Here is a 60948-nt window from a genome sequence, read left to right as displayed (position 1 = left end):
TGAAACCCTGTCCCTACTAAAAATACAAAACTTAGCCGGGCATGGTGGCGGGCACCTATAATCCCAGCTACTCCGGAGGCTGAGGCAGGAGAATTGCTTGAACGCAGGAGGCGGAGGTTGCAGTGAGCCGAGATTGTGCCACTGCATTCCAGCCTGGGCGACAGAGCAAGACTCCGTCTCAAAAAAAAAAAAAAAGCTGCATTTGGGAGGCCGAGGAGGGCGGATCACCTGAGGTCCGGAGTTTGAGACCAGCCTGGCCAACATGGGGAAACCCCATCTCTACTAAAAATACAAAAATTAGTCAGGTGTGGTGGCAGGCACCTATAATCCCAGCTAATTGGGAAGCTGAGGCAGGAGAATCACTTGAACCGGGGAGGTGGAGGTTGCAGTGAGCTGAGATCATGCCACTGCACTCCAGCCTGGGCGACAGGGTGAGATTCTGTCTCAAACAAACAAACAAATTTAAAAGCTCCGAATCCTCCAAAAATACCAAGATTTTCCTGTCGGTAACTAGAGATGAGTACTGATGATTATTTTTAATAGGTGATTTTCAAAGGTGTGAACGTTATCCATGGAGATTTAAGTCTCCAAAAGGAAATAAAAATGCATACCTTTATACTAAAACTTCATCACCAGTCAAATTTGGATCATCACTAAATTGGCTTCTACACCTCTCTCCTAATATAAGGTACTTGTATAAGTTTGCAGTTGTGAGACACTTATTTCCTCATTTTTAATGTCTTCTCAGTAGGGCCACTGATATGGTCACTATTTGACTGACCAGAATGGTTGGCACTGGTGATTGGCTCATAAAGTGCCCTCGATTTAGGGGGCTCAATTATCAAAGGTTTAAATCCTAGCCCAAACCATTGCTGTGATGGGGGTTAATCAATGAACCACTCAGCTTCACTTGCAAAAGCGGGATCACAATAGCCGCTTTTGTCATGACCCAGCCTAGGTGAGATTTAGTACTTAAGTACATTGCCAGGCACACAAGATTAATTTAACAATTTAACACATTTGTTTCCTCATCCATTTCTCCAAACCTTCCAAGTAATCCTAACGTTCGTTCGGCCAAATGGGCCAGGAATTCACTTAAACAAAAACAAAAAACAAAACAAACAAAAAAACACTCCTGGGGCTTGGGGAAGGAGGCACCGCTGCCCCATGTCGCAGTCTGGGGGTGGTTCAGTCCTCAGCACCCAGATCTACGGCCATAATGCTCCTCGAGGCCAAGGAGCCCGGATGCGGAGCGTTGCCGAGGGCGTCTTGCCCAGGCTGCGGGAAAGGAGAGGGGCGGGAGCGGGGTAGGGGCATCGCGACCCAGGCCACGGCGGCGAGTCGCCGTCTTCGAGTCCCACCTGTCCCAAGCGGGGTGAGAAAAGGCACAACATGGCAAAGCCATGCACCTCCCAGGGTGGGCAACTCACGGCCGGTAAACGCCCGACCCTTGGCAGTTTCCAGACCTTTGGAACCGGAAGCGGAGCGTGGGAGCGCGCCCGAGAGGGCGTGAACGGGAGCGCTTTCCCGGAAGTGCTTGCGGCCTCGGCCCAGCGAGCTGCCCCGGGGTTTCTCCAGTTTCCTAATCAGGGCAGCGCCGCGGGAGAGAACTTTTACCTTGGCTGCACTAAGTTTTCAGTTCCACTCCCTGGCAGGGCGGGACCTTGTTTAGGCCCTGTGATCCCGCGGTTCGTAGTAGCGCGAGGCGCAGAGTGGACCTTGACCCGCCTAGGGCGGGAAGAGTTTGGCCCGCCGGGTCCCAAAGGGCAGAATGGACGGGCTCCTAAATCCCAGGGAATCCTCTAAATTCATTGCAGAAAACAGTCGGGATGTGTTTATTGACAGCGGAGGCGTACGGAGGGTGGCAGAGCTGCTGCTGGCTAAGGCGGCGGGGCCAGAGCTGCGCGTGGAGGGGTGGAAAGCTCTTCATGAGCTGAACCCCAGGGCGGCCGACGAGGCCGCAGTCAACTGGGTGTTCGTGACAGACACGCTCAACTTCTCCTTTTGGTCGGAGCAGGACGAGCACAAGTGTGTGGTGAGGTACAGAGGGAGAACATACAGTGGGTACTGGTCCCTGTGCGCCGCCGTCAACAGAGCCCTCGACGAAGGTTGGTGCCATACTCGCCGTCGGACCTAACAGCCTTTGAGGTTTCCATTTACTTAGGGTGTGTGTAGGGGAGTTCCAAGGAGCGGGTTGGGAGATGGAATAATGAAAAGCGAACCTGAAGTTCGTTGCAAGTCCTTATGCTTAAAATGGAAGTATGAAAAGGGGCATATTTTAGTGGGAAATGATGTTAATATTTATCATTGCAGCATAAAAGTTACAGTAGCATAAAAGTCAGTTTTATAAAGAATGCCATTTGAATGACACCTGAAGAACAAAAGGGCCGATGTTATAAAGCAATTTACTCAAAATACATCTGATGTAATACTGCAGTAGTTAGACATGGATGAATAACTACAGATGAACAAGTAGAAAATGAGAGTTTTGCTTTAGATTTTTTAGTTTTCCACTTTTGGTGCATTCCTATAGCATTCATTTGGTTTCATATTAATTCCATGATGTAAAAGCAAGGGTTTAATGCATATGGAAGTATGACATTGGTCCTCTGAATTTTATTTTTTCACTAAAGGGATACCAGTAACTAGTGCCTCGTACTACGCGACAGTGACCCTGGATCAGGTTCGGAATATACTTCGTTCTGACACAGACGTTTCCATGCCTTTAGTAGAAGAGAGGCATCGGATTCTCAATGAAACCGGGAAAATTCTGCTGGAGAAGTTTGGAGGCTCTTTTCTCAACTGCGTCCGAGAAAGTGAGAATAGTGCGCAGAAGTTAATGCACCTGGTGGTTGAAAGTTTTCCTTCTTACAGAGATGTGACTCTGTTTGAGGTGAGTTGCTTCTGTTGGGGATTTTAGAAGTCTTAATCATCTCAGAGTTAACTCTTTTACTTCCAGAACTCATTTTAAGAATAAAAACTTAAATTTTTAAGTGTATTCCTTATGGAAGAAACTAACAAAATCAAGTAGTGTTTCAAAGTCATTTCTTATGTTTTCTTTTTGCTTGTTTGTTTGAGACAGAGTTTTGCTCTTGTTGCGCAGGCTGGAGTGCAATGGCGTGATCTTGGCTCACCGCAACCTCTACCTCCCGGGTTCAAGCGATTCTCCTGCCTCAGCCTCCCGAGTAGCTGGGATTACAGGGATGCGCCACCACGCCCGGCTAATTTTATGTATTTTTAGTAGAGACGGGGTTTCACTATGTTGGCCAGGCTGGTCTCAAACTCCCAACCTCAGGTGATCCGCTCGCCTCAGCCTCCCAAAGTGTTGTGATTACAGGCGTGAACCACCATGCCTGGCGTCATTTCTTTCTTTCTTTTTTCTTTTTTTTTTTTTTTTAGATGGAGTCTCTCTCTGTCACCCAGGCTAGAGTGCAGTGGTGCGATCTTGGCTCACTGCAAACTCCGCCTCCCGGGTTCAGGTGATTCATCTGCTTTAGTCTCCCGACTAGCTGGGATTACAGGCACCCGCCACCGCGCTAGGCTAATTTTTGTATTTTTAGTAGCAACGGGGTTTCACCATGTTGGCCAGGCTGGTCTTGAATTCCTGACCTCTGATCCACCCACCTTGGCCTCCCAAAGTGCTGGGGTTACAGGTGTGAGCCACTGTGCCCGGCCTTTTTTTTTTCTTTCCCTGAGACGGAGTGTTGCTCTGACTCCCAGGCTGGAGTGCAGTGGCACGATCTCAGCTCACTGCAACCTCCACCTCCCGGGTTCAAACGATTCTCCTGCCTCTGCTTCCTGAGTAGCTGGGACTGCAGGCGCATGCTACCACACCCGGCTAATTTTTTTTGTATTTTTAGTAGAGATGGGGTTTCATCTCATTTCTTATGTTTTCTAATCAGTATTTCATTCTTTGCTTCCTTTTCTTTTTTCCTTTTAAAATGTTTCAAACCTAAAAAACATGGAACCCTCCGTGTAATGTTCTCCTTATGGAAAATTAAGTATTTTTAGTACTTCAAGAAGGTTACTTTATTGAATGAAGATCAGAATGTGTACTAACCTCTCCCTAATAAAAAGTATTTCTGGCTGGACTCGGTGGCTCACGCCTGTAATCCCAACACTTTGGGAGGCCTAGGTGGGTGAATCACCTGAGGTCAGGAGCTCAAGACCAGCCTAGCAACATGGTGAAACCCCATCTCTACTAAAAATACAAAAATTAGCTGGGTATGGTTGCACGCACCTGTAGTCCCAGCTACTTAGGAGGCTGAGGCAGGAGAATCACTTGAACCCGAGAGGTGGAGGCTGCAGTGAGCCGAGATTGCACCACTGCACTCCAGCCTAGGCGAGACAGAATTAGACTGTATCTCAAAAAAGTATTTCTTGAAAAGTTCAGTGTACTGTATATATATTTTGTGTTTTCTTTTTCCTACACAGTGTACTTGAACAAATGATCATTTTGTTGGACCCTCACAGGCTGCACCTGGATTTTGTTTTTGTAAAATTCTTTTGGAATCTTTTGAACCTGGGAGGTGGAGGTTGCAGTGAGCCTAGATTACGCCACCGCACTCCAGCCTGGGCGACAGAGCTGGACTCCATCTCAAAAAAATAAAAGAAAAAATAAAAGAAATTGGCTGGGTGTGGTGGCTCACGCCTGTAATCCCAGCACTTTGGGGGGCCAAGGCGGGTAGATCGCAAGGTCAGGAGTTCAAGACCAGCCTGGCCAACGTGGTGAAACCCCGTCTCTACTAAAAATATAAAAATTAGCCGGGTGTAGTGGTGGGTGCCTGTAATCCCAGCTACTCAGGCTGAGGCAGGAGAATCACTTGAACCCAGGAGCTGGAGGTTGCGGTGAGCTGAGATCATGCCACTGCATTCCAGCCTGGATGACAAGAGCAAGACTCTATCTCAAGAAAAAAAAAAAAGAATTCAATTGTATTAGTCTGTTCTCACACTGCTATAAAGAACTGCATTTCATTTATAGCACAGTGCTTTGGTTTTGCTTTGCTGAAAAGTTCAATTTTTTAAAAATGTACTAGAAAGTGGCAGTATCTTGGCTCGCTACAACCTCCACCTCCTGGGTTCAAATGATTCTCCTGCCTCAGTCTCCCAAGTAGCTGGGATTACAGGCATCTGCCACCATGCCCAGCTAATTTTGTATTTTTAGTAGAAACAGGGTTTCACCATGTTGGCCAGGCTGGTCTTGAACTCCTGACCTCAAGTGATCTGCCTGCCTCAGCTTCCCAAAGTGCTGGGATTGCAGGCTTGAGCCACCATGCCCAGCCAATCTGATACTTTCTTTTTTTTTTTTTTTTTTTTTTTTTTTGAGACAGATTCTCTGTCACCCAGGCTGGAGTGCAGTAACACCGTCTCTGCTCACTGCAACCTCTGCCTCCTGGGTTCAAGCAGTTCTCTGCCTCCGAGTAGCTGGGATTACAGGCACCCACTACCACGCACAGCTAATTTTTGTATTTTTTTTTTTTTTTTGAGACGGAGTCTTGCTCTGTCACCCAGGCTGGAGTGCAGTGGCGCCATCTCAGCTCACTGCAAGCTCCACCTCCTGGGTTGATGCCATTCTCCTGCCTCAGCCTCCCTAGTAGCTGGGACTACAGGCGCCCGCCACCACGCCCGGCTAATTTTTTTGTATTTTTAGTAGAGACGGTGTTTCACCGTGTTAGCCAGGATGGTCTTGATCTCCTGACCTGGTGATCCGCCCGCCTCGGCCTCAAAAGTGCTGGGATTACAGGCGTGAGCCACTGCACCCGGCCTAATTTTTGTATTTTTAGTAGAGACAGGGTTTCACCATATTGGCCAGGCTGATCTTGAACTCCTAACCCTGTGATCCACCCACCTTGGCCTCCTAAGGTTCTGGGATTACAGGTGTGAGCCACAGCGCCCGACCTAATCTGTTACATTTTTAAATGAAAATTGATACAGAAACCATTTCTCATGAGTACTTGTTTCTAAAATACAGTTTTACAGAAAAATCCCCAAAATGGGCTAGGCATGGTGGCTCAAGCCCATAATCCCAACACATTGGGTGGCTGAGGTAAGAGGATTGCTTGAGCCCAGGAGTTCGAGACCAGCCTGGACAACACGTGAGACTCCATTTCTACAAAAAATTTAAAAACTAGCCAGGTATGGTGGCGTGCCTGTGGTTCTAGCTACTCAGGAGGCTGAGGCAGGAGGATCGCTTGAGCCCAGGAGGTGGAGGCTGCAGTGAGCTATGATAGTTCCACTTTACTCCAGCCTGGAAGAGCAAGACCTTGTCCTAGAAAAATAAATAAATAAAAATAAACAATTTGCACAAACTAGTTATGTGTTTTTAATGTATACCTATTTACTGAGATTATCATTCATTTTTAGACATGAACAGATTAATAAAGTTAACAATTTTTAATTTAGATAGATTTAGATCAGTGATTTCCCAACCTGGCTGTGCCCCAGAATCACTTAGGAGGCTTAAAATTCGGATATATTTCCAAAACACCACCCTCAAAGAGCCTGATGAATAGGTGAAAGAAGAGCTATTTTTTAAGCTCTTCAAGTTACTCTGATATAGAGTAATGCAGTAACTTTGTAAAAGTTCTAATTAACAAATTGGCTTTCTTATGACTATTACTGTTACTGTGACATACTGATAAATATAAAAAACATAAGCTTTTTGATATTTCAATAGATAACATTTTATTTTTTATTTTTAGTTTTGTTGTTGTTGTTGTTTTTTGAGACAGAGTCTCGCTCTGTCGCCCAGGCTGGAGTGCAATGGCGTGATCTCGGCTCACTGCAACCTCCACCTCCCGAGTTCTAGCGATTCTCCTGCCTCAGCCTCCTGAGTTAGCTGGGATCAGAGGTGCGCACCACCACGCCAGGCTAATTTTTGTATATTAGTAGAGATGGGGTTTTACCATGTTGGCCAGGCTGGTCTCGAACTCCTGACCTCAGGTGATCCACCCACCTTGGCCTCCCAAGGTGTTGGGATTACAGGCATGAGCCACCGTGCCAGCCTTTGTTTTTTTGTTGTTGTTGTTTTTTGTTTTTTTGAGATGGAGTCTTGCTGGGGTGCAATAACACAATCTCGGTTCACTGCAACCTCCGCCTCCCAAGTTGAAGCGATTCTCCCACCTCAGCTCCTGAGTAGCTGGGATTACAGGCACCCGCCATCATGCCTGGTCAATTTTTATATTTTTGTAGAGGCAGGGTTTCACCATGTTGGCCAGGCTGGTCTTGAACTCCTGACTTCAGGTGATCTGCCCACCTCGGCCTCCCAAAGTGCTGGGATTACAGGCGTGAGCCACCGCACTTGGCCTATGTTGTTCTTAACTTTTGTAATCCTTGAACTTTCTATTTATTCATGATAAAATTATGGAATAATTTTTTCAAAAAACTTAACTGTCCAGGTGCGATGGCTCTTGCCTGTAATCCTAGAACCTTGGGAGGCCAAGGTGGGTGGATCACTTGAGCCCAGGAGTTCAAGACCAGCCTGGGCAACATGGGGAAACCTCATCTCTGCAAAATAACAAGAAAACTAACTGGCCTTGGTGGTGAACACCTATAGTCCCAGCTATTCAGGAGGCTGAGATGGGAGGATTGCTTGAGCCCAAGGAAGTCAAGGCAGCAGTGAGCTGTGATTGAGCCACTGAATTGAGCCACAGCCTGGGCAGTAGTGAGGCCTTGTCTAAAGAAAAAAAAAAAAAAAAGAAAAAGAAAAGAAAAGAAAAAAATTAACTCATGGTCATAGAGCTTTTTATTGACAATTATTTTATAAAGGTATGATTTAGAAAATATTTAAATCACAAAACAATATCATGAAACATGTAAGCAATTGTTATTTGGAGATTTACCAGTAGTTTTAGTGATACCAGTTAATATTTTAGAGATCCAGAATTTGATTACGAAAATCATTTGATTTCTAAAACCATAATGAGCTTACCAAGAAAATGTTTCATAGATGGCCGGGTGTGGTGGCTCATACCTGTAATCCTTGCACTTTGGGAGGCTGAGGCAGGTGGATCACAAGGTCAGGAGTTTGAGACCAGCCTGGCACACGTGGTGAAACCCCGTCTCTACTAAAAATACAAAAATTAGCTGGGCGTGGTGGCGCCCGCCTGTAATCCCAGCTACTCGGGAGGCTAAGGCAGGAGAATGGCCTGAACCCAGGAGGCAGAGGTTGCAGTGAGCCAAGATTGCACCATTGTACTCCAGCCTGGGCAACAGAGCAAGACTCCATCTCCAAAAAAAAAATAGGAAAATGTATTACAGATTACTTGAATTTATTTTTGATTCCTCCCTGAAATCTTTTTGTCCTTTTTTATTTTAATATATTATTATATCTATTATAATCTATTCTTTATATATACTAGTCTGCTACCATGGAAACAGCAGTGACATGATAATTTACGTGTTTTCTTAGATGCTAGCACTGATTTTGTTATTTTTATTTTTTGTTTTTTTCCATGTGGGTTGTTAACGTAAGTTTGATTCCTAGTTTTTTCCATTTTGCTCTATGAATCTTGTTAAAAATAGCAGATAATGGCTTCTATCTATTATAATAAACTTGATAGTGTAGTAATTGTGTTTAATAGACATTTTTATAAGTTAAGTCTTATGTCTTGCTGGTTGGTTTTTTTTTTTTTCCCCCTTGAGACAGAGTTTCACTCTCGTTGCTGAGGCTGGAGTGCAATGGTGTGATCTCGGCTCATCACAACTTCCACCTCCCGGGTTCAAGTGATTCTCCTGCCTCAGCCTCCCGAGTAGCTGGGATTACAGGCATGTGCCACCATGCCCGGCTAATTTTGTATTTTTTTTAGTAGAGACGGCGTTTCTCCATGTTGGTCAGGCTGGTTTCAAACTCCCAACCTCAGGTGATCCGCCCGCCTTGGCCTCCCAAAGTGCTGGGATTGCAGGCATGAGCCACTGCACCCAGCCATGTCTTGTGTTGTTTTATAAACTAGACTTGAACTAGAAACCTGGTTGCCATATATAAATCCAGTTTATGTAGAGGAACAATTGCCAAGTTGTCATATTTAGATAGCTTTAGGAATATAGGGTGATAGCATAATGTAGGAATGTTTTAAATTGTGATTTGTTCCTTCAGCCCCTTAATTTAATTTAGAGACATTACACCATGTCAGACAATGAGAATGTATATTTGCTCTGGAAAACAAATTCTGACTTTCTTAAATGTAGCTTTAGAAGTTTTAATTTACTTAGTATAATAAAAATAGGTCTGGATCTGTTATAATAGGCATATCTTAAGGTTAAGCAATATTAGGTTATTTCTTGTTATGACAGTATCATTGGTGTTTTCTTAGTAAATAAAAGAATCTGTAGTGTCATCTTAAGGAATTTTTGTATAGAGCCTTTCCTTAAACTTTTAATCACGTATTTATTTGTTTATGTCATTTACAAGTTAAAATATTCTCCTCCAAGGTGGTCAGCATATATTTTGGGAGCTAGTAATATTGATAAACAAACATTTATAAAACATTATTTAAGGTTATTACTGTTGGTATTAGGACTAATAGTCGATTGTAATTATCTATGTTTTTCCATAATCTAGGCTGATTTGCATTTGTAGATTTACAGAGTGTTTTTGGGGGGTTGTTTTTTGAGATAGAGTCTCAGTCAGTTGCCCAGGCTGGAGTTCAGTGATGTGATCACAGCTCACTGCAGCCTCTACCTCAAGCAAATCCCCTGCCTCAGCCTGGTGAGTAGCTGAGACTACAGGCACGTGCCACCACGCCTAGCTAATTAAAAAAAAAAAAAAATTTGTAGGCCTGGCATGGTGGCTCATGCCTGTAATCCCAGCACTTTGAGAGGCCAAGGCAGGCGGATCACCTGAGGTCAGGAGTTTGAGACCAGTCTGGCCAACATGGTGAAACCCCATCTCTACTAAAATATGAAAATTAGCCAGGTGTGGTGGTTGTAGAGACGGGGTTTCGCCGTGTTTTGTAGAGATGGAGTTTCATCGTTTTCCAGGCTGGTTTTGAACTTCTGGCTTCAAACAATCCTCTGGCTTTGGCCTCCCAAATTGATGAGATTACAAGTGTAAGCCACCACACTTAGCTAGAATTTTTTAGTTAAATTATAACCCACTAATGCTCGGTTAAATTTGTCTTTTCTATGTATAAATATAATTGGCTATTTTATTTTCACATTTGGACTTACATATCAACTTTGAGCATTTCCAAAATTGGTAAATATGATCATTTTCTAGCTGTTGATCAATTAATATCTTTATAAAATAAGTTAATCATATTATCTGAAAGGAAACAGTTAAAAATGAATGTTGTGGTTCTCTTCAGACCTGAGTTTATGGATGATTATTCTTTATATGTTGCTGTATTTTTTTTTTTTTTTGACAGAGCCTTGTGTTGCCCAGGCTGGAGTGCAGTGGTGCGATCTCGGCTCACTGCAACCTCCGCCACTCAAGTTCAAGCGATTCTTCTACCTCACCCTCCTGAGTAGCTGGGACTACAGGCAATCGCCACCACACCCAGCTAATTTTTGTATTTTTAGTACAGACAGGGTATTACCATATTGGCCAGGCTGGTCTCGAACTCCTGACCTCGTGATCCTCCTGCCTCAGCCTCCCAAAGTGCTGGGATTACAGGTGTGAGCCACCATGCCCGGCCTATACTTGGCTGTATATTATACAATTAATGTGAATTATATTGCAATCAGAAAAACAGACATGTGTTTTAAGAAACTTTCAAAAGGAATGCTATCTACACATTTAAAATAATAAGCCCTTGGGCCGGGCACGGTGGCTTACGCCTGTAATCTCAGCACTTTGGGAGGCCGAGGCGGGTGGATCACAAGATCAGGAGATCGAGACCATCCCGGCTAACACAGTGAAACCCCGTCTCTACTAAAAAAATACAAAAAATTAGCCGGGCGTGGTGACGGCGCCCGTAGTCCCAGCTACTCGGGAGGCTGAGGCAGGAGAATGGTGTGAACCCGGGAGGTGAAGCTTGCAGTGAGCCGAGATTGCGCCACTGCACTCCAGCCTGGGCGACAGAGCAAGACTCCATCTCAAAAAATAATAATAATAATAATAAGCCCTAGGATTATATTGCAGAAATCTGTATATGAAGTAATGCCATTGAAAAAGAAGAGTAAGTAGTATCAAGATTACATAAATTGTATTTTATGTGCCTTGAAAAATGGGAAGTGAGTTTGGAGTGACAGAAAATTTAATGTTTATTAAATCCTTTTGTTTCCTGTAAAAGATCTATGAATTCTTTTTTTTTTTTTTTTAGACAGGGTCTCCCTCTGTCACCCAGCCTGGAGTGCAGTGGTGTGATCATGGTTCACTGCAGCCTTGACCTCCGAGGCTCATGCGCCCTGCCATCTCACCTCCTGAGTATCTGGGACCATAGATATGTGCCACCACGCCTGGCTAATTTTTTGTTTTTTTGTAGAGATGGAGTTATACCATGTTTCACAGGCTGGTCTTGAACTCCTGGGCTCAAGCAATCTGCCCACCTCAGCTTCCCAAAGTGCTGGGATTATGGGCGGGAGCCATGGTGCCCAGCCAATCTATAAATTCTTACCAACAAAGTAAGATTATTCTGCCTTTTAAAAAATGTTTCAACCTGCACCTTTAAAAAATAGCATATATAAAGCTTTCAGATACTCAAATAACGTTTATATTCTCTTCATTCATCAGGGGAAAAGAGTTTCTTTTTACAAACGAGCCCAAATCCTTGTAGCAGATACGTGGAGTGTATTGGAAGGAAAAGGAGACGGCTGCTTCAAGGACATCTCCAGTATCACCATGTTTGCTGATTATAGATTACCTCAGGTTCTTGCTCATCTTGGAGCCCTGAAATACTCTGATGACCTACTGAAGAAGCTTCTCAAAGGTTTGCAACTTTAAGTCATTCTTTGTTATACTAAATTGTTGGATCTTGGTTTAGTTTCTTTTACAAAAGGTCTCCTTTGCTTTAAAAAAAAAGTACTATTTATTGTTCATAGTATATGTAAGGGAAAATGCAAAGACAAAATGTAGAGAAAATGATTTTTTTGTTTACACTGTGAAATGTGGATATTGTAGAAAATTGTGCTATTTGAACATTATAATTTCATAGCCTGATGAAACCTAAATTTATGTTACATGAAAGTATGTAACACTGACAGTTCATCAGGTATAGTATTTGAAGAGTGTTAAGCTGAAGAGCACACTACATGGTGATATGAAGGTAGGCTGAAAGATAGGTAATATGAATTGGCTTTTGAGTGAAGAGACTCCAAGGTCTGCACTGGGATATCTTGCACAAGTCACTCACTTCCCTAGGCTTATTCGCCATTATTGGATATGATTATTGATATCAAGACTAGGAGCCTTATAAGCTAAGCTTATAAGCTTAGGTAAATTGGGTTGAAAAGTTTGTGTGAAAATTAGCTTATAACATTTGCTTGTATGAAGAAAATTATTATATGATTTTCATGTTAATTTCTCTTTTAGGTGCAAAATTTTCTGTGACTTTTTTCTTTATTTTATTTTATTTAAAAAATATGTTGCCCAGGCTGGTCTTGAAATCCTGGGCTTAAGCAGTCTTCTTACTTCAGCCTTCCAAAGTGCTGGGATTACAGGTGTGAGCCACTGCACCTGGCCTCTTTATGTTTTTCTTGTTTGTTTTTTGTTTTTTTGTTTTTGTTTTTTTTTTTTTGAGACAGAGTCTCGCTCTGTTGCCCAGGCTAGAGTGCAGTGGCACGATATTGGCTCACTGCAAGCTCCGCCTCCCAGGTTCAGGCCATTCTCCTGCCTCAGCCTCCTGAGTAGCTGGGACTATGGGCGCTGTCACCACGCCCAGCTAATTTTTTGTATTTTTAGCAGAAACGGGGTTTCACCATGTTAGCCAGGATGGTCTCGATCTCCTGACCTTGTGATCCACCCACCTCGGCCTCCCAAAGTGCTGGGATTACAGGCATGAGCCACTGCCCCGGCCTTATGTATTTTTTAAAAGAAGTAGATTCTATGATTGAATAATTTCATCTTGTGAAATAGATTTGAATCCCCCAGATCAGAATAACACAGAATATAAAGGTACCATTATTCCCATGGTTGGCTGTACTGGGTTTTTATGCTGCCATGGGCAATCTGTTTTGTCTTCCATTTCCTCATTTGAAAAAGAACATGCTATTTTTTGTCATCATGCCCATGTCAAGGGTCACTAATTGTTGGATACCTTCAAAAGGGACAACATTTAGCAATCAGGGCTTATTTTTCATACAGCCATATTAAGCTGCTTTTTTTTTTGTTTTGTACACACTGTTCATTCCTGTCTCTGAGTATTCTCTTACATGGTTTCCATTGTCCAAATTTTCTTTCTTTTTTTTTTTTTTTGAGACGCTCTGTTGCCCAAGCTGGAGTGTGGTGGCATGATCTCGGCTCACCAGAACCTCCGCCTCCCAGGTTCAAGCCATTCTCCTGCCTCAGCCTCCTGAGTAGTTGGGATTACAGGCGCATGCCACAATGCCTGGCTAATTTTTGTATTTTGAGTAGAGACGGGGTTTCACCACGTTGGTCATGCTGGTGTTGAACTCCTGACCTCATGATCCACCCTCCTCAGCCTCCCAAAGTGCTGGGATTACAGGCATGAGCCACCGCGCCCAGCTTGTTTTTTTCAATTCAAATCCTATACATCCACAGAGGCTTCACTCAAATGCTGTCCTCGCTTATAGTGATTTGTCCATCTCCTTCTCAGTTTTTATGGCACTTAATTGTCTCTGCTACTGTGAGAAAAACCCTAGTGAGAAGGGATCATCCAGCATAGTTGTACAGAGATGTCAGAATTTTCTTCTGTCATCCATTTCAAGTCCAGAGGCTCTTTTCCAATATTCATTGGCAGTCATTACTGCCTCCATTTATGCCTTGCTTCTAAAAGGGTACTCTCCTATCGGTAGCTAGTTTGATACAGGGTGGACAAATTCTTTTGCCACTTAGTGCCTTTAAGTAAAATTTGGATTTTGTTTTCCAAAAGGTATTTTACTGCAAAACTAGACCAAAAATAAACTGTAAATGTAATGTAACAGACATAAGTATAGTGTACTCATTTTTAAAAACTACCTTAAGTGAAATCTAGGACCAGCTTAGTTTGACTAGGTGAGGTAGGACCTTCCTTAACTGGCTTCCAATGGTACTTCCAAACTTGAGGATTTGCTACACTTATATTCCTTCCCTTCTGCCCTCATCTGGGTATCTCAGGGACAGCCCTTGGAAGTGCCACTTAGATTTCTGTCCACTGTCTTTAACCCATCTCTTCACCAAAGACATAGTACTTGGCCAATTATAAAGACTAACAATGCAATTTAACTAAATTTAGCTTTTCACTGTGATTCCAGGACCAGTTTTTAGACCAAATACCTGGGCCATATTACCTTCCCTGACTAATCTATGTCAGTCCACTTAAATGTCTTTTTCTGTCTGAAGTCCATGTTCTATCCCATAATGTAAGTTGCTGCATTAGTTATTACATTAGTTTCCTAGGGCTAACATAACAAATTACCACAAACTAGATGGCTTCAAGCAACCAAAATGTATTGTGTCACAGTTCTGGAGGCTGGAAGTCTGAAATCAAGATGTTGGCAGGACCATCCTTCCTCCAAAGGCTCTTGGGAAAAATTCTTCCTTGCCTCTTTCCAGTACCTTGTGGCTCCAGCAGTCCTTGGCATTCCTTGGTTTGTAGCTGCATCACACCAATCATGGCCTTCTTATCCTTGTGTCTCCTGTCTCTTTGTATCCTCTTTTCTTCTTTTTTTTTTTTTTTTTTGAGACGGAGTTTTGTTCTTGTCGCCCATTGCAATGGCACCATCTCAGCTCACTGCAACCTCCTTCTCCCGGGTTCAGGTGATTCTCCTGCCTCAGCCTCCTGAATAGCTGGGATTACAGGTGCCCAGCACCACGCCTGGCTAATTTTTGTATTTTTAGTAGAGACAAGGTTTTACCATGTTGGCCAGGCTGCTCTTGAATTCCTAACCTCAGGTGATCCACCCGCCTTGGCCTCCCAAAGTGCTGGGATTACAGGCATGAGCCACCGCACCCGACCTATATCCTCTTCTTTTCTTGCTTGCTTTCTTTTTTGTTTAGAAACAGGGTCTTACTCTGTCACCAAGGCTGGAGTGCAGTGGCATGATCATAACTCACTGCAGCTTCAAACTCCTGGGCTTAAGCGATCTTCCCTTCTCAGCCCCAGCCTCCTGAGTAGCTGGGGCTACTAGAGGTGCATACTACCATGCCTGGCTACTTTTTCCATTTTTTGTAGAGAAGGGGTCTCACCTTTCCTTCATTGGATTTAAGGTTGATCCTAATCCAGTATGACCTCATCTTCACCTGATTACATCTGCAAAGTCCCTATTTCCAAACAAAGTCAAATTCACAGGTACCAGGTGTTATGACTTGAATGTATCTTTTTATGAGCCACAGTTCAACCCACTACTATCTATTGCTGTGTAACAGATTACGCTAAAATTTAGTGGTTAAAACAACAGACATTTATGATCCTGGGTCAGGAACCTGAGTGCTGCTTAACTGGGTACCTCTGCCTCAAGGTTACAGTCCAGCCGCCAAGTGGAGCAGTGTCTTACCTGATAGCTCTACTCGGGTGGGAGTGTCTGCCTCCATAGCCACTCTGTTGGTTGATTTGGCAGTTTTAGCAAGTTGATAGTCAAATTTGGAGGAAGTGATTAACAGCAAAACTGAAGAGGAAGGTATGGGCTTCTATGCTAGCACCTGGGGCAAAGTAAGGAAATGGAGGAACCTGGTTAATCACTGTTTCCCCACCTGTTCCACTGACCAGTGCCTAAGCCCATGGGAGAGTTGGATGGAAGGGGCATAAGTAACACTACTTAAGGTCACAAGATATCCTGGGTACTGTGAGACTTTGTGCATGGGTGCAGTTTGGTGGCCAGAGGCCAAATACAGCTTGCAGTTGTGTTATGTTTGGCCTGAAAAATGGCCTGGCAATTTTTAAGTTAGTTTCCAACACTTGAAAATTAGAAGATTTCACATAAAAATCAAACTTCCTGACTTCTCTCATAAGAAAAATATGGAAACACACAGTACCTTTGCATAGGACTATGTACACTACCTAGCTCACTACAGTTTGCATCTGACTGCTGCTTATAGACATGGGTCCATGAGTCCTACTCTAGTCTCAGTGGCAAGACACAGCCAGTGCCTACCTTGCAGGATCAGATATTCTCAAAATAAATATTTATTTATTTTGGAGATACGGTTGGCTCTGTTGCCTAGACTGCAGTGCAATGGCGTGATCTCGGCTCACTGCAACCTCTGTCTTCTGGACTCAAGCGACCCTCCCACCTCAACCTCCCGAGTAGCTGGGACTACAGGCAATACCACCATGCTGGGACTACTACTCCCGAGTAGCTGGGACTACTACTCCCGAGTAGCTGGGACTACAGGCACATACCACCATGCCTGGCTAATTTTTGTATTTTTTGTAGAGACAGGGTTTTGTCATGTTGCCCAGGATGATCTTGAACTCCTGAGCTCAAGTAATCCTCCCACCTCAGCCTCCCAAATTGCTAGCATTACAGATGTGAGGCACTGCACCTAGCCTACAATAATTTTATTTCTGGTATCAAACCCAATTTTAAATTCCATCTTTTTAATAACTAGCAGTCATAGTTTTAAATTTATGGTCACCACTTACTCATTTATCAAATATTTATTGGGGAGCTAGTATGTGCAAGGTGCTATGCTAGCTCCTGGGAATATTGAGACAAGCCAGATATGGCCCTTGTCTTTGTGGAATTTAACTTGTAATTTAAAATCAGTGTGTAAGTTACGAGATTAATTTCTTGGCCGGGCGCGGTGGCTCACGCTTGTAATCCCAGCACTTTGGGAGGTCGAGGCGGGCAGATCACGAGGTCAGGAGATCGAGACCGCAGTGAAACCTCGTCTCTACTAAAAAAAAATACAAAAAAAATTAGCCGGGCGTGGTGGCGGGCGCCTGTAGTCCCAGCTACTCGGAGAGGCTGAGGCAGGAGAATGGCGTGAACCCGGGAGGCAGAGCTTGCAGTGAGCCGAGATTGCGCCACTGCACTCCAGCCTGGGCGACAGAGCGAGACTCCGTCTCAAGGAAAAAAAAAAAATCAGTGTGTAAGTTTTGAAATGATTTAAATTACCAAAAAGTCTGAGATTTACAGTTTTAAAATGAGTACCATTTAAATACTCTGTTTTGTTGTACAGGAAAGTTCTGAGTAGGTTTTGTATCATTGACTATTAATTTTTCTTACTGCTTTTCCCCCTTGCAGGAGAAATGCTCTCATATGGAGACAGGCAAGAGGTGGAAATCAGAGGGTGCTCGCTTTGGTGTGTTGAGCTGATCCGGGATTGTCTTCTGGAGCTTATTGAACAAAAGGGTGAAAAACCTAATGGAGAGATCAATTCCATTCTTCTGGATTATTACTTATGGGACTATGCCCGTGACCATAGGGAAGATATGAAAGGAATTCCGTTTCATCGCATACGTTGCATATATTATTGACCTCAAGTGTAAACTGATCCAAAGAAAACCCCCTGCGTTTTATATCATATCATCTGTACAGTTTTGCTTTGATATTTAGAGAACATGATCAAGGTTATAGGAAATTGATTACCCATTCTCACTTTGAAAAATACTTCCTAGGCCAGGCACAGTGGCTTATGCCTGTAATCCCAGCACTGTGGGAGGCTGAGGCAGGTGGATCACCTGAGGTCAGGAGTTTGAGACCGCCTGGCCAACATGGTGAAACGCCATCTCTACTAAAAATACAAAATTAGCTGGGTGTGGTGGCACGTGCCTGTAATCCCAGTTACTTGGGAGGCTGAGGCAAGAGAATCTCTTGAACTCAGGAGGTGGAGGTTGCAGTGAGGCGAGATTAGGCCATTGCACTCCAGCCTCAGCAACAAGAGCAAAACTTTGTCTCAAAAAAAAAAAAAAACAAAAAACTTCCTAGGCCAGATGTGGCTCATATGTATAATCTTAGCACTTTGGGAGGTCAAGGCAGGAAGATTGCTTGAGGCAAGGAGTTCAAGACCAGCCTAGGCAACATAGGGAGACCCCCATCTCTACAAAAATTTAAAAATTAGCCTAGCGTGGTGGCACGCTCTGTAATCCTAAATACGCGGTAGGCTGAGGCTGAGGAGGGTGGATTGCTAGAGCCCAGGGGTTTGAGGCTGCAGTGAGCCACAGTCATGCCACTGCATTCTACCCTGGGCAACAGTTGGAGACCTTGTCTCAAAAAAAAAATTCCTGACATCACTATGTATTCCCAACTTTATCATTTTTCTGCCTGTTTAGTTTTGATTTATGTTTTTTTTTTTTTTTTTCCTGTGGACATGTAGTTGACAGAAATAGTGAAGGAACTTTAATATTTTATTTAAATTTCCTAAAACTAATCATGCCTTATGTGACTAATCTTCAGTGATAATATTTCATCTATTGATATATTTTCTTGAGGTGTGTAGTTTTCAGTATACCTTAATCATTTGGTATAAAAAAGAGAGGTTTTTGATATATGAATGCTGTTCTTGTAAAAATCAATCTTGACACTTTATTTTAAACTTTTTATTGGTAATGATAGTGGGTTTTGTACATCATGATTGTCAATTTAGGATATCTGTCTAATTTGTTTTTTCAGAGTAACTATATTGGAATTGAATAAAAATATTCAAAATTTTTCTTAAACCTGGAATGGATTATTATTTCATTAAAATAGAATTTACCATATATAATTTTAAAAGGTTTACTGTAAGTTAGATTATTTACTTTCTGCTGCGGAACTCTCATTACCTGTCCAGTACTCATTTCCAACCACCCCCGCCACGTTCCTTCTAACAGAATCTTGATTTTGTTAGGTATCTACCTTGTCTGCTTGCTGTGACTTCAGAAGTCAGAAAAAGATGCCCTGTTCCCAAGCACTTTACTGCCATCTGCTGGAAATTTGTTATAATAACCTTACAAATGACTGTGAGTGAGGCCTCCTGGAGTTGTGCAGTACACAACTTGCACAGCCATAGTAGTGGTCCTGTGTCTATCCCTGTTCTGTGTGACTCAGGGGATGGTGATCCCATCCCCAGTTCTGGAGGTCGATCTTGTATGAATGGTTTACTATTCCTGGTCACTTTACTCTCCTTGCCTGTGATTGCTTTGATAATGGGTATATAATCTAGTTCTGGACAGTGATACTGGATGACAAGTCTGCTGGGAAGCTTCTAGAAAAGGATTCTTCACTTTTAAGAAAGAGATATAGGACAAAGGTCCCTTTTCTTCCTCTCAGCAATGCTTTTAGCATGATACCTGCTATCATGCAGGTAGCCATTTTGTGGAGCTAGAGCCCAGCTATACTTTTCATGCCTGAGCCCATCCTATCCATGGACTTCATACTTGAGATAATAAACACATTACCTTATTATTTCCAGCATCTTGAATTAGTTTTCTGTAACTTGTACCAGAAAGCATCATAACAGTTTCCAGTGTAATCTCTGGGCCTCTGCTCCTGCCACCCTTCCGGCACTTCTCCCTGTCTTCCCTTCCCCCTTTCCCTCTTCTCCTCCCCTTTGCTTCTCTGCCCTCCTCCTTCTTCTTCCCTTCTTTCCCCTCCCCCCTCCTTTTCCTCTCCTTCTCCACTCTCTTTTTTTTAATTTTTAATTTTTTATTTTTTTAGAGATGGTCTCACTGTCACCCAGGCTGGAATACAGTCGTGGGATCATACCTCACTGTAACCTTGAACTCCTGGGCTCAAGCAATCCTCCGAAAGTGCTGAGACCACAGGCACATGCCACTATATCTGGCTAATTTAAATTTTTTGTAGAGACGGGGTCTCACTATGTTGCTCAGGTTGGTCTCAAACTCCTAGGCTCAAGCAATCCTCCTGCCACTGGCCTTCCAAAGCACTGCGTTTACAGCTGTGAGCCATGGTTTCCCAGACCCAGCTGCCTTTTCTCTTCTGCCACTGAGCATAACCTGGAATCAGTCCTGGATGCCTGCATTCTAATCTAGGCAGCAGGATTGAAGAAGCAATAAAGAAGAGTAGAAAGAAAGGGTTGAAGCCGGTGCAGTGGCTCGCTCCTATGGTCCCAGCCACTGGGTGGTGGGGAGGAACTGAGGTAGGAGGATCCCTTGAACCTAGGAGTTCATGTCCAGCCTGGGCACTGTAGTGAGATCCAGTCTGTAAAAAAAATAAATAAATAAATAAGGAAAAAACAAAAAACAAAGGGTTGACAAGAAAGGCTCTGGTAGCCACCACATTCCATTTTGGTCTCATCTTACTAGAATTTAGTCACGTGACCACAACTAACTGCCAAGAAGGCTAGGAAAGTGATTATGTCCAACAGAAGACTAACATGGTATAGCTGTGGGTGCCAGGCCAGCTTTTTGTCAGGGGCTGCTTTTTTTCCTTTATCAACCTTAAACTTCTCCCTAATTAGCACCAAAGCAAATTAATAGATTTCGTTTCATTCAATTCAGAAATCATGTATTGAGCTTCCTCACAGTGTCCCCTCCCCTGAAGCTGAATGGATAATGGCTTAATCGGGATGGCACCCCAGTCTGCCCCAGATGCAGATTTAATGACTGTATATGACTTAGGGGATCAGCTTTGAGGCAACTAGACCTTCCTTTTCCTTGCAACTCTGTGACCCATCTTTCTCGAGGTGTGCTTGAACTTTTTTTTCTTTTGCTTTAGTTTAAAATTTCCAGCTTTTTGATGGGTGCTATAGTGAAATACAAAACCTAAACAAGTAAGGGAATTGATCTATTCAGGCTATCACAATAGGAAAAGCACTCCAAATCCAAAGATCAGAGTCTCTTGGCAGGGTGGTTTTGCCTTAGACTTTTATAGGGAGGAGTATACAAGTTACAAGTGGAGGACTTACACGTGGGATTGTTTTGCAATCAGAAGTCTCAGTCAGTTGCCAAACAGGAAATATTTATCTCTGTGTCATGCTGGTTTTAGGTGGACAAAGAGTTCTAATAGACAGACAAAGAATGGGGAATTGGGCTGAGCATGGTGATGCACATCTGTAATCCCACCACTTTGAGAGGCCCACACAGGAGGATCACTTGAGCCCAGGAGTTCAAGACCAGCCTAGGCAACATAGCAAGACCCTGTCTCTATGAAAAAAAAAAAAATTGTAAAAAAGAATGAGGAATTGAAGGGTCTGTGTCTGGTCTTGTCCCACTGGGATGGGATAATCTCATGGGATACCATATACTATGGTGTATGCAGTTCATGGGTGACCAAATCATTGTTATGTGATGCATGCCTGTAATTTGTAAAATTCCTTGCAGGTATACAATTTATTGATTAAACAATTGGAAGTTTGGATAAATATATTATTGTGCCATTCATCTAAATTTCTCTTTTTTCCATACACTGTATATCTTTTCCTTTCTTTTATCCCTTTGGGTTAAGGATATTTTAGTTTTAAATGAAATAAACTAAAACTAGCATAGTGAAAAAGCAATTGCAGTGATCAACAAAATAAGCCCAGGGATAGAGCTGACTTTAGCCATGATCATGTAACTAGTTACGGTCTAGGGATTAAAATGCACAAAGACCATACCTCATATTTCTTTTCTTTTCTTTTTTTTTTGAGATGGAATGTCACTCTTGTTGCCCAAGCTGGAGTGCAGTGGTATGATCTTGGCTGAGATCGGGAGAATCAGTTGAACCTGGGAGACAAAGGTTGCAGCAAGCTGAGATCGCATCATTGCACTCCAGCACTCCAGCCTGTGCAACAGAGCCAGACTCCGTCTCAAAAACAAAACAAAACAAACAAAAAAAAACACAAAAGAAAAAGAAAGCACAAATCCAACTTCCTGCCTGGAGGCAGGGCAAACCTAGGAATTCTCTCCCTTTCTTCACCATTCCCATTTCGCCACTCTCAAGATAGACTAAGAGTCAGTTGATATAGAATACTAACCTGTATTTGGTTGCAGGAGTAGAATGCAATTATTAAGGCTCAACAGCTTTGTTCCTTTTTAAAAAAAAACATAAACGTGTTGCTTTGGCTGGGCGTGGTGGCTCATGCCTGTAATCCTAGCACTTTGGGAGGCTGAGGCGGGCGGATCACGAGGTCAGGAGATCGAGACCATCCTGGCTAACACGGTGAAACCCTGTCTCTACTAAAAATACAAAAAATTAGCTGGGCGTGGTGGCGGGCGCCTGTAGTCCCAGCTACTGGGGAGGCTGAGGCAGGAGAATGGCGTGAACCTGGGAGGCAGAGCTTGCAGTGAGCCGAGATCACGCCACTGTACTCCAGCCTGGGTGACGAAGCGAGACTCCGTCTCAAAAAAAAAAAAAAAAGTGTTGCTTTATTTTTTAGAGGCAGAGTCTCACTCTGTCACCTAAGCTGGAGTGCAGTGGTGTGATCATTTCTCAAGCAATTCCCCCACCTCAGTCTCCCAAGTAGCTGGGATTACAGGCGTGCACCACCATGCCTGGCTAATTTTTATTTTTTGTAGAGATAGAGTCTCACTAGGTTGCCCAGGCTGGTCTCGAACTCCTGACCTCAAGTAATCCTCCTGCCTCAGCCTCCCAAAGCATGAGCCACTGTGCCCAGCCAAGGCTCAATAACTTTGACGAAGCCTGAGTCAAAGTGAGAAGAAACAAATAGGTCACAATGGTATTTAGAGAGAAGCCTAGAAATACTTTGAGAACTGAAAATAGTATTTTGAAAGCAAGTAAAAAAAAAAGAAAAAAAACTATAAGTTCATAGTCACCCTCCTTCTACCACACATGTGCTCCAAAAAAAGAAACCGTATTGTTTGATTTTGAAGGTTGATAGGGACAAATTTGTAATTCTGAAAATTGATAAATAAAAAGGAAAAAAGCATTTATTCTGTTATTCCTGTACTAACTGCATTTCAGGATAACCTGATAGAGGAAAAGCTCTTCTTTATAGAACAATACCAGCTAATGAATGCAAAAAAGAATATTAGAACATTACCATTGTGCAATCCCTAACAAAATAATAGATATGGGAAATGATCCTCAATGGCTTCTAGGTAAAATGTTGATGAGGGGCCGGGCGCGGTGGCTCACGCTTGTAATCCCAGCACTTTGGGAGGCCGAGGCGGGCGGATCACGAGGTCAGGAGATCGAGACCACGGTGAAACCCCGTCTCTACTAAAAATACAAAAAAATTAGCCGGGCGTGGTGGCGGGCGCCTGTAGTCCCAGCTACTCGGAGAGGCTGAGGCAGGAGAATGGCGTGAACCCGGGAGGCGGAGCTTGCAGTGAGCCGAGATCGTGCCACTGCACTCCAGCCTGGGTGACAGAGCAAGACTCCGTCTCAAAAACAAAACAAAAACGAAAATGTTGATGAGGAACTTTCTTTTTTTTCAGACAGAGTCTCCTCTGTTGCCCAGGCTAGAAGTGCAGTGGTCCCATCTCGGCTCATTGCAACCTCCGCCTCCTAGGTTTAAGCGATTCTCTTGTCTCAGTCTCCTGAGAAGCTGGGACTACAGACATGTGCCACCACACCTGGCTAATTTTTGTATTTTTAGTAGAGATGGGGTTTCACCACGTTGGCCAGGCTGGTTTCAAACTCCTGACCTCAAGTGATCCACCTGCCTTGGCCTCCCAAGGTGCTGGGATTACAGGCATGAGCCACCATGCCCAGCCGATGAGGAACTTTTTAATGGATGGATTATACTGAAAAATATCTGTACTCATCTATAATCTTAACATCACCAAAAGCAGGATATGCAGACATTACATGCCTCCTGGTGTGTTGCAACAGGAAGTACTTATGCCCATCTATGAATTATTCTTGCCAGAAGAATTGAACCTGAATCTAATCAAGAATCTAGATCTAACTTACTGGTTTACAGGAAATGTAGGAAACAGAGGAACAAGTTAAATGAAAATACAGTATATGATCAGCCAATTCTAAAGTGTGAGAAATCCCATAGGACAAATAGCAGCTTGCTTGCTTTTTTTTTTTTTTTTTTTTTTTTTTTTTTTTTCTTTCTTTCTTTCTCTCTCTCTCTTTCTTTCTTTCTTTCTCTTTCTCTCTCTCTCTCTCTTCTCTGTCTCTTTCTTCTTTTAAGACTGGGTCTCGCTCTGTCACTCAGGCTGGAATACAGTGGCACGGTCACAGTTCACTGTGGCCTTAACATTCTGGGCTCAATTGATCCTCCCACCCTCAGCCTCCCAAGTAGCTAGGACTACAGGCACATGCTACCACAACCAGCCAATTTGTAAATGGTTTGTAAAGACAGGGTCTCCCCTTGTTGCCCAGGCATGTCTCAAACTCCTGGCCCCAAGCCATCTTCCCGCGTCAGCCTCCCAAAGTGCTGGGATTACAGGCAAGTGCCACCACACCCGGCCTCTTCCACTTCTTAAAAGGACACTAATTCCATCATGGGGTTCAACCCCCATGACCTCATCTAAATCTAATTACCTCCTAAAGGCCCTAGCTGTAAATACTATCACATTGGGATTTACGGTTTCAACATATGAATTTTGGGGAACACAAGCATTCAATCCATAGCAATACTCTCCAAAACTGAAAGGTTCTCAAAGAGATATTTATGCATACATGTTCACAGCAGCATAATTAACAATAGCCCAAAGGTGGAAGCAACCCAAGGGACCAACAGTGGATGAATGGATAAACAATTTGTGATACATACATACAATGGAATATTAATTCAGCCTCAAAAAGGAAGGAAATTCTGATATATGTAACAACATGGATGAAACTTGAGGACATCATACTATGTGAAATAGTCACAAAAGGACTAATACTCTATGATTCCACTTCTATAACCTAGAATAGTCAAATCCATAGAGACAGAAAGTAGCATGGTGGCTGCCAGGGGTCAGAGAAAGAAGGAAATAGTGAGTTATTGTTTAACAGGTGTAGAGTTTCAGTTCTCCAAGATGAAATGAGTTCTGGATATTGGCTGTACAGCAATGTGAAGGTACTTAACCATTTTATGTATGTATGTATGTATGTATGTATTTTTGAGATGGAGTCTTGCTCTGTCACCCAGGCCGGAGTGCAGTGGCATGATGTCGGCTCACTGCAACCTCCGTCTCCCGGGTTCAAGTGATTCTCCTGCCTCAGCCTCCTGAGTAGCTGGGATTACAGACATGTGCCACCATGTCCAGCTAATTTTGTATTTTTAGTAGAGATGGGGTTTCACCATTTTGGCCACGTAGTCTTGAACTCCTGACTTCAGGTGATCCACCCGCCTCGGCCTCCCAAAGTGCTGGGATTACAGTGTGAGCTACTGCACCCAGCCAGTACTTAACCATTTTAAAGTGTACAGCTCAGTAGTGTTAAGATAGTCAATTTTATGTTATGTACATTTTACCACAATTTTTTTAAAGGTGAGGGTAATTGTTCTTGATTAAAAGAGAATTAAGGTACGTATCAATCAAATGCCATATATGGTCCATGTTTGGATCCTGATTGGAGCCAATCAGCTGTAACACAAACAACAAAACTTGAGGTGCATTATATAGAATACTGCAGCTCTGCTTACCTCAGCCTCTGGGGAGGTGTGTTGACTTTGTCATCTGACAGATGGAAGCTTCAGTCTTGCCTTTGCCACTTAACCATGTAGGCTCGAGCAAGTTACTTGTTTTCTGTTTTTAAATTTTTTTATTTCCATAAACATTCATTGACTCTCTGGGATGTGCTTATTATCTATTATGCATTAGACATTGACTGTGCTCAACAATAGAGACATAAGGCCAGGCGCAGTGGCTCACGCCTGTAATCCCAGCACTTTGGGAGGCCAAGGCGGGCAGATCACGAGGTCAGGAGATCGAGACCATCCTGGCTAACACGGTGAAGCCCCGTCTCTACTAATAATACAAAAAATTAGCCGGGCATGGTGGTGGGCGCCTGTAGTCCCAGCTGCTTGGGAGGCTGAGGCAGGAGAACGGCATGAACCCAGGAGGCGGAGCTTGCAGCGAGCTGAGATTGCGAGCTGAGATTGCGCCACTGCACTCCAGCCTGGGCGACAGAGTGAGACTCTGTCTCAAAAAAACAAACAAACAAACAATAGAGATATAAAGATAAATAACAGGTTGGGCACAGTGAATCACACCTCTAATCCCAGCACTCTGGGAGGCCAAGGTGGGAAGGAAGGCTTGAGACCAGGAGTTCAATACCAGCCCAGGCAACATAGAGTGACCCTATCTCTACAAAAAATTAAATTAGACCGGGCGCAGTGACTCATGCCTGTAATCCCAGAATTTTGGGAGGCCGAGGCAGGTGTATCCTGAGGTCAGGAGTTTGAGACCAGCCTGGCCAACATGCCAAAACCCCATCTCTACTAAAAATACTGGGCATGGTGGCGGGGGCCTATAACCCCAGCTACTCAGGAGGTTGAGGCAGGAGAATCGCTTGAACCCAGGAGGTGGAGGTTGCAGTGAGCTGAGATCATGCCATTGCATTCCAGCCTGGGTGACAAGAGTGAAACTCCGTCTCAAAAAAACAAAAAAAACAAACAAAAAACAAATACAAAAAAAATTTTTAAATATTAGCCAGGCATGGTGGTGTGCACCTGTATCCTAGCTACTCTGGAGGCTGAAGAGGGAGGACCATTTGAGTCCAGGAGTTCAAGGTTACAATGACCTGTGATCAAACCACTACACTCCAGCCTGGGCAACAGAGTAAGAACTTGTCTTTTAAAAAAGTCATAACGTTTAACTCCACCATCCAGAGATGATGGTGGTTATCATTTTAGTGAATTTTGTTGAACATTTTTACATCTTATGATTTTTTATTTTAGTTTTAAAAATTATTTTACTTTACAGACAGGGTCTTGCTCTGTCACTCAGGCTGGAGTGCAGTGGCTCCATCATAGCTCACAGCAGCCTCCCACTCTTGGGCTCAAGCAGTTCTTCTGCCTTAGCCTCCTAGGTAGCTGGCACTACAGGTGCAAGCCACTATGCCCAACTAATTCTTTCTTTCTTTTCTTTTCTTTTCTTTTCTTTTTTTTAGAGAAGGGATTCTCACTGTGTTGCCGAGGCTGGTCTTGAACTCCTGTCCTCAACTGATCCTACTGCCTCGGCCTCCCAAAGTGCTGGGATTGCAGAAATGACCCACTACACCTTTGGCTTTCTTCTAATCTTCTGCCTTCTAGGTCCACATGGTCAACCTATGGTTTTGTCCAGCACCAGACTGGACAAATGTGTCAGTTAGCAATGCAGACATCATTGAAGATTTTGCAGGGGAGAGAAAGGAAGGGGTTTGAATTGCATACTTCACAGCAGGAACATAAAGGCTACCACTGGGTGGGCGTGGTGGCTCACGCCTGGAATCCCAGCACTTTGGAAGGCCGAGGCAGGCAGATCACGAGGTCAGGAGTTCGAGACTAGCCTGACCAACATGGTGATACCCCGTCTCTACTAAAAATACAAAAATTAGCCAGGAGTGGAGGCGCGTGCCTGTAATCCCAGCTACTCAGGAGGCTGAGGCGGGAGAATCGCTTGAACCCAGAAGGCGGAGGTTGCAGTGAGCCGAGATTGTGCCATTGCACTCCAGCCTGGGTGACAGAGCGAGACTCTGTCTCAGTCAATCAATCAATCAATAAATGCCTCCATTAGCCATTCCCAGTGTCTCTGGGATTCCCTTATCAGTTATCCTCTGCCTCCTCTCTGCTTCAGTTTCTCCCAACACCACCCCCTTCCCCCATCTTCCTCATTCCTTCTCAAGAGCAGTCAAATAATTCTTCCCCTTGTCTCATATGAGCAACACCACACTCCTCTCTGAAGTTTGGGTACCAACCAAATCAGGCTTAGGAGGCTTATCTTCCACCTAGGGGCAGGCTAGCAAAGCATCTTCTCAGCAAAACTTTGTCTGTCCACACATGGATTTCCTGTTCCAGCTGTTAAGGAATAGGACTCTCCATGCCATCACAGGAAGGCTTTAGGCAAAGGACAGACAGTGAGATTCATGTCGTAGATAGATCAGCATAGAAGGTGTGGAGGGTGGATTTGTAAGTGCAAGACTGGAGACAGGGGGACTAGTTGGTAGGCTGTTGCAGTAGTCTAGGTGAGTGATTGCGAGACCTTGAACTAGAGTAGAAAGGATTTGAAATATTCAGATGTAAAACAAGCAGAATTTGGTGACTAGAATAGGGAACGGGGTGGAGGCGGGGAGGAAATAAAGGTAGCCTCCAATGAGTCCTGCCTCCTAGTATTCATACTTTCATGCAACCTGTCTCCTGAATGTGGGATAGACCCAGCAACTTGCTTCTAATGAACAGAATGTGGCAAAGGTGATGGGATATCCTGTCTACAATCAAATTATAAGTGACTCTGACTTCTCTTTTGCTGATTTTCTTTCCAGGGCTCATCTTACATGCTCAATGTGATGCAGAGGGCTACCTGTTCAAGGAACTAAGGGGAAGGAACTGAGGGCAGCCTCTGGCTAATAGCCAGCAGGAATGTGTTCCTCAGTCCAACAACACTCAAGAACTACCACCAAACACTATAGAAGCTTGGAAACAGATTCTGCCCCAGTTGACTCTGAAATGTTCGTGGCCCTGACTGACACCTCGATTGCAACCTTGTGACAGCCCTGAAGCAGAGGATCTAGCTAACCCACGCCCAGATTTCTGACCTATAGAAGCTACGACATAAGAATTTTTTTTTTTTTTTGAGACGGAGTCCTGCTCTGTTGCCAGGCTGGAGTGCAGTGGTGCAACCTTGGCTCACTGCAACCTCCGCCTCCGGGGTTCAAGCAATTCTCTGCCTCAGCCTCCCAAGTAGCTGGGATTACAGGTGTCTGCCACCATGCCCAGCTAATTTTTGTATTTGTAGTAGAGACGGGGTTTCACCATGTTGGCCAGGATGGTCTTGAACTGCTGACCTTGTGATCTGCCCACCTCGGCCTCCCAAAGTGCTGAGATTACAGGTATGAGCCACCGAGCCCGGCCAAGAAATTTGTTTTAAGCCACTAAGATTTGAGGAAATAGCTCAGCAATAGATAAATAAGATAATAGGTGTATAATAGTGTTTAGTAGATGAAAATGTCATTTTTCATCCATTGTCAGCCAGATTGTTACCTTAGACCAGAATATTTCAAATTGCAGGCTGCAATCCATTAGTATGTCATGAAATCAATTTAAAGGGTTGTAATCAACATTAAGAAAAATTGGGCTGGGTATGGTTGTTCATGCCTGTAATCCCAGCATTTTGGGAGGCCAGGGCAGCAGGATCACTTGAGGCTAGGAGTTCAAGACCAGCCTGGGCAACACAGCAAGAATCCATCTCTACAAAAAAATAAAAAATTAGCTGAGCATGGTGGCCGGTGCCTGTATTCCCAGATACTTGGGAGGCTGAGGTGGGAGGATTGCTTGAGCCTGGAAGGTTGAGGCTGCAGTGAGTCATGATTGCACCACTGTACTCAGCCTGGGTGACAGAGTGAGACCTTGTCTCAAAAAAAAAAAAAAAAATTGAAGTAGAATAGGGCCAGGCATGGTGGCTCACTCCTGTAATTCCAGCACTTTGGGAGGCTAAGATGGGAGGATCACTTGAGGCCAGGAGTTCAAGACCAGTCTGGTCAACATAGCAAGATCCTGTCTCTAAAAAAAAGAAAAGTAGAATAGAATAAAATAAAATACATAGAACGTTGCACTTAGTAAAGGTAAGTATTGTTTCCCAAAACTTTTGTTTTCATTCATTATTTATTTATTTATTTATTTATTGAGATGGAGTCTCGCTCTGTCGCCAGGCTGGAGTACAGTGGTGCAATCTCGGCTCACTGCAACCTCTGCCTCCAGGATTCAAGTGATTCTCCTTCCTCAGCCTCCTGAGTAGCTGTGATTACACGCTCGTGCCACCACACCCAGCTAATTTTTGTATTTTTATTTTTATTATTTTATTTATTTATTTTTTTTTGAGATGGACTCTCGCTCTGTTGCCCAGGCTGGAGTGCAGTGGCGTGATTTTGGCTCACTGCAAACTCTGCCTCCCGGTTTCAAGCGATTCTTCTGCCTCAGCCTCCCGAGTAGCTGGGACTACAGGCATGCACCACCACACCCGGCTAACTTTTGTATTTTTAGCAGAGAGGGGTTTCACCATGTTGGCCAAGCTGGTCTTGAACTCCTGACCTCAAGTGATCCATCCACCTTGGCCTCCCAAAGTGCTGGGATTACAGGCATGAGCCACTGTGCCTGGCCTTGTTTTCATTTATACACATACCTGTGTATTGAGTCATGATGTCAAGTGAATTTTTGATAGTGGCTCAGTATCAATCAAATTCGAAAGCCACTGTCCTGGGCTTGCTTTTCAGGTTGGGGTATGGATTATTTCCTAGTCTCCCAAGGTTCCCCTCATGATTGGTGGAGATTGCGGTTGCCCAATTTGACCATAGGGCCAAGCAAATCCACCTGGCACTAGTTGACAGGACCCAAGCAGTATGTTTCCTTAGGAAAGCTAACATTCTCTACACTAAATTAAGGAGCCAAAGGCAAAATGATGGCACGGAAACCCCCCCTCCTTTTTTTTTTTCAGATGGAGTCTCACTCTGTCACCCAGGCTGGAGTGCAATGGCATGGTCTCAGGTCACTGCAATCTCCGCCTCCTGGGTTCAAGCGATTCTCCCACCTCAGCCTCCTGAGTAGCTGGGACTACAGGGGCGTGCCACCACACCCGGCTAATTTTTGTATTTTTAGTAGAGATGGAGTTTCACTATGTTGGCCAGGATGGTCTCGAACTCCTGATCTCGTGATCCGCCCGCCTCAGCCTCCCAAAGTGCTGGGATTACAGGCGTGCGCCAACGCTGCCCGCCAGAAACCCCATTTTTAAAGTATAAAGCTGCTTTTCTCTCTGCCAGAGAAATTAAGGGAATTCATCAAACATTATAGCAACATTAAAAGAATTTAAAGTGGGAGAAGAGGTATGATCTGTGGTTTCCTTAATACTTCCTTTCTTTCCCGGATCCAGCTTTCTCAAAATGTGGGTGAGGGAAGATGATTTAGGCAAAAAGGGCACATATTTCTTTATTTAATTTGGTCTAACTGTAATCTTCTGTTTGTTACTGCTTTTCTGGTAAAGTGGACTGGGCATGGATGTTTTTCTCTGTAGGACAAGCATCCCAAAGCTGGTCTCCCATGGGACATATGCAGAGTTCTTCAGTGGACCTGAAAGATACAGTTCCCTTAAGGAGAAGACATAGTTCCCTTAAGAAGATCCAGCACTGGCTCAATTACTTCTGCTAATCCCAAGCCCAGCCCCTCCCACTGCCTCTTACTGTTGGGGACTAATCTGCAGGAGACAGTCCTCAAGACAATCTTCATGGGGCTTTAGCTTGGGTACCCTCCAAAGGATCCCCTGGACCATGAGCAAATCACAGGTTCTCCCCCTGCTAAACTGTAGGAACACAGGCTGCTCTACTACAGCAACCTCTCAGTTGCTTCGCTCCATTCTTGAGAAGCAGATCAGCTTACTTCTTCCCCTAGTTGCTCCCAACAGAAAGCCAAGTTTCCTCTTCTAGCACATCACACAGGGTTTGCCCGTCACTCTTAGAGCCTCCTTTGACTTAGGTGGGAGGCCTCTTACTCTCCAACCTGCAAGGCCCAAGACCCCTTGACTCCACTGCCGAGTCTTTCTTACAGAGACTTAAAAAAAGAGATAGGATTGGAACTTTAATGGAATTAGCCTAGTCCTGCTATAAATCTTAGGGAGGAAGGGTTGACAATGACTGGCATTCACTTTACAGTGTGGGGAACTTAAGTAACTCCTTTTCTCTAACTCTGGACTCAAGACATCAATTTGGGGACAATGGAAAATGCCCCATTCTAATGCTGTTAGGCATTTGCTGACCTCCTCTCTGCAATTATGTGGCCTCTTGAGAACTTCTGTTGAGACTCCTGGGTATTCCTAGACTTAAATTGTTATGTACTATTAATTATTGAAGCTTTGTCAGCAGACCAGTCTGACTTACCAATTCACAGTCATGATGTGAGTTTTTGTTTGTTTTCAAAGAGTTCTAAAAATGCAACATAATCAATTCAAATATTAGAATTTTAAAAATTATGTATTATTTATTATTTTTTTGAGGTAGAGTCTCATTCTGTCACCCAGGCTGGAATGCCGTGGTGCAACAACGGCTCACTGCAGCCTTGACCTCCCAGGCTCAAACGATCCTCCCACCTCCGCCTCCAGAGTAACTGGAACTGCAGGCATGCTCAGCCACACCTGGCTAAGTTTTGATTTTTTGTAGGGATGGGGGGGTCTTATTATGTTGCCCAGGCTGGTCTCGAACTCCTGGGCTCAAGTGATCCTCCCAGTTCAGCCTCCTAAAGTGCTGAGATTACAGGTGTGAGCCACTGTGCCCAGACCGAATTTTTAAAATTTTAAATAATTCAGTTAAAAGAAAAAAAATAAAAACTATACATAAAATAGTCAGCTTTTTCTCCCCACCTTCATTCCTATATTTCATGAGAGAAAGAAGGCTTTTTGAAGATGCTTAGATTGTGCTACTAAAAACAGGAGGCATTAAAGCATTTAAAACCAAATTGGTAAAGTTAAATATTACCATACGACCCAGCAATTCCACTCTTAGGTCCATACCTAAAAGACCTGAAAACAGGCTCAGCGCGGTGGCTCACGCCTATAATCCCAGCACTTTGGGAGGCCAAGGTGGGCAGATCACCCGAGGTCGGGAGTTCGAGCCCAGCCTGACCAACATGGTGAAACCCCGTCTCTACTAAAAATACAGAAAACTTAGCCAGGCGGGGTGGTGGCGCATGCCTGCAATCCCAGCTACTCCAGAGGCTGAGGCAGGAGAATCGCTTGAACCCATGAGGCGGAGCTTGCAGTGAGTCGAAATAGCGCGACTGCACTCCAGCCTGGGCAAAGAGCGAGACTCCATCTCAAAAATAAATAAATAAATAAATAAATAAATAAATAAATAAATAAATAAATAAATAAGAACTGAAAACAGACATCCAAATATTGTATGTGAATGTCCATAGCAGCATGGAAACAGCCCAAATGTCCACCACCAGCTGATGAATGGATAAACAAAATGTGGTATGTCTATATCCATACAATGGAATATTTTTCAGCCCTAAAAAGTCCTGATAGGGCCGGGCATGGTGGCTCATGCCTGTAATCCCAGCTACTCCAGAGGCTGAGGCAGGAGAATCGCTTGAACCCATGAGGCGGAGGTTGCGTTGAGCCTAGATGGCGCCATTGCATTCCAGCCTGGGCAATAAGAGCGAAACTCCATCTAAAGGGCCGGGCGCTGTGGCTCACGCCTGTAATCCCAGCACTTTGGAAGGCCGAGGCGGGCAGATCACGAGGTCAGGAGATCAAGACCATCCTGGCGAACACAGTGAAACCCCGTCTCTACTAAAAATACAAAAAATTAGCCGGGCATGGTAGCACGCGCCTGTAATCCCAGCTACTCGGGAGGCTGAGGCAGGAGAATCTCTTGAACCCGGGAGGTGGAGGTTGCAGAGAGCCGAGATCACGCCACTGCACTCCAGCTTGGGCGACAGAGCGCGACTCCGTCTCAAAAAGAAAAAAAAAGAAAAGAAGTCCTGATAGATGTTACAACATGACTGCATCTTGAAAACATTAAGCAAAAGAAGCTAGACACAAAAGGTCATATACTGAATGATTCCATCAATAATGAAATGCCCAGAATAGGTAAAGCTATCATAGAGTCAGAAAGTAGATTAGTGGCTGGCTGGGGTTGTGGGGAGAGGAGAACCAGAAGGAATGACTGCTAACTGGTTTGGGGATTTTCTTTTGGGGTTATGAAAATGTTTCTGAACTATATACAGAGGTGATGGTTGCACAACACTGTGAATGCATTAAACGCCACTGAATTGTGAGTTTTAAGATGGTTTCTGTTAGGCAAGTTTTACTCAATAAAAATAAAAATAAACTGAATTGGTAGCTAAGATATTGAAACACAGTGTGGAATCGTTCTCACTCATTTCACGAACCCGTGGAAAGATGCTTGCGCTCAGGCCTCACAGACCGGTCCCAGCGCGTTGGTGGGACACATCTCGGGTTTGCAGGCAAGCCCAAGGGCTGGCCCTTTGCAGACTTCCTGGGGACGCAGGACTCTTGCGCGGCGGGCTTGGGGGCGCGGCCAGGATTAGGGGGCGGGGCCAGGACGCGGCATCCAGGAGAGGACGCGGCGGGAGGCGGGCTTCGCTGGTTGCCAGGAGAACCCGCGACAACAAAAGACGCGGGCGGCGGCTGCGCGGTGTGGCAGAGCGAAGCTGAGGAGTCCGGCGCTCGCCGCCAGGGGCCTGGGCTGTCCCGAGCCGGTCAGTGCGCGGCGGGCCTGGCCGGGCGGTGCGGGGAAGTGGGGCGCCCTCTCTTCCGCGGTTCCCGCCCTCCAGCCCGCAGCGCCCGCCGCGCCCGCGCCCCCAGCCCGCCGTTGGGAGTAGTAGGCACCGGCTTGGGGTCGGGGCCGCCACGGCGGGGGTAGCGGAGGGTGGGCGGTTGGGGCGCCAGCGAGGCCTATGGGGACGTCCGAGGGGTCTGGGGTCGGGGCTGGGAGCCCGGCGAGCGACTAGAGGCAGAGCGCCCCTTCCGGAGGAAGTTGGGTCAGCCCTGAGGAGCGGGCCCCGGGGAAACACCGGTCGACTGGAACTTGGGACCCGGCCCCTCGGAGCGCACCCTGTGTTTGTCTCGTGTCGTTGCACGGCGTGAGGTGCGACGCGAGGGCCGCCACCCCCCCCCCCTTTGTTTTGTTGCAGGTGTCTTTTTCCCACCGTAGAGATTAAAACTTGGGCGCATTTCCCACCGTAGGGGTTGAAACTTGGGCGCATTCAAGCCCGAGAGCTCTCTGTCTTGGAGGCAGGTGACTATAAAGGGCAAAGCACCCAGATTCTTTGTTTGAAACACCTTTTAAGTAACACCTTTTAAGTCTCCAGTGTTGAAAATCCTTGTTGTTTGCCCTTTACTCCTTTGTCTTCTTTACGCATTTGGGGCCTTTTCTGAGCTCCGTATGCGATTTACTATCCATCTACTGGGAAGTTTTTTATGAAAATAATTAACAAACCACACATTTAAGACAACCACTGCTTTCTGGGAAATCAAGGGTACGGGATGGAAACGGTGTTTGGAGACACTCATTCCTGACCAGTGACATGACATGAGGGATTCGATATTTCTCTTGCCTTTGCTCAGATTTCAAACACCCATTGAGTATACTTAAATACTACCAGCCAATCAGATTTCGCCTTTTTTTTATCATTTATTGGCGACATAATACGTATGTTTCTGAGGACTATAATTGATCAGAATCTGAAGTATAAGTGCTATGGATTGTGTAAAAACTTTATTTCTTGTATATTGATGTTTTACAAGGCCTATGTGGACCATTATTATTGTTTGTTTTGTTTTGAGACGGGGTCTCGCTCTGTTACTCAGGCTGGAGTGCAGTGGCACACTGCAGCCTCAACCTGCCGGGCTCAAGCGATCCTCCAACCTCAGCCTCCCAAGTAGCTGGGACTACAGGTGCGTCACCACAGCCTGGCTCATTCTTGTATTTTTAGTAGAGACAGGGTTTCACCATGTTGCCCAGGCTGGTCTGGAACTCGTGGGCTGAAGCGATCCACCTGCCTCGGCCTCCCAAAGTGCTGGGATTACAAGCGTGAACCACCGTGCCCGGCCCCATTATTATTATTTTTTTAATGCTTAGAATAAGTTTCAGTTGCCTTTATAACCAAATTGTTTATAGATATTACCATTAAAAACCCCAAGAAATGAGGCTGGGCATGGTGGCTCACATCTGTAATCCCAGTACCTTGGGAGGCCGAGGCAGGCGGATCTCTTCAGCCCAGGAGGTCGAGACCAGCCTGGGCAACAGGGTGAAACCCCGTTTCTACTAAAAATACAAGAATTAGCCGGGCGCAGTGCCTGTAATCCCAGCTGCTTTGGAGGCTGAGGCACGAGAATCGCTTGAACCAGGAGGCGGAGGTTGCAGTGAGCCGAGATGGTGCCACTGCGCTCCAGCCTGGGTGACAGAGCCAGACCTTGTCTCAAAAACAAAACAAAACAAAAACCCAACAAATGAAAATATCCCAATTTGGCATTTTTTATTAGCAAATTCATTGGAAGCACTTAGGTTTGGCTTAACATAGTCCACGAGTTTTGCTTTAATTTGATGGCATACAAAGCAATAAACTAATCTGTATGGTAACTTCAAATGTTGGTCTTCAGAGACATTTGGAAGAATTAACTCAGCATTCCTGCAGTTGGAAAAGTTTCCAGTACCAAATGATTGTAGAGTTCTTTTTTTTTTTTTTGAGACGGGAGTCTTGCTCTGTCCCCCAGGCTGGAGTGCAGTGGCGCGATCTCGGCTCACTGCAACTTCCGCCTCCGGGGTTCACGCCATTCTCCTGCCTCAGCCTCCCAAATAGCTGGGACTACAGGCGCCCGCCAACACGCCTAATTTTTTGTATTTTTAGTAGAGACGGGGTTTCACCATGTAAGCCAGGATGGTCTCGATCTCCTGACCTCGTGATCCGCCTGCCTCGGCCTCCCAAAGTGTTGGGATTACAGGCTTGAGCCACCGCGCCCGGCCTGATTGTAGAGTTCTTTAAGATCCAAGAAAGGATTTATCAAACACATGAGCATTTTTTTTTCCAGTGTAAAATTCATTAGAATGATTTAAAAACTGCTAAGGTTAGGTGTATCTCTTTGTTTTAGCCATTAAAGATAGTTTGTTGCCTCTGTTTTGGGATTTTACAGCCCAAGGGACCTGATATTTTTTTATTCTCAGTGGGCTTTTAGAAGAGTGATGTAAATGTTTTTTGTTGTGATCCTCTTCACGCCATCTACTCACAGACTTACAAATGCAGAGTACTGTTGCAGAGTTTTGTTTTATTTTGTTTTGTTTTTGACAAGGTCTCAACCCTTTCAGGATCAAGGGATCCTCTCGCTTCAGCCTCCTGAGTAGCTGGGACTACAGGCGTACGCCACCATGCCTGCCTAATTTTTTTATTTTTTGTAGAGACAGGGTTTCTCCATGTTGCCCAGGCTAGTCTCGAATTCCTGCGCTCAAGTGATCCACCCACCCGCCCTGGCCCCCCAAAGTGCTGGGATTACAGATGTGAACCACCGTGCTGGGCCACGGTTTTTTTTTTTCAAGGGTAGTGAATATTATCAATTCACTGTTATTAGTGTTATTAATAAAATATTATTTCAGTCTAGTTGTCTGTGTTACTTAATGGTAATCTTCAAGACTCAGCAGCTTCTCCAAAGAACCTAGCCTCACCTCAAACTCATTACTTTTCATCATCTGCACCTAAACATTGTCATAGATTACTTGTTAAATTTAGTATAAGCTTTATCCTTCCAAAACTGAACATTTGTACATAGGTTTTTATGCAAACACAATGTTTTCATTTCTCTTGGGAGTGGAATTGCTGGGTCAAGAGATAACTGTATGTTTAACTTTTTGCAGAAGTGTCAATCTGTTTTCCAAAGTGGCTGTACCATTTTACCTTCCCACCAGTAGTGTATGAGGGTTCTAATTTCTTTATACCCTGCCAACACTTAACGATCTATCTTTTCTATTATAGCAGTGCTAGTGGATGTGGATTAGTATCTCATTGTGGTTGTTGTTTGTTTGTTTGTTTGTTTGAGACAGTCTTGGTGTATTGCCCAGGCTGAAGTGCAGTGCTTCGATCTCAGCTCACTGCAACCTCTTGCCTCCTGGGTTCAAGCGATTCTCCTGCCTCAGCTTCCCTAGTAGCTGGGATTATAGGCACCCACCACCTTGCCCGTCTGATTTTTGTATTTTTAGTAGAGACGGGGTTTCACCATGTTGTCCAGGCTGGTCTCGAACTCCTGACCTCAGGTGATCCTCCCACCTCGGCCTCCCAAAATGCTGGGATTACAGGTTTGAGCCACTGCGCCTGGCTAATTTTTGTATTTTAGGTAGAGATGGGGTTATACCATGTTGTCCAGGCTGGTCTTGAACTCCTGACCTCAGGACATGCTCCCACCTCAGTCTCCTAAAATTCTGGGATTACAGGCATGAGCCACTGTGCATCTGGCCTCTCATTGTGGTTTTGATTGCATTTTCCTGATAGCTAATGATGGTGAGCATCTTTTCATGTGCTCATTATTCATTTGTATATCTTCTTTGAAGAACTGCCTTTTCAGGTGCTTTGCCTATTTAAAATTTTTAAAGAACTTTTTGAGTTGTAATATTTAGATATTCTAGTTGCAAGTTCCTTGTTAGATATATGTCTTGCAAATATTTTCTCCCATTCAGTGAGTTGTCTTTTCACTTTCTTGGTAGTTTCCTTTGAGGCACAAAGTTTTTAATTTTGATGTTGTTTTTCCTTCCCTCCCTCCCTCCCTCCTCTCCCTCCCTGTCCTGTCCCCCCGCCCCCATTTCTCTCCTTCTGTCTTTCTCTCTCTCTTTGAGACAAGTTCTTGCTCTGTTGTCCATGTTATAGTGTTGTCCACATTATAGTGCAGTGGTGCAGATACAGCTCACTGTAACCTCCAGCTGCTGGGTTCAAGCCAATCTCCCGCCTTAGCTTCCCAAGTAGCTGAGACTACAGGTGCCTACTACCATGCTGAGCTGATTGAAAAAAAAATTTCTTTGTAGACATGGCGTCTCACTATGTTGCCCAGGCTGGGTCTTACTTATTTTTTAATCTATACTTCATCTTTATTTTTTGCTTTTATTATTATTTTTGATTGACACAATCATTGTACATATTTATGGGGTACAGTGTGGTTTTTCAGTACATGTATATACAATGTGTAGTGTTCAAATTGGTATTTTTTATTTTATTGCTTTTGGTGTCATATCTGAGAAACTATTGCCAAATTCAAGGTCATAAAAAGTTACTCCTGTCTTTTAAGAGTTTTGTAGTTTTACTTCTTATATTTAGGTCTGTGGTCCATTTTTGGTTAACTTTTGTATATGATATGAGATAGGGAGTCCAACTTCATTATTTTATCCATTGTCCCAGTGCCATTTGTTGAAAAGACTGTTCTTGGCAGTTGAATTGTCTTGGCACCTTTGTTGAAAATCAGTTGCCCATAAATGTGAGGGTTTATTTCTGGATTCTCAATTCTATTCTGTTGATATATATGTCTATCCTTATGCCAGTACCACACTATCATGATTACTGTTGTTTGGTTTTGAAATTAGGAAAGCGTGAGTCCTCTTACTTTGTTCTTTTTCAATATTGTTTTGGTTATTTTGTGTCTCTTGAGTTTTTCTGTGATTTTAGGATCAGCTTGTCAATTTCTGCAACTAAGTCAGCTGAGATTTTGATAGGTATTGCATTGAGTCTGTAGATCAATTTGGGGAATACTGACATATTAATGTATCTTTCAGTTCATAAACATGAGATGTTTTTTCATTTATGTACATCTTGTGCTTCTAACAGTATTTTATAGTTTTCAGACTATATGTGTTTTTTTTTTTTTTTTTTTTTTTTGAGACGGAGTCTCGCTCTGTCCCCTAGGCTGGAGAGCAGTGGCACGATCTCGGCTCACTGCAACCTCCGCCTCCCGGGTTCACGCCATTCTCCTGCCTCAGCCTCTCCGAGTAGCTGGGACTACAGGCGCCCGCCACCACGCCCGGCTAATTTTTTTGTATTTTTAGTAGAGACGGGGTTTCACCATGGTCTCGATCTCCTGACCTCGTGATCCGCCCGCCTCGGCCTCCCAAAGTGCTGGGATTACAAGCGTGAGCCACTGCGCCCGGCCCAGACTATATGTTTTACACATCTTTTGTTAAATTTATTTCTAAGTATTTTATTCTTTTTGATGCTATTGTAAATGGAATTGTTTTTTAAATTTATTTTTAAGAGTGTTCTGCCACAGGAAGGGGAACATCACACACCGGGGCCTGTTGTGGGGTGGGGGGAGGCGGGAGGGATAGCATTAGGAGATATACCTAATGTAAATGACAAGTTAATGGGTGCAGCACACCAACATGGCACATGTATACATATGTAACCTGCACGTTGTGCACATGTACCCTAGAACTTAAAGCATAATAAAATATATATATATATTTAAAAAAAAGAAAAGAGTGTTCTGCCAGGCGCGGTGGCTCACGCCTGTAATCCCAGCCCTATCCCACTACTCTGGAGGCTGAGGCAGAGAAGGCTGAACCGAGGCAGACTTGCATGACCCAGTCCACCACTGCACTCACCTGCTCAAAAAAAAAAAAAAAAAAGAGTGTTCATTGTAAATGTAGTTACCAATTATTTATTTATATATATTTTTAGCCAGGAAACTACAGTCAACAATTTAATTTTTGATGTATTAATTCTAGCAGAGATCTTCAGAAATAAGTACAACATAACATTTAGAAGTAGAAAAAGCAGTTTTTCTGTTAGTTTTGATTATTTTTGAATAAAAATTTAGTTTTAAATTTATATTGACTTATTGAAATTCTTAAAACTATTTTCATGGATTTATTTCTAATAATTGTGGCAAAGAGGAGATGCTATTTTTCAATGCATAGCTATAAAATCTAGTACTAATGTTTGTTTTTAACACATGTGCACGCTGGGCGTGGTGGCTCACGCCTGTAATCCTGGCACTTGGGAAGCCGAGGTGGGCGGATCACCTGAGGTTTGGAGTTTGAGACCAGCCTGGGCAATATGGTGAAACCCTGTCTCTACTAAAAATACAATAATTAGCTGGGTGTGGTGGCGGGCGCCTGTAACCCCAGCTACTCGAGAGGCCTGAGGCAGGAGAATCACTTGAACCTGGTAGGTAGAGGTTGCAGAGAGCTGAGATCTCACCACTGCGTTCCACCCTAGACTCCATCTCAAAAAACAAACAAAAAAACGTGTGTACAGTTCCTTACTTATCTCCTTGCCTTAATTTTCTAACTCCCTGGTTATTTAATATTTAGATTAATGAACTGGGAAACATTATTGTAGAAATAAAGGCACAATGGAATCCCATGTACTTACTACCTAGCTTCATCATTTATCAACTCATGGACCCCACACCTAGATTATTTTGAAGCAAACCCAAGACATACTATTTTGTCTACAAATTTACGATGTATTTTACAAGACAGGTTTACTCTTTGTAACTACGTTGTATTGGAACAAAACCTGTTGTAATTGACTTTGCTTTAGAAGGTGGTTAGTTTATTGGGATACACGGAATCAGTAATTAAAATTTGCTTTTTATTTTTGATACACAGGAATCCAGATCTTACATAAGATGGAAGTCTCTCACACTAGATACTGAACATTAAATAGAAAATCTATTTAGTAAAATCTAAGTTGCCATGGAAGAAATACCAGTAAAAGTTGCTGTAAGAATTAGACCTCTGCTTTGCAAAGAAGTTCTTCATAATCATCAAGTTTGTGTGAGAGTTATTCCAAACAGCCAGCAAGTTATCATTGGGAGAGATAGAGTCTTCACTTTTGATTTTGTTTTTGGCAAAAATTCCACTCAAGATGAAGTTTATAATATATGTATAAAGCCCCTAGTGTTGTCACTCATTGAGGGGTATAATGCAACTGTTTTTGCCTATGGACAAACTGGATCTGGGAAGACATACACCATTGGAGGAGGCCATATTGGTAAGATTCTCATACTCTTTGACTTTTATTTGTGACGCTAGAAAGAAGCTAAAATATGACCAGTACCTGACACATGGTAGGTGTTTAGCATATTGATTGAATAGTGAAGGAATGAATAATGTAATCAAATGTGATCATAAGATCATCATCTTTGAAAGGTTTGTTTTTAAATATTGAAGTTTCATTAAGCAGTCTAACTTAGGATTATATTTGCTTGAGGAAAGAAGTTTAAAATAGTTTTCAGTGGTCAGCCCTTGTTATTTTGAACAGAATTTAAAATAGAGATAAATGAGTTAACATGATCAGATTTTGCATTTTTTAACAAGCCAGTTGTAAATATTAAGAGTCCCACAATCAGGACTTAGGAACCATAGGAAAAATTTATTATGTAAAGTATCTTTTTTTCATATTCTAGCCAGATTTCTTTTTTAAATTCTGAATATTTTAGGACATAATTTCTCCTGCTTATAATTATAGTTTGGAAAAGATGGAATCATAGGATCTCATGTAGAGCTGAAGGGAACCTTGGAAATCATTTTAGTTAAGTGTCTGGTAATAGAGTGGGGGAATTGACAGCCAAGTCCTCTGTTAAGATTGTTTACTGTATTTATATTTTTCCACTAAAAACAAACTTTTGAGTAGTGCACATATGCATCATTGTCTAAAGTTTTAGTTAGTATTCTCTGTATGAATAGTGGCTCTCAATATTTTTCTATTTTCATATTTCACAAATGTAAAATATATGGCTTTCAGAAACTTTTTTCTCTAGCTGTTCAGATATGAGCTGAAACAATAAAAAAATAAAAAATTTTAAAAAAGAAACTTCTCTCATTACATGCATGGATGGGAGGTGGCTCAGAGGGTGGTTGTGTAGTTTCAGGAAATCTTTATTCCAAAGATTAAAATGGAGGAGCCTTAAGATGCCAATGCTCTCCAACTAAAAGAAAAAAATCTGTATATTCTGCAGGATTAGGAAATCACAGATACTAGATTGTTTCAGCGTCTTACAATAAAAAGAATTCAGTTTTTCTAGTATAAATTGTGGCTTTTCTTTAGGATTGTAGGGTTTTTTTTTTTGATTGGCAAATGTTTTATAATCCTAATGACCCATTATGTGCTTTATACCAATAGGAGTTATAAATGTTCAGAAGCTGGTGACTTAATTATAGCTATACTTCTTTTTTTATTATTAAGAGACCATGAATACTATTTTAATTTTGTAAGGGAAAAAGTTATTGAAGTTATCTGTTGTCCTAACATATTTTAATTGCTCTAAAATTCCCTGTATCAGAAGAAATAGAGGACCATTAAGAACATTTTGGATGGTGTTTTCTTTCTACTTTTTTTAAATTAAAGAAATATTTATTATAAGAAGGATTGCAAGTGATGCATAAGAAATTAAACAAGTGACAGCTCCTCTCACCCCAAAGAGATAAGTTTGATGCATATTACTCACTTGTGTAGTTTTTTGGGTTTTTGTTTGTTTAATGAGATATTATACTTGTGATTCTGTAACTTTCTTTTTGCATTTAACAATGTAAAATATCATTTCAGACCAGGTGCGGTGGCTCACGCCTGTAATCCCAGCACTTTGGGAGGCCGAGGCAGGCAGATCACTTGAGGCCAGGAGTTTGAGACCAGCCTGGTCAACCTGATGAAACGCTGTCTCTACTAAAAATACAAAAATTAGCTGGGCGTCGTGGCACATGCCTCTAATCCCAGCTACTTGGGAGGCTGAGGCAGAGAATCGCTTGAACCTGGGAGGCAGAGACTACAGTGAGCCAAGATCGTGCCACTGCACTCCAGCCTGGGCAACAGACCAAGATTCTGTCTCAAAAAGAGAAAAAAAAAAAGTTGGATTTATTTTTTGGTGTATTAGTGAACATTTTGTGTTTCCCAGAATGTCTCTATAGGACACCAATTCTGGGTCAGCTTTTTGGCTGTTAACCATGCAAATAATTTTTTTTTTCTCCTCCAGTGAATATTTATTGAGCATCTGCAGTGTCTAGGTTACCGTGCTGAGCACTAGGGCAGAATGAAACTCTCTTATTTTAAAATGTATTTTACTTCATTTTAAAAACCTTTTTGTAGAGACAGTCTCACTTTGTTTTTTATTTTTGATTTTGCTTTGAGATAGGGCCTTGCTCTGTCGCCCTGGCTGGAGTGCAGTGGCACAGTCACAGCTCACTGCAGCCTCAACCTTCTGGGCTTGAGAGAGTCTTCCACCTTGGCCTCCTTGAGTATCTGGAACTACAGGGGCATATCACCGCTCCCGACTAATTTTTTTTTTTTTTTTTAAATTTTTTGCAGAGACAGGGTTTTGCCCTGTTGTCCAGGCTGGTCTTGAACACCTGAGATCAAGTGATCCGCCCTGCCTCAGTCTCCCAAAGTGCTGGGATTACAGGCGTGAACCACCACGCCTGGCTTTATTTTTAAATATGATGCTTATTTAGCTAATATTCATTTTCCTGCTTTTCAGAATGTTGGAATTACCTTTACAAGGTATAGCCTTTTCCAAAAACTTTTGTGTACTCTTTAAATACCACATAATAGCTAAATGAGAGTTGTTGAGGTATAAAACTTCACAGGTTTTCTTTTGGAAATGGTTTATTTCAGGAATATAAGACTAACATTGCAAATTTTATATTTAAGTTATCAAAATACGTATTTGAGCTTTATTATAAATATTTGAAATTAAGCTTTTTGATACGTCTTTTAAATTGTGCTTTGTTATCTATAGATGTGGGGAATAACTGAACTATTTCTGGTCAATTATTTATTCTGGATAACCAAGATTGCTTATCTATAAGCTCTTAAAAGGGAATCTTCCTTTGTACTGTATTAGAAGAAAACCCACAACTTACTTTACTTGCCACATGATGGCAGTCTTGCCTCTTAAATTAGGGGAAAGGCAGCCATCGAAGTTGCCAAAAATTTTCAGAATGATTGTTGCCAGAAACCTAAACTTTGGTGATCTTCAACTTGGAAGCAAGGTGTTTTTAAGTTTCATTTGTAAGTCAACTCTTTGTTGCTTGGAATACATTTTCCATGGAACAGTGCTAAAAATGATGGGCAGTTTTCTAAATTAGCCTGCAGAAACTTTTAAAGTCTCAGTTTTTCCCTCCACTTATTCTAAATTTTATCTCGTACACTTTTTTTTTTACTATTTTTACAATTATGACAAAGTACATATAAATATAAAGATCACCAAACTTACCATTTTAACCACTTTCAAGTGTAGAGTTCTGCAGCATCAAATATACTAATTGTTAATGCAATAATAACCAGTATTTCCAAAGTTTTCATCACCGAAACAGAAGCTATGTACCCATTAAGCAATAGCTGTCCCCACATTCTCTGATAATCCCTGATTTACTTTGTCTCTTTTAGTTTGCCTATTCTAGATATTTCATATAAGTGGAGGCCAGGCGTGGTGGCTCACTTCCGTAATCCCAGTACTTTGGGAGGATCACCTGAGCTCAGGAGTTTGAGATCAGCCTGGGCAACATGGTGAAACCCCATCTCTACTATAAATACAAAAAAATCAGTCAGGCGTGGTGGTGTGTGCCTGTAATCCCAGCTACTGGAGGCTGAGGCGGGAGAATCACTTGAACCTGGGAGGCAGAGGTTGCAGTGAGCTGAGATTGCGCCACTGCACTCCAGTGTGGGCAACAGAGCAAGACTCCGTCTCAGAGAAGAAAACAAAATCAAACACATGAAAGTGGGCCGGGCGTGGTGGCTCACGCCTGTAAGCTCACCACTTTGGGAGTTCGAGGCGGGTGGATCATGAGGTCAGAAAATCGAGATCATCCTAGCCAACATGGTGAAACCCCATCTCTACTAAAAATACAGTGTGTGGTGGTGGGCGCCTGTAGTCCTAGCTACTCAGGAGGCTGAGGCAGGAGAATTGCTTGAACCCAGGAGGTGGAGGTTGCAGTGAGCCAAGATCGCACCACTGCACTCCTGGGCAACATAGTGAGAGCTTGTCTCTACAAAAAACAACAAAAAAAAATTAGCTTGATGTGGTGGCACATGCCTGTAGTCCCAGCTACTTCAGAGTCTGAGGTGGGAGGATCGCCTGAGCCCGGGAGGTCAAGGCTGCAGTGAGCCATGATTTTACCACTGCACTCCAGCCTGGGTGACACAGTGAGACCCTGTCTCAAAAAAGAAAAAGAAAAGAAAAAAAGAAGTGGAATCATACAGTATTTTTCCTTCTGTGTCTAGCTTCTCTCTCTTAGCGTGTTATGTCACCTATCAGAACTTCATTCATTTTTCCAAGAACATTTCATTGTATGTATATACTGTGTTTTATTTATCCATTCTTCTTTTGATGGACATTTGGTGTGCTTCCCCCTTGTAGCTCCTGTAAATAATGTTGCTGTGAACACCGATGTAGAAGTGTCTGTCTGAGTCCCTCCTACGCCTATTTGTAAAGCTGCTCTAACTCCTTTTTGAAACAAGTGGGAGCAGAAATAAGTGTTTACTCATGATGTTATTGTACTGGTCTGTGCTCTGGTTTGTAGAAGCTGTGGGCTTATATAGTGCTGGAGGAGAAGAGGTGTAGAGACGTTTCCTTCCTCATTCTTGAACCTGAGGGTCTAGGCCTGGGCATAACTGGCCTTTCTGCACCGGTCTTCTGCACACATTCTCTGTCGCCATCAACTCTGGCTTACGTCCCTGTCTTTTCTCGTTATCCCTTTCTACTCTCAAGCTCCTTGGACCTTTTCACCCCATCCAGAAATCTCAGAACAGATACACTTGGTGACGTGAAGAAATATGATACAAGAATTTTTTTTGAAAAGCATTCTTGCCAACATAAATGAATTGTGCTCCAGTAATTGGGATTCCACCCAGACCATAATAAATGATCTAAAGAGAAAGATATTTTAGTGCAAAAGACTGTGAAATAGATTGGTCTTATCTAGGGCCAGTTTCCTGCTTTTTACAGCTATTTTCTGCTTTAGAAATTATATGTCATCTAAAAGCAACAACATTTTTATAACATGGCTCCCACTAGTAGTAGTGAGAGGTGGAGTGGCTTTGGGCAGGGGAAGCCCTTTGTGTAGAATGATGTTTTATGAGCCAAGGGCCACCTCTCTGGATCTAGTATTTAATGAACAGTGAATTGGGAAAGATTATGTATGTATGTATGTATGTATGTATGTATGTATGTATGTATTTATTTAGAGAAAGGGTCTTGCTCTGTCACCTAGGCTCTGTCTCCTGGCTCACTGCAACCTCTGTCTCCCAGGCTCAAGTAATCCTCCCTTCTCAGCCTCCCAAGCAGCTGAGACCATAGGCATGCAACACGATGCCCAGCTAATTTTTTGTATTTTTTGTAGACAAGGGGTCTTGCCATGTTGCCAGGCTTGTCTCAAACTTATTAGCTCAAGCGATCCACCCACCTCGGCCTCCCCATGTGCTGGGATTACAGGTGTGAGCCACCACAGTATGGCCTATTTATGGAATAAAATGCCACCCCATATAGTTTTATCATTTATATTAAAATGTACATTTCTACCATATCTACCTGCTTTGAAATTCACCTGTGCAACTTAATGTCTGTTTCATTCCTGGGACTTTTCAAATATATGTTCTTATTAAATCTTTTTTTTTTTTTTTTTTTTTTTTTGAGACAGTTTCCCTCTGTCACTCAGGCTGGAGTGCAGTGGCGCTATCTCAGCTCACTGCAACCTCCACCTCCCAGCTTCAAGTGATTCTCGTGCCTTAGCCACCCAAATATTTGGGATTACAGGCATGGGCCGCCACACCTAGCTAGCTAATTTTTGTATTTTTAGTGGGGACAGGGTTTCACCATGTTGCCCAAGCTAGTCTTGAACTCCTGGGCTCAAGTGATCTGCCTGCCTCAGCCTCCCAAAGTCTGGGATTACAGGCGTGAGCCACCGCGGCCTCTTTCAAGTCTTTTCTCAGATGTCACCTTCTGAATGATGCCCACCATGACCTTCCTATTTAAAGTTGCAAGCATCTCTCAGCTGGTAGTTACACTTCTAGTCCCCTTACCCTGCCGTATTTTTTTTCCTCCAGGTACAATTAACACTTTTTAATATGCCATATAGTTCACTTATCAGTTATTCTTTTTTGCTATTGTCTGTCTTTCCTCAGCAGAATCTCACCAGGGAAGGGATTTCTTTTCTCCCTGTTTTGTTTATTGGTGGATTGCAGAGTCCTAGAATAGTGCCTGGCACATAGTAGATACTAAATAAATATTTGTTCGATGAATGCATGAATGAATTCTTGGGAAAGGGGATACATGTGAAAACTTTTGCTTGTGAATTTTATAGTTGTGGTTTAAAAGAGTTATAATAGCCTGGTAGTGGGCATCTGTAATCCCAGCCACTCAGGAGGCTGAGGCAGGAGAATTGCTTGAATTTGATAGTCGGAGGTTGCAGTGAGCTGAGATTGCACCACTGCACTCCAGCCTGGGCAACAGAGCAAGACTCCGCCCCCCCGCCAGAAAAAAAGTTATAATACATAGAAATGTAATAAAATAAGTTAACTATAAATTTGGGGTTGTAGCTTTCCTTTTGTTTTAAGTTCCAGATGTGCTTTCTTTTTCTAAATTTTCAGCTTCAGTTGTGGAGGGCCAAAAGGGTATCATTCCTCGAGCTATTCAAGAAATATTTCAAAGCATCTCTGAACATCCTAGCATTGACTTTAATGTGAAAGTATCTTATATAGAAGTGTACAAGGAAGACCTAAGAGATCTTCTAGAATTGGAGACATCCATGAAGGATCTTCACATCCGAGAAGATGAAAAAGGAAACACAGGTAAAGTAGCCTGCTTAATCAGTTGCCTTCATTAGCAAACAGACATGCTTTAATGCTTTAATTAAGTTTCTGGATATATTCCAAGGAATCTTTAAAAACAGATGTAGAAGCAAAATGAATTTATTTTTACTTTTAAATTGAACAGCTTTATTATTAATCCCTCTCTCTTTTTTTTTTTTTTTTAAGATGGAGTCTCGCTCTATCACCCAGGCTAGAGTGTAGTGGTGCAATCTTGGCTCACTGCAACCTCTGCCTCCTGGGTTCAAGTGATTCTCCTGCCTTAGCCTCCCGAGTAGCTGGTATTACAGGTGTGCACCACCATGCCTGGCTAATTTTTGTATTTTTAGTAGAGACGGGATTTTACCATGTTGGTCAGGCTGGTCTCGAACTCCTGACCTCGTGATCAGCCTGCCTCAGCCTCCCAAAGTGCTGGGATCAAAGGCGTGAGCCACTGCTCCCAGCCTATTAATCTCTCTTAAATCACTCAGATGAAAAAGTAGTTCAGACTGGTTGGTAAGGTGAAGTTATTAATTTGTAATGCAAGATACTGATTTCCTATCATTGTTCCCCTCTAGACTGACTTCAGGTGAGACTGTGATATAGGCTAAATTTGTTTTTGTATCTTTTTTCCTCTCAGCTCTATCATGAGATTGGAGGTGGCTTTTGCTTTAAGTGTTTATCAAAGTTGACCCAGAACTTGCCTTTCTTTTCTTTGATTTTTGTCCCAGCACACATACTTCCTCTTTTTTTAAAGTTAAGAGTTTATATTTTTGTTTTTTGATATTGACATTTACCTGTTTTTTTTGTTGTGTTCCTCAAGGTCTGACTTTCTGCATTAGTAGCCTGTTAATTTCATTAACCAATACTCATTTGTTGGAAATGGGAGAAGGTTAGAATGGGAGGCTCAAACTGCAAATATTTTAAAGAATAACAATTTATGCTTTTCTGGTTTAAAAGCTAACATGTTCATCATAGAGTATTTTGAAAACAGGAAAGTGTAAGGAAGAAATTTAAAAGATTATCTTTAATCCTAGAGCCTAGAAATACCAACTTCTCTTTTTGGTGGGTTTCCTTCCAGAATTATTTTTCTATGTACATATAATTTATTTATTTATTTATTTATTTTTTGAGACGGAGCCTCACTCTGTCACCCAGGCTGGAGTGCAGTGGCGCGATCTGGACTCACTGCAAGCTCCGCCTCCTGGGTTCACGCCATTCTCCTGCCTCAGCCTCCCGAGTAGCTGGGACTACAGGCGCCCGCCACCATGCCCAGCTAATTTTTTGTACATGAAAATGGACTAATATAGCCATATTGGCCAAGCTAGGCACAAACTCATGACCTGAGATGATCCACCTGCTTTAGCCTCCCAAAGTCCTGGGATTACAGGCTTGAGCCATCATGCCTGACCCAGAAAATTTTTTAAACTACCTATAAGCTGGAACCCCACTCCCAACCCCACTTAAAGTTGTCCCTCCTTTCTGAACCAAACCAATGTATTTCTTTTTTTTTGGGGGGGGGGGGGGGGGGGGAGGCTCGCTCTGTTGTCCCCGGTGGGGGGGAGGGGGGTGATCTCGGCTCACTGCAAGCTCCGCCTCCCGGGTTCACGCCATTCTCCTGCCTCAGCCTCTCCGAGTAGCTGGGACTACAGGCACCCGCCACCACGCCCGGCTAATTTTTTGTATTTTTAGTAGAGACGGGATTTCACCATGGTCTCGGTCTCCTGACCTCGTGATCCGCCCGCCTCGGCCTCCCAAAGTGCTGGGATTACAAGCGTGAGCCACCACGCCCAGCCTAATTTTTTAAAAATATATACTTGCAACCCTACACACAGTTTTGCATTTTATATTTCACTTAATATTTATATTTTGAATATTTTCACGTGTGATTAAATATTTTTCATACTTATGACTCTTCATGTTTATATGGTAATTTGTCTTATGAATGTGTTTATAGTTATTTAATATTCCACTGGTGGACATTTAGGCTGTTTCTAGGTTTTAACTGTTATTAATAATATTGCAGTGACTATTCTTTTTTTTTTTTTTTTTTTTTTTTGGAGACAGGGTCTTACCTCTGTCAGCCAGGCTGGAGTGCAGTGGCATAATCACAGCTCACTGCAGCCTCAACCTCATAGGCTCAAGTGACCCTCCTACTTCAGCCTCCTGAGTAGCTGGGACTAACAGGCGCCTGCCCCCACACCTGGCTAATTTTTGTATTTTTTTGTAGAGACGGGGTTTCACCATGTTGCCCAGGCTGGTCTTGAACTCTTGGGCTCAAGAGATCTGCCTGCTTTGGCCTCCCAAAGTGCTGGAATTACAGGCACGAGCCACCATGACTGGCCTATTCTTGGATGTCTTCTTCTCCTAAAAACCATATTTAGTAGAACCTTCCTGGAGATCCTGCCAGAGGAGGGAATTTCCTAGCAGTTAGGAAAGTAAGATGGCTTTAGTCATTCAAATGGCAGCCTACAGGAGGCAGCAAATCTTGCATCTTTATAGCCCTGTCCTGGCATTCCTGCATGGTTGAAGAAATTGTTTTTGTTTTTGTTTTTTAAGAAGAAACTATATGTGGTAGCTTATGGTCTTATTAGATAATTCAGTACAGTTTATCTGTTCTGGATAGAATTCAGACTGATGTTTTGAGCTCCTTTATCTTATGGAATACAATTATTGAATGTTTTCATGTTTTATCAAAGAGTTACAAAAATAATACATGCTTCTTTGTAAAATATCAAGCAGGATAGAAATATATACACTTCACTATCACTCTTGATAAACTTGATCAAAATACTTCATATCTGATATCAATGCTGAAAAAATTTTGGAAGGATGTTACAAATGATCTTAAATTACAGTATGTCTTACATAATGTCTCACTCACAAGTAAAGTGCATTTGTTTGACATATTTCTTTAGAATCTCTGTGTGAAGCAGTGATGTCCATGCTAGCCGCCACACAATTAGTACACGTGGGAAGCTTTTTAAAAATACTGATTTCTGGGTCCTACTTCACAGGGATTCTGATTTAATTGGTCTGAGATGGTACCTGGGCATTGGCACTTTCGTTTTTATAAAGCTACCAGGTGATTTGCGTCTGGATTCGAGAACCGTAGTGCTAACTTATAGCCTAACATTAGAAAAATTTAATGAAAGTTTTACTATGACTTACAGGACTTTAAATGAACTAGGTTGTTTAAAAAGTGCCATGATGGAAATAATGAAACTGAAATGATTATTTTTTAAAGAAATAGTGATGTGACAGTATCTGAGTAAAGAGGAATTATGGCAATATAATTTGAGCATGAGATTAGGAGCTTTCCTTCTCTGATTCAATTCCTAAGTCTACCTACTTCTCTTTGAACTATTTTTGGATATAGGCCAGGTGCAGTGGCTCACGCCTGTAATCCCAGCACTTTGGGAGGCCGAGGTGGGTGGATCACGAGGTCAGGAGATTGAGACCATCCTAGCTAACACAGTGAAACCCCATCTCTACTAAAAATACAAAAAATTAGCCAGGCGAGGTGGTGGGCACCTGTAGTCCCAGCTACTCGGGAGGCTGAGGCAGGAGAATGGCGTGAACCCGGGAGGCGGAGCTTGCAATGAGCCAAGATTGCGCCACTGCACTCCAGCCTGGGGACAGAGTGAGACTCCATCTCAAAAAAAAAAAAAAAATTTTTGGATATAAACAAATAATGCAGGTAGTAAATGTAGGTTATTTTTAGTTCATTCTGCGATTGAAATAAAAACTTTTTTTTCTTTTTTGAGTATGGTACATTATGGTGTTCAAAGTGTTTTCTTTTAATTGCCATCTCATCTGTTTACCTTGCACTCTGATGTTATGTAAACCATACCTGTTTTTAAAATGAATAACCAACTTTATTTGTATTGAATTTTTTACTCATCATTGATTATGACCTCACAATACCAAAAAACATAAAAGCTAAGGATGGCTTGATTATTAACAAAACTGAAAAAAAAAGAATGCCTTTTAATTGACACTAATTAATTCTTCTAATCTACTGATTAACTCTTTTGAATGATATATTTGATTAATTTATAAAAGATTAATCTAGGCCAGGTGCAGTGGCTCACACCTGTTATCCCAGCACTTTGGGAGGCCGAGGCAGGTGGATCACCTGAGGTCAGGAGTTCAAGACCAGCCTGGCCAACATGGTGAAACCCTGTCTCTACTAAAAGTACAGAAAAATTAGCCAGGTGTGGTAGCGCATGCCTGTAATCCCAACTACTCGGGAGGCTAAGGCAGGAGAATCACTTGAACCCGAGGTGGAGGTTGCAGTGAGCCAAGATTGTGACACTGCACTCTAGCCTGGGCGACAGGCTGAGACTCCGTCTCAAAAAAAAAAAAAAGATTTATCTATTAGGCTTTACAAATCAAAAGACTGGAATGAAGGGTTTTTCTTTTGTCAGTCATTTTTAGGAATTGAGTGTGACTCATGACTCAAGATAAACTAGATTGTTTTTTCAAAAAATTATAGCTTTTAGAATATAAACATCAAAATAAGTGCTGTCTGTTAAAATAGTTTCTTTGGGAGATTATCTAAAATTATTTGATGATGTTGCTGATGTTATTATTATTATCTGAAATGCTGTTGACTTTCTAAAAAAGGGACTATCTTGGCTAGGCTGTTTAGCAAATGGTAACTGTTAACTATAGTAGCTTTTGATGAAAACTTGGCTTAAAAACATGTTATTACTATTTTAAGTGATTGTTGGGGCCAAGGAATGCCATGTGGAGAGTGCAGATGAAGTGATGAGTCTTTTGGAGATGGGGAATGCAGCCAGACATACAGGTACCACTCAAATGAATGAGCACTCCAGCAGATCACATGCAATTTTTACAATCAGCATTTGTCAAGTTCATAAAAATATGGAGGCAGCTGAAGATGGATCATGGTATTCCCCTCGGCATATTGTCTCAAAGTTCCACTTTGTGGATTTGGCAGGATCAGAAAGAGTAACCAAAACGGGGAATACTGGTGAACGGTTCAAAGAATCCATTCAAATCAATAGTGGATTGCTGGCTTTAGGAAATGTAATAAGCGCTCTTGGGGACCCACGCAGGAAGAGTTCACATATTCCATATAGGGATGCTAAAATTACCCGGCTTCTGAAAGATTCTCTGGGAGGCAGTGCTAAGACTGTCATGATCACATGTGTCAGCCCCTCCTCCTCGAATTTTGATGAGTCCTTAAATTCTCTCAAATATGCCAACAGAGCACGGAACATTAGAAACAAACCCACTGTAAACTTCAGCCCCGAGTCAGACCGTACAGATGAAATGGAATTTGAGATTAAATTGCTTCGAGAAGCTTTGCAAAGCCAGCAGGCTGGTGTCAGCCAAACTAGCCAGATCCATCAAGAAGGGAGTCCTGATACAAATAGGATTCATTCTCTTGAGGAGCAAGTAGCTCAGCTTCAAGGAGAATGTCTGGGTTACCAATGTTGTGTAGAAGAAGCTTTTACCTTCCTCGTTGACCTAAAAGATACTGTCAGACTAAACCAAAAGCAGCAACACAAACTGCAGGAGTGGTTTAACATGATCCAAGAGGTCAGGAAGGCTGTCCTCACCTCATTTCGAGGAATCAGAGGCACTGCAAGTCTGGAAGAAGGACCACAGCATGTTACAGTTCTCCAGCTGAAGAGAGAGCTTAAGAAATGCCAGGTACTTAGACATCACTTATTTATTTATTTATTTTATTGATACATAATAGGTGTACACATTTCGGGGGTACATGCGTTAACATATTTAGACATTGTTATGGATAACTCTTTTAAGGACTAAATTTATTTGGGCAAGTAAATTCTAAGAGTCATTTTGGAATTTTAGGTTTTTTTAAAAAATGATTTATATATAGAATCCTACTTGCCTCTCTTACTTTGTTCTTTCTACCCTCCCCTTTCCTATTGCTTCCTCCTCACAATTCATACCCTTCTTGGTTCCTCCTCCTTTCTCCTTTGGTTAAAGTGTATTTTAATTTGTTATATTTATTAAATAGAACTTTGTGGACCTGGTTGTCAATTTAGAGACTGAAAATAAACTTGTTTTAGACATAAAACTAAGTTATCTTTTACTGAGTTTTTCTCCCTCTGTGGGTCAGCAGTTCTTGAAAGAAAAAAATCTTCCTTCCTTCCTTCCTTCCTTCCTTCCTTCCTTCCTTCCTTCCTTCCTTCCTTCCTTCCTTCCTTCCTTCCTTCCTCTTTCTTTCTTTTTTTTCTTTTTTCTTCCCTCCATGGCCCAGGCTGCAGTATACTCCACTTGCTGCAGACTCCCTGCGTCCGCCTCCCGTGATTCTCCTGCCTCGGCCTGTGGGCTGCCTGGGATTGCGAGAGCGCGCCACCACCTCTGCCTGCTTTCTGTCCTTTGGCTGAAGGCGCGGTTTCGCCATGTTGGCCACGCTGCTCTCCAGCTCCTGACCTCGAGTGGTCTGCCCGCCTCGGCCTCTCGAGGTGCTGGGACTGCAGACGGAGTCTCGCTCACTCGCTGCTCCGTGTTGCCCGGGCTGGAGCGCGGTGGCGTGGTCTTGGCTCGCTGCAGCCTCCGCCTCCCAGCCGCCTGCCTTGGCCTCCCAGGGTGCGGGGATTGCAGCCTCTGCCAGGCCGCCGCCTGGAATGTGAAAGTCTCTGCCCGGTGCCCCCTGGAAAATGAGATCTGCCTGGCCCCCCACTGGAATGAAGCCCTTCCCTGTCCCCCACCGGCTGAATGAGGACCTCTGCCCGGCCCCCTGGAATGAGGACCCTGGCGGCCCTCTGGAAGTGGGCCTCTGCCTGGCCCCCCCTGGAAAATGGGATGTCTGTGTCCCCTGGAATGAGACACCTCCCCGCCCCCTCGGAAATGAGGACCTGCCCGCCCCCACTGGAAAATGAGAATCTCTCCTGCCACCCCTGGATGGGCCCGGTCTGGGAGGTCTACCACGGAGGCCAGACGCAATGTGGGGGCTGGACTTGGTGGCTCACGCCTGTAGTCCCAGCACTCTAGGAGGCTGAGGCGGGTTGATCACTTGAGGTTAGGAGTTCGAGACCAGCCTGGCCAACATGGCGAAACATATGAAAAATACAACAGACCCACCAACCAACCCAGCAACAACAAAACAGATCTACCCTGGAGTCATACTCTAATTTTTTTCTATTTTACTCCCTTTCTGATCCTATATCCCACTTTCTTTTTCTTCCTCTTCCTTCTCCTTCTTCTTTGTCAAATAGAGGATTGAGTTATTATCATTGATCCATACAAAGTCCCTCTCTCATTTATTTTCTTTAATTCCTACCCCCCATTTCTATTTCCCGTCTTCCCATGTGCAACCTTCCTAATATGTTTGATATGCATCTTTTTGTTTGTATGTATTTTTAGAAAATGTTTATTGTTTTGTGTGCAAAAAAAAAATAATAAAACTGGCATGTCTTCAGGAAAAAAAAAGTCAATACGACAAAAAAAAAAGAATTCAGCTAGCAATCTTGAATTTTACAGATTTACTTGAATATATAATTTACTTTAAATTTATATGCTTGTTCATGTACATGTTAGGAAAATACATTCCATAAAAAATCACAAATATAGTACTTAGATCTTTAAACTGTAGGGTCTAGGAAAATAATAAATGGTCACCTCTTTTAAAAAAAAAAAGGAAAAAATACTTCGTGCATCTCTTGTGTTTGTAGTATAGGTTTTAACAAAAACCAACAAATTAGCATATTTATTAATGTTTAAGGAATGTAGGTATGTACCTGTATACTTGTTATATGTACATGTATTGAGTTCAGATTTACATTTCCCCGCTTTTCATTCAGAAACTGTTTATTGTGTGAAGATTGTATGTCGTGGGAATAGTGGAGGACAGGACACACCTAGTTACTGCTTGCTTGGGTGGAGTTTGCAAGCTAGTGAGCAAATGAATGGTCCTTCAGTTGTTCCTGAGATAACATGGTTCCCAGCTTCCATGGTTCTATCCATTTTTCAAAATAGGAAAACTTAAAAAGATAGCTTTTAGTTAAAAAGGAAATATAGTTAAGTATATTTCCTTTTTTTAAGCTCTAAGCTTATTTCTCTATCTAGCTAGAAATATTTCCTCAAAGCCTTTTTACATGTAATATTATAAAGCAGGCATTTGTATTATCCTCTGTTACAGCAGTGCTCAAGTTCTCAAACTTTTTGATCACAGGACGACTTCTTTACACTTTTTTTTTTTTTTTTTTGAAGACGGGGCTCCCCCTCTGCCCCCCGGGTGGGGTGCAGTGGCGCAATCTCGGCTCACTGCAAGCTCCGCCTCCCGGGTTCACGCCATTCTCCTGCCTCAGCCTCTCCGAGTAGCTGGGACTACAGGCGCCCGCCACCACGCCCGGCTAATTTTTTTGTATTTTTAGTAGAGACGGGGTTTCACCGTGGTCTCGATCTCCTGACCTCGTGATCCGCCCGCCTCGGCCTCCCAAAGTGCTGGGATTACAAGCGTGAGCCACCACGCCCGGCCTTCTTTACACTTTTAAAGCGAGATCCCTCAAAGAGCTTTTGTTTATGTGGGTTATATCTATTGATATTTACTGTGTTAGAATTAAAACTGAAAAAATCTAAGCTATTTATTCATTCAAAACTAACAGTAACCCAATTACATGTTAATATAAAGGGCATTTTTAATGAAAAATATTTTCTAACAATTTTTTTTTTTTTGAGATGGAATCTTGCTCTCTCGCCAGGCTGGAGTGTGGTGGCGTGATCTCGGCTCACTGCAACCTCCGCCTCCCAGGTTGAAGCAATTCTCCTGCCTCAGCCTCCCGAGTAGCTGGGACTATAGGCACATGCCACCATGCCCAGCTAATTTTTGTATTTTTAGTAGAGACGGGGTTTCACCATATTGGCCAGGATGGTCTCCATCTCTTGACCTCATGATCCGCCCGCCTTGGCCTCCCAAAGTGCTGGGATTACAGACATGAGCCACTGCACCCGGCCAACACAGAAAAAAATTTTAGTAAGAGTAGAATTCCTTTACATTTTTGCAAATCTCTTTAACATCTGACCTAATAACAGACAGTTGGATTTTCATATCTGCTTCAGTATTCAGTTTGTTGCAATATGTTTTGGTTGAAGTTTGTAAAGAAAATTCAGCCTCATAATTGTATAGTTTGAAGGGAGGAGTATTTCACTGATTTTTTCAGATAATTGTGGATGTTCTTCTTTCCTATTACACCAAACTCAACAAGCAGAAATTTCTAGTTACTTGAAATATGAGATTTGAAACTATCGTGTTACATTAAGATCTATACATTAAAATGTACTAGTCTCAGCCAGCACAGTGGCTTATGCCTGTAATCACAGCACTTTGGGAGGCTGAGGCTGGAGGATCGTTTTGAGCCCAGGAGTTTGAGACCAGTCTGGGAAACAAAATGAGACCCCTGTTTCTACAAAAAATCAAAAAACTAACCAGGCATGGTGGCATACGCCTGTGGTCCCACCTACTCGGGAGGCTTAGGTGGGAGGATTACTTGAGCCCAGGAGTTCAAGACTGCAGTGAGCTATGATTGCACCACTGCACTCCAGCCTGGGTGGCAGAGTGAGACCCTGTCTCTAAAAATAAATGAATAAATAAATAGTAGCATAAAAACAGATAAGGTAATACTTTTTAAATCTTTTCTTTTAGTTCTTTTTTTTTTTTTTTCTGAAAGGTAATTGTCTAGGTAGAGCAGGCCCTTCCTCATTAGTATAAGAAACTGGTGGAACAGGAAGTACTGGTAATTGGAAGCTTGAATGTTGGGACACATACAGGAGTTGGTTTATATAGGAGTTGTGATATATATCACAGTTTCTTTATCCATTCATTGATTGATGGGCATTTGGTTTGGTTCCACAATTTTGCAATTGCGAATTGTGCTGCTATAAACATACGTGTGCAAGTATCTTTTTTGTATAATGACTTCTTTTCTTCTGGGTAGATACCCAGTAGTGGGATTGCTGGATCAAATGGTAGTTCTACTTTTAGTCCTTCAAGGCATCTCCACACTGTTTTTCATAGTGGCTGTACTAGTTTACATTCCCACTAGCAGTAGCATCCACGCCAATATCTTATTTAGTGAGATTTTTAAAATGCCAAGGCAATATGTGGAATGAGGCTCTTGACAAATAATTTTCTGTTTATTTAATTTAAAAGCTACTTTATTATTTACATATCCCAAATGTACTTAAAAATCGGCAAATTTACTAGAAACCAAAAAGTAAAACTGTTTAATCATTTGTAGACATCTTCAAAATATATCTCTTCATAATGAAAGTGTACAAAATCAGCAAATCTGCTTCATTCAGATGCCCTAATGTATTCTTATAACCCTGTATGTCAATTTGGAAAATGTGACCTCTTTGAGTGATCCACATTAAAATCTCAGCAGTTCTAGCAAACTTGTAAAAATCTTAGTGAAGGTACTCTAGAACCAAAACAACTAGTTTTTATATACAGGAAGTAAAAATCAGGAAAATCTTCTGTCTTCATGGTAATGAATTCCTGTGTTATAGCAATAGTAGGTTCTCTCAACTCTTTCTGCCTTTCTTAGAAAGAAATCAGAAAAAGTTGAAAATGAAAAAAAATTTATGAGACATCATCAAGCTATAATCAAATCACCATTTTTGTGTTATATGGGGTTTCTTGATTATTTTCCGTGGTGAATGTCACTTGTGCCTTCTTTCCCCACTAGTGTGCGCTTGCTGCTGATGAAGTAGTATTTAATCAGAAGGAACTGGAGGTTAAGGAACTGAAGAATCAAGTGCAGATGATGGTACAGGAAAACAAAGGGCATGCTGTATCTTTGAAAGAAGCGCAAAAAGTGAATAGACTGCAGGTAGAATTTCTTAATGCATCTAGCTCTGTAGATTTTCTTGAAATAGTACCTAACTAAACACAGTAGCATTTTAAATGATAAATGGGAACTTAAAAAAAGGATTTTCATTTGAAGAGTTCTGAACATAGGCACCTGAAAGAATTATTAGTTTTTCCTTTAAATCTGCTTAAATGGAAACATTTTTATTGTTAGCCTGACTTTGGTTTTAGAAATATAGAGATAATACCCAGGAAATTAATTTATGAATATATCATGGTTATTTTTCCATACTTTTCCTTCCTGTTGTTTGCCAAGGTATTAGGAAATGCAATATTGTTAGGAGTTGGAAGGTAAATACATAATTTAAACTTTAAAATGTATTAAATTATCCTCTTATACCTTGTGAGTGATTTGCTTTTTAACTCCACTTACATCTTTCAAATTTTCTATCTTAGCTTTCCTATTATATTAACATGGATATGTCTACAGTATAACATAGTATGCCTCTACATATACTCCCTGGCTGTGGCTTCTCCCATCACCCCAAATAGTTAATATCATTTAAAGCCTTTAGCTTCCTATCAGGGAATAACTAATTCCCCGAGAAATAATCTGATCCAGCACACATCAGATTTTGATTTTCACGTTGTTTGATTTTTGTTTTCTTTTTTAACCCTTCTGATTGTATTTTGTTGTTGTTTGTTGTTGTTGTTTTGTTTGTTTTGAGACAGGATCTCATTGTGTTGCTCAGGCTGGTGTGCATTGGCACAATCACAGCTCACTGCAGCCTCGATCTCCCAGACTCAAGTGATCCTCCCGCCTCAGCCTCCTGAGTAGCTGTGACCACAGGTGCATGCCACCGTACCCGGCTAATTTTCTGATTTTTTTGTGGAGACGGGGGTCTCACTGTGTTGCTCAAGCTGGTCTCGAACTCCTGGGCTCAGTGATCCTACCACCTCAGCTTCCCAAAGTGCTGAGATTGATTACAGGCATGAGCCACCATGCCTGGCCCTAATTGTATAATAATTTAAAAACATGAAACTAAAGTATATACAAAACAATACATATTAATCAGTGATTTATCACAAAGAGAACAACTGGGTAGCCACCACCAGGTCAAGAAATTGCTAACTGCCAGTGCCTCAAAATTTTTAGTGCCTCCTTACAATTATTATTCCTCCCTCTTCCTCAAAGAGAGCCACTCTCTTGACTTACATGGTAATCATTTCTTTGCTTTTCTTTATGGTTTTACTATCTAAATATGTATCCTTCAACACTACAGTTTAGTTTTTGGAATTTTTATTAACTTATTCAGTATAGCTTATTCAGTATCTGGTTGCTTTTGTTGAACATTGTTATGATTCATCCACTTTTTAATTGTAATATTTTTTCTGTAAATTCTAATATTTTATCTGTAATGTGTGACTGTGGTTTGTTTAGTTTTGTAGCTACATAGGATTTTATTGTATGACTGTACCACAATTTATTTTCTGTTCTACTGTTTGATGGACATTTGTGGCTTTCTGTGAAATTTTCTCGTGAATTTTCAGTGTCTCTTGGTGCACATGCACACATATTTCTTTCAGATTTGTGCCTAGGAGTTGAATTCCTAGGCCATAGGGTAGGTATATCTTCAACTTTTGTAGGTGATACCTGATTGTTTTCCATTTTATACTCCCACCCAGCACTATGTGAGCATTCTCACTGTTCCGTATGCTTCTCAACGTTTGTTATTAATTTTTAAATCTTAGCCAATCTGGTAGGCATGTAGTATCATTTTATTGTGGCTTCAGTTTGCATTTC

At 42.6% G+C, this 60948-nt stretch overlaps 3 protein-coding genes across 5 annotated transcripts in view; 2 read left to right on the top strand and 1 right to left on the bottom strand.

Moving 5' to 3' along the window:
• Positions 1-1529: 1529 nt before the first annotated feature.
• QNG1 (Q-nucleotide N-glycosylase 1) lies at positions 1530-18698 on the top strand. The gene is made up of 4 exons (XM_032164387.1): positions 1530-2108; positions 2634-2893; positions 11672-11867; positions 17284-18698. The coding sequence occupies exons 1-4, from the start codon at positions 1772-1774 to the stop codon at positions 17514-17516; spliced, it is 1026 nt and encodes a 341-aa protein (XP_032020278.1). The 5' UTR covers positions 1530-1771; the 3' UTR covers positions 17517-18698.
• Positions 18699-31010: 12312 nt separating this feature from the next.
• Positions 31011-34780, bottom strand: LOC131384484 (translation initiation factor IF-2). The gene is made up of 2 exons (XM_058445911.1): positions 33944-34780; positions 31011-31126 (listed from the first exon to the last, which is right to left on the bottom strand). The coding sequence occupies exon 1, from the start codon at positions 34778-34780 to the stop codon at positions 33971-33973; it is 810 nt and encodes a 269-aa protein (XP_058301894.1). The 3' UTR covers positions 31011-31126; positions 33944-33970.
• KIF27 (kinesin family member 27) overlaps positions 34171-60948 on the top strand; it is a 101455-nt gene continuing 74677 nt past the window's right edge. For 2 of the 3 annotated variants that reach the window (XM_032164386.2, XM_058446180.1), the window contains exons 1-5: positions 34171-34273; positions 41158-41542; positions 48131-48331; positions 53055-54013; positions 59023-59166. In XM_032164386.2, the coding sequence (XP_032020277.1) occupies positions 41245-41542; positions 48131-48331; positions 53055-54013; positions 59023-59166 (1602 nt within the window). In that variant the 5' untranslated portion in view covers positions 34171-34273; positions 41158-41244. Of the gene's footprint in view, positions 34274-41157; positions 41543-48130; positions 48332-53054; positions 54014-59022; positions 59167-60948 lie in introns of those variants that run through there. The other variant, XM_058446181.1, reaches the window with a different exon arrangement.

This window comes from Hylobates moloch, unplaced genomic scaffold, assembly GCF_009828535.3.
Source record: "Hylobates moloch isolate HMO894 unplaced genomic scaffold, HMol_V3 SCAFFOLD_10, whole genome shotgun sequence".
NCBI lineage: Eukaryota > Metazoa > Chordata > Mammalia > Primates > Hylobatidae > Hylobates > Hylobates moloch.
Note: the sequence above shows the minus strand (reverse complement) of the source record. Positions and strands in the feature narration are given on the sequence as shown.

Coding starts and splice junctions, on each gene's coding strand:
- LOC131384484 (XM_058445911.1), bottom strand. CDS start 34,780: ATGCGCCCAAGTTTCAACCCCTACGGTGGGAAATGCGCCCAAGTTTTA.
- QNG1 (XM_032164387.1), top strand. CDS start 1,772: ATGGACGGGCTCCTAAATCCCAGGGAATCCTCTAAATTCATTGCAGAA. Junction 2,109..2,633: donor CAACAGAGCCCTCGACGAAG/GTTGGTGCCATA, acceptor TTTTCACTAAAG/GGATACCAGTAACTAGTGCC. Junction 2,894..11,671: donor GAGATGTGACTCTGTTTGAG/GTGAGTTGCTTC, acceptor TTCATTCATCAG/GGGAAAAGAGTTTCTTTTTA.